Source organism: Nicotiana tomentosiformis, chromosome 9 (assembly GCF_000390325.3).
Source record: "Nicotiana tomentosiformis chromosome 9, ASM39032v3, whole genome shotgun sequence".
In the NCBI taxonomy this organism is placed as follows: Eukaryota; Viridiplantae; Streptophyta; class Magnoliopsida; order Solanales; family Solanaceae; genus Nicotiana; species Nicotiana tomentosiformis.
The window spans coordinates 99227305-99299393 of record NC_090820.1 but is presented as its reverse complement, the minus strand read 5'-3'; the positions used below and the strand labels follow the sequence as shown (position 1 = coordinate 99299393).

General features: G+C 37.0%; 4 protein-coding genes across 4 annotated transcripts; 1 reads left to right on the top strand and 3 right to left on the bottom strand.

Annotated features, from left to right (window-relative positions):
* Window positions 1-13497: 13497 nt before the first annotated feature.
* LOC138899262 (uncharacterized) lies at window positions 13498-14260 on the bottom strand. The gene is made up of 3 exons (XM_070185406.1): window positions 14138-14260; window positions 13706-14086; window positions 13498-13632 (listed from the first exon to the last, which is right to left on the bottom strand). The coding sequence occupies exons 1-3, from the start codon at window positions 14258-14260 to the stop codon at window positions 13498-13500; spliced, it is 639 nt and encodes a 212-aa protein (XP_070041507.1).
* Window positions 14261-35646: 21386 nt separating this feature from the next.
* Window positions 35647-42759, top strand: LOC104117769 (FRIGIDA-like protein 5). Its single transcript, XM_009628861.4, has 6 exons — window positions 35647-37492; window positions 38882-39057; window positions 39146-39905; window positions 40006-40506; window positions 41589-41764; window positions 41841-42759. The coding sequence occupies exons 1-6, from the start codon at window positions 35734-35736 to the stop codon at window positions 42546-42548; spliced, it is 4080 nt and encodes a 1359-aa protein (XP_009627156.2). The 5' UTR covers window positions 35647-35733; the 3' UTR covers window positions 42549-42759.
* Window positions 42760-45273: 2514 nt separating this feature from the next.
* On the bottom strand, window positions 45274-46880 carry LOC104117770 (uncharacterized). The gene is made up of 2 exons (XM_070185794.1): window positions 46612-46880; window positions 45274-45936 (listed from the first exon to the last, which is right to left on the bottom strand). The coding sequence occupies exons 1-2, from the start codon at window positions 46813-46815 to the stop codon at window positions 45280-45282; spliced, it is 861 nt and encodes a 286-aa protein (XP_070041895.1). The 5' UTR covers window positions 46816-46880; the 3' UTR covers window positions 45274-45279.
* A 4325-nt stretch (window positions 46881-51205) lies between these two features.
* Window positions 51206-60590, bottom strand: LOC104117771 (calcium-dependent protein kinase 21-like). Its single transcript, XM_009628863.4, has 8 exons — window positions 59418-60590; window positions 57848-57991; window positions 57604-57756; window positions 54206-54318; window positions 53196-53363; window positions 52967-53094; window positions 51809-51908; window positions 51206-51731 (listed from the first exon to the last, which is right to left on the bottom strand). Exons 1-8 carry the CDS (start codon window positions 60139-60141, stop codon window positions 51657-51659), a joined length of 1605 nt encoding a protein of 534 aa, XP_009627158.1. The 5' UTR covers window positions 60142-60590; the 3' UTR covers window positions 51206-51656.
* Window positions 60591-72089: the final 11499 nt, after the last annotated feature.

Sequence of the window (72089 nt, the reverse complement as noted above, 5' to 3'; positions counted from 1 at the left end):
CTTGTACGAGATCGCGTGAGAGGGTCTGCGATCGCGTAGGCCAATTGGGGCAGCTAGATAATTTGTTTTATGCGATCTCCAGTAGTGTCACACGATCGCAAAAGTTGGAGAGTCTGGCATCGCGAACGCGTGGTAAGGGCCGCGTTCGCACAGGAGAAGTGAAGCAGCAGTGGAGTTCACGCGTTGTTCTTTGCGGTCGCGTGATGAAGGACGCAATCGCGTAGGTTTGAGGAGGCAGTGGTCCGCGATCGCAGGTTTGGAGATGCGTTCGCGTAGGCTTGAATTTCTGGGGCAGATGAGTTATGCTTCGCGATCGCGAGGCAATTTTCGCTATCACGAAGAAGGGTCACCTGGGCAAACTTAAATATTTCCAAAGCGAGGGTTTGAGTTCATAACACAAATTTGATTTTGGGAGCTCGGTGGGAGGCGATTCTTGGAGAGATTTTCAAGTGGGTGATTGGGGTAAGTGATTCTTACTTAGTTTTGGTTAAATTCCATGTTTATATCTTTGATTTCATCATTTAATTAGTGATTTGGGGTGAAAATTGGGAGAAAATGGAGGAAAATTCTTAGGCTGAATTTTGAGGATTTGATCGAGATTTTGGTATCGGGTTTAAGAAAATTTGGTATGGGTGGACTCGTGGTTAAATAGGCTTCCGGATTTTGTAACTTTTGTTGGATTCCGAGACGTTGGCCCGGGGACCAACTTTTGAGATGACATTTTGACTTTTGATTAATAACTTAGTATTTTCTTATGGAATTGATATCTTTAGCTCGTGTTGATTGTGTCGAACTGTTTGTGGCTAGATTCGAGACATTTGGAGGCCGATTCGCGAGGCAAGGGCGTGTTGGAGTAGGGATTTGCACGGTTTGAGGTAAGTAACACTTCTAAGCTTGGTTCTGAGGGTATGAAACCCCGAATTTCGTGTTATGTGATTTATGTTGAGGTGACGCGCATGCTAGGTGACAAGCGTGTGGGTGCGCACCGTATAAATTGTGATTTAGTCGATTTCCTGGAACTGCGCACAGACATAAGTACTTTTACTTTAATATTTACTTGGATGCAAATATTGAATGTGAATACTCGTGCTATTTAATGTAAACATCTGTGGCTAAGTTTTTATGGTTATCTTCTTGGTTCACATAAATAAGGATATGTATTTATAAAAGAACAAATATCAAGTATGAATAAATTTTTACCGTTATCTCTATAAAAAAGTACTATTTAAAGGGTAATTATGTATTCTTTCTTTGTGTAACGATAGTTAAAACGTGGGTCTCGCACTTTACGTCTATAGTCTAATTTAAAATCATTTCATAGTTATTTCAGAAATTACTTTTCTTTTAGGACCTACTTCTCTGACTAAAATGTACTAGATATGCATACAATGTATTTCCAGCTTTAACCAATAATGTCAAAAGAAAAAGACAAGGTAGCTTTACATAGCATGAAATGAAATGGAGTACTGTCAAACAATTGATGTAAAAAGTGTACACCCACGATCCTATTTTATGTCCCATCACGATATTTGGTTAATTAGTATATTATGTAAATTGTAAATTGTAATGCAAGCAAACACTGTAAAATGGGTAGTTAAATAAAATTGAATTCTAAGAATTGTGAAAATCAAATAATACAATGTTATTATCAGATGCTGCTAAATATCTTTGGACGTCTTAAGATAAAAAAAAAATGTTATACCCACTAGGAAGAATGACGTATTCAAAGGCAAAAATAGATTTACAAATCAAATATTGGGGTTGGGGTGATACATTACCTTTTATTTTTAGCCAAAATTTTTGGGTTCAAGCCTTGAAAATAAAGTTACTTTTCGTAGGAAGACTTCAACCCCTAGACTTAATCTAAACTAATCAAACTCAAAGCGAGTGAAAAAACAAAAAACATAAAAATAAATTCAATGTGTTCTATTTTAAAAGTATATTATTCTGTAATGGCGAGGGCATGATTTACTCCAACTTTAAACGGAGGACAAATAAAAACTACAAAGGCATATACAAAGGCGATAAGGGTCAAAAACATCACTTCTCGATATTTTCTCGATAAATTTTCTCGAAGTTTAATCATCCTTTTTTTTCTTTTTCTTTTATATAGTGATGACATGAATGAACTTAAATGTTGAAGTGGAGATTTATATACAGTAACTTGTTTTGGTGTGGTGCAAAATAGTTGTTGTTATCCAATAGTTTATGACAACATTCAATAAGCCAATGAATGCGATACAATATGCTATCTTGGATGGAAAAAGCATCTCACATATATAGTTGAACTGATTGATTGAGGGAACGTGAGGCACAATATAAGAGATTTTCATCTTTATGTACTTTTCTTTAATCTTTTAGCCTTTTCAAGATAAGTAGGGACTTAAGCTGATGGCCATTGTCTTCATTGAAAATGTTCCCCAAATCTCACCAACTCGCACTCATCCACCACTCACACAACAATCTTTCTTTTCCCCTTTCATTATGTAAAGGTACATAGCTTATTTTTTAAATTAGGAAACCTTTCACAAGTGGCCGCTCAAGAACAGCCACAAATAGATGTAACCAAATAGATTTGGGAAAATAAAAAACTAGCTAAATTTACAACCGTGATTGAAAAATAGTCATAGTTTCAAAAGTAATTGAAATTTTAGCTATCTTTTTTTGTAAAAATAAAATTTGAACAAAACATCTTTAAAAATCCAAAACTTCCAGCATAATATGCTGGAGTTCGAATTTTTTACATATGAGATTCTAGCATAATATGCTGGCATATCATACTTTGTGCTAGAGTTCCAACATAATATGTTGAAAGTTTATATGCATGAGCTCCATAATCCAGCATATTATGCTGGAACTTTTCGTGTTTTAGCAAAAATAGTGGCTATTTTTCAATGACTTTGCAAACACTGGCTATTTTTCGATTACCAATCTGAAAATGGCTAGCCCATGCTATTTTCACCATAAATTTAGTGGTTATTATATCAAGATAGACTCAACTTTAAAATCCTTCATCTTTGTCCTAATTGGGAAGAGGAGTGTTACGACCCCTATTTTCCTCCGTTGGAGGTCGTGGTGATAAAGATTAGGTAAACCTAATACTTGCTGATTATTAATGGAATTTAACTAATTTAACTGCAATACCTTAAATAATATATGTAACAGCATAACTGAACCCACAACAGTTACATCCCAAAATCAGTAGTACAAGTCATAAGCCTTTCTAAAAGTAACTATATATATAATGAATACATCATTGTTCCGGAGTAATAGGAAACAATAAAAATAAATACAACAGAAGATGACTTCAGAGCATGCGAACGTCCAACAGGTGTACATTGAAGTTTCCAACGCACAAGCATAAGTCTCAAACCAACTCGATCCAAAGTACCTGGTTCTGCACAAAAATGTGCAGAAGCATAGCATGAGTACACCACAACGGCACCCAGTAAGTATCAAGCCTAACCTCGGTAGAGTAGTGACTAGGCCAGGTCAAGACACCTAGCGGACATGTAAACATGTGAAGGATATGACATAAAGCTAACAAGAAAATAATATAAATGTAAGGCCAATAGTAGACAGAATTCAAATTACAATCAACAGTGAAGATAAGGGGAACACGAATGGCAACAAGAAATAACCAAGTAACTAAGCAACAACATAGTCGGGGTACGGATGAAGTATGAATGTGTTCAAGTAGGGAAAATGATGACAATTCAACCATTCAAGACATTCCTCGTACATGAATTTCAACAATCCCACTTCTCTTAATCTCAGATCATAAATCACAATTTCCAAACATTACACACATGACACCTTGTGCTCACATTTTCCATATCACTTCGCACGGCAAAATTCACGTGCTATCAGGTATGTAGTATCCGTGTCAAATGCTAATAAATAATATTCGAGGGATCTATTCATATATAATAAAGTAACATTGCAGTTTCTAAACCAAACGGGAAATCAATGAGAAAATAAGTTTATTTTGGAAAATATTTGAGTGAAGAGAATAACATTTTCAATTGAAATAAGGCATCAGATAAGCTACTGATTTGAATATAGAATTTAATAAATTAAAACATAATAGCAACTCCCTTTTAAGTAAAGTAGAAACATCAGATAGGGTAAGGAGATTAAGTTGAGAAATCGATTAAAGTGAAATATGACGACTATTAAAAATAATAAGGTACCGAATGAAACGCCGGGTTTTAACTTAAGAGTCACATAAGGTAAGCATGTTATAAAATTATTTTATTTAAAACCGTTATGTTACTAACAACTCAACATGGTATGAGATAATGACTCAACATAGTAAATTCATCTTGAAAATTAATTCACCAAAATAATAGTAATAGGAAAGGAAAACAGGAAATGACGGCAAAGCAGGAAACTAATGAAAACACTCAATCCTCGAAAACCCGTAAAAAGCCGGAAATACCAACCCTCAAAGTCTCATACGAAAGAACCAAAGCCAACACAATACAACAAGGAATACAAAATACATAAAATATTGCGACGCGCAACCCGATCCCACCGTACAACACGATCCTCCCTTATTCAATAATAATAAGCATGTATATATGTTGCGGCACGCAACCCGATTTCACCATATAATCAGAGTCAATATCATAATTCTCCCTTATTTCACCATATCAATCCACCCTTATTTCACATGTTGCGGTGCGCTATCCGATCCTACCGTATCAATATAAATCCTCACTTATTCCACCCGTTGCGGCGTGCAACCCAATCCATAAATAAATCAATAACATCAACAATCCAATACTCAATTTATAATAATTTCTACAATCATAGGGTATGAGTACACGTCAATGAAGGAATCAAGCAAAAATTAAGGAACGCAACAAATATTATAAGAGCAACATGACAAGTGAAGTACGTGACAACTAGGTGTGCAATAACAATAATTAAGACAAGTAACAGATTAGCACGAAGTCATGGAAGGAACTCAACAATTAAGAGGGCACAAGACAATAAGGAAGGCAACAACTTCAACTAAAGCATATAAATGCAAAATAACAAGTAAGAGGAAGAACAAGTGTCAACAACGTCAAGTAGAGTATGTAGAGTAAATTAACAATGAAAGATATAACAGGTTATGACACTTCAATTAAGGGCATGGAAAGTGTTTAGATACTCGAAATCAGTCAAATACCACATATAGGTCGTGTACCCACTCGTCACCTTGCGTACACGGCTTTCACATAACACGAATAACACAACTACCTCAAATCCTAAAGTGTAGTTTCCCCCATACAAAGTTAGACAAGATGATTACCTCAATTCGGCCAAAATCATTACTCAAATTAGCTTTTCCTTTGCAAATTCACCTTTGTTCGGCTCAATCTTGCCAAAGACAACTTAAATACATCAAACAATGTAAGAGAAAATATTTTTAATTAACAAAGCTATGATCTTTATATAAGTTTGTCACGCCCCAAACCTGAAGGGACGTGGCCGGCACCCGGTACCATACTCGGCCCGAGCGTACCACTCTGTAACTGTGAACTCTAGAGGAATAACCCTCAACCTACGCCGATGAGACCATATTCTGAATCATCTAAAAATATCGTCTGTCTCATCTAAGGGGTAAACATACCCAAAAACTCATATATATATATATATATATATATATATAAATGTACAGACTGAGGAGGCCGCCGTGAACATCTACTGTTATACAAACTATACAGGACTTGTCTACAAGCCTCTAGAGATAGTTGAACTGTATCATGGTCGGGACAGGGCCTCGACCTACCCATCAAACCTGTATATATATAACAGACTCCAAGGTCTAGACCTGGTAACTCCGGGGAAGTGGAGCTTACCAACCAAGCTGATATTTGGCTCTCACCTACTGAGGAGGTCTACCCGTCTGTCTGTCTGAACCTGCACGCATGAAATGCAGCGCCCCCAAAAAAAGGGACGTCAGTACGAAATAATGTACCGAGTATGTAAGGCAATAAAATAACTGAAATCTGAAACTGAACTGATAATATGATAACTGAAATTAACTGGGAGTCAAAGATGATCTGGAGATATACTTACCTGCTGATACTGACTCAACTCCTTCAATATAGTAAGTAAAATAATTGTACGGCCTTATAAGGCTCGGTATATATAACTGCTCTGCCATAGTAGGCTCGCTTATAGGCGCTCGGCCATACTAGGCTATGTATCTCGACCATGCTGGGCTCGCTCATAGGCGCTCGGCCACAGTAGGCTCGGTATATAACTTTCCATCTGATCAGAGGTTGCCCAATAGGGGCCTGCCCATCGATTATAGCTCGATGGTAATGAAAATACTGTAATACTGTATATATAGGCTTGCTGCTCTCTTGAATGAAAGAAGACAATACTAAAATTGAATATAGAGTCTCGATAAGGAATAATATTGTAACTTATGAGACTAGAATAGTGTGAATAAATTCATGAATATGAACTTCTCTTTTTGTCTCATTACTAACACATGTAGCTACGAGATCATACCAAAATGAAGGAAGGCTTAGCCTTAACATACCTTATCACAATCTTTTCAATCACCAAGTTGAACTCACCTCTTCGCACATTAATCTACAAGAATGATAATAATACTATCGTTAAGTTACGAAAGGTACAACTATCGCACAACGAACGACAAACCTATTTTGTATTAAAACGGGCAGCATCTCCCCTATAATATGCCCTTCCTCCAACTTCAAGATAACACCAACAATACAAGAACAGAACAATAACAACATATATACATCATTTTCCAGCCCTATATACATCATCAAATACTACAAAACAGCCCAACACACCCCAATCTCTTCGTACACAAAACGACCACCGTAGTAGTGTCAAACGACCCGAAAATGTTATGACGAACGATCAGCCAACCACCCTACATTTATATGGTGTTTATAAACCCCCTTCCTCCTCCAAAACTCCACAAAATAGTAATAAAACACGCAGCCCAACAGCAACACAAAACAGTCCACAAAACAGTCCGCTACAAGTGAATAACTCGAACTCACGGCTTCCGATCACCATCCCGTGAGTTCTTACAAGTATAGAACGACTTACCATGAATTTACAGCAGAAAAAATGGATGAAAGAGAGCAGTAAACTCACCTTATTTGTTGGATAACTCAGCTCCTATCTTGGTTCTTCAAACTCTAAGTTTTACCTCCAATTGGAACTTGAAAGGGAGAGAAAATCAATTAGGGTTTGTGGGAAATTTTTGGGAGGATTCTTTGCAGAGCTTATATCTGGTTATTATGCTCTATTTTAAGTCTAATATATGAAGAAAATAGGCCCTTAAAAGGCCTCTTTGGACGACCCGAAATGGCCCATTTTTGGGCTTTCATTTAAGCAAGTAGGTGACACACCTACTTGTCACCTAGCAGCTTGCGCAGTATCGCAAAAATGCACATATCTCTCTACTCCAATGTCGTATTGACAAATGGTTTAATGCGTTGGAAAATAGACTCATAGATCTTTAATTTGATGGGTGGAACACACCATAACTCTAAGTATATTGGGAGAAAATTGCAGTTACATTTGACCCAAAGTTTCAGTAAAACTTATGAATGTAACTTGTGATGACTTTCATCGACTTTTGTTCCACAACTCGCTTGACTTAAAAACATAACACACGGATGTAATACGACTAATATAAATCATAACATAATCTCTTTATCATGTTAATCACCCTAGTCTCACCCCAAAGGTACATGTTATAACATTCCCAACTTGTCGACTTTCGATGAAACATTGTTTTATTTAATTGCTTTAGCTTCTGAACTGTCCAACCCTCTTTGTACTTGTTGTTCATGATCTTCAATATTTGTAACCTCAGAGGTAACATGATTAACTTACTTTATATACTTTTAAATATTATCTCATTTTTTTGTCCTACATTAGTTTGCTTACGACGCATTTTTACATACGAAAATATAGGGTGTAACATCACTCCCCCTTGGGAACATTCGTCCTCGAATGTTTACTCTTGGAGACTTTGGAAACTTTTTCCAGAGTATCCTTCGTACACTAGGTTAAAACCAACCTGCACGTAGCCAGAAACATACTATGCATGCCACACATGGCCAATCTTTATAAATAGCAGCAATTCGCCTCTGTCGCAAATTCAACTCTTTCTGCTTGAAAATATATTGTAGGCTTTTATGATCAGTAAATATATCAACATGAACACCATATAAATAATGCCGCCATATCTTAAGTGCATGGACAACCGCAGCTAACTCGAGGTCGTGGGTCGGATAATTCCTCTCGTGCTTCCTCAACTGCCTTGAAGCATATGCAATTACCTTCCCATGTTGCATCAGGACACATCCTAACCCGACACCTGATGCATCACAATACACGGCATAACCCTCTAGACCCTCTGGAAGTGTTAGAACTGGAGCTGAGGTCAACTTGTTCTTAAGCTCTTGGAAACTCCGCTCACAAGCCTCTGTCCATTGAAACTTAGTTTCTTTCTGTGTCAACTTCGTCAATGGTGCCGAAAGGGAAGAAAAACCCTCTACGAACCTCCGATAGTATCCTGCTAAGCCTAGAAAGCTACGAACCTCTGTCGGAGTGGTAGGTCTAGGCCAAGATTTCACGGCCTCAATCTTCTGAGTGTCCACCTTTATCCCTTCATCTGATACAATATGCCCCAAGAATGCTACAGACTTCAACCAGAACTCACATTTAGAAAACTTAGCATACAACTTACGATCACGGAGGGTTTGGAGTACCGCTCGCAGGTGGTCCGCATGCTCATCCTCTGAACGGGAATAAACCAGAATATCATCAATAAATACTATCACGAACAGATCTAAAAATGGCCGGAATAGGCTATTCATCAAGTCCATAAATACAGCGGGTGCATTAGTCAACCCGAAGGACATGACAAGGAACTCGAAGTGGCCATATCGGGTCCTGAAGGCTGTCTTCGGAATATCTTTTTCCCGAACTCGGGTCCGCGGGTAGGTCTTGACTACTCATATCCCACGAGTCTATATATGTGTTTTGTTTCCAAATTTGAGTCCAATTCGACTCTCAAATCAAAAAAAAATTATTTTTCAAAACTTTGACAAATCTCCAAATTTTTCCCTTATATTCTCATGAATTTGATATTAAATCTAATGTATAATCACGAAATATAATTGAAAGTTGATTAAAATTACTTACCCAATAGTTTGGTATGAAAATTCCTCCACAAAATCGCCTCCCATTGATGCTAGGGTTCGAAATATATCAAAATAAAGCTAAGTCCCGAAGTGCTCAGCTATACACAGGTTGCAGATTTCGCATTTGCGACATGGGGTTCATCAATGCGAACCCCGCAAAAGCGGATATTACTTTGCAAAAGCGAAGCTTGAACAGTTCTCCTTCTATCGCAAATGTGATAAATCAGGTCGCAAATGCAAAGATAGGTAGGGCATTCACAAAAGCGGCCCAAATGTTCGCAAAAGCGAACTACTACTGCCCAGTACACCATCGCATTTGCGAGGCTGGCTTCGCACCAGTTCCCAACCTCTTCGCAAAAGAGATCACAAGTCCGCAAAAGCGGTTGTCACAAATGTGACCCTCAACTCGCAAATGCGAGATCAGAACACCAGCAAATCTGGACCTTCTTCCAAACACTCCGAAACACGTACGAAACTCATCCGAGTCCTCGGGGCTCTAAACTAAATATCTACGCAATTGTAAAGACATTACACGAGCTCGCTCGCATGATCAAAACATCAAAATAACCTCTAGAATCATAAATCGGATGCCAAAACGCATGAAAATCTCCATGAGCTTTAAGAACTTCTAGAATCGCAACCACACGTCTGAACCCTATCAAATCAACTTCAAATGACACCAAAATTTGCAGGAAAATTCTATATGATGAAACGGAACTACTCCAAGTCCCGAAATTAAAATCCAAACCCGGTAGCCTTAAAGTCAAACCATGGCCAAACCTAGGAAAATTCTAAACCTTTAAATTGCTAACTTCTGCCAAATGATGCCGAAACCTTCTAGAAATATCCAAATGCAAATACGGGCATACGCCCAAGTCCAAAATCATCATCCGAACCTACCGGAACTATCAAATCTCTGATCCGAGATCAAATACCCAAAAAGTCAAACCTGGTCAATTCCTTCAACTTCGAGCTTCTCAAATGAGAGTCACCTCTTAAAATCATTTCTGAACCACTCAAAAATCTGAGGTACACGTAAGTCATAATAAACTAGGTGAATCTACTCATGATCTCAAATTGTCGAACCGGACGCAATTGCTCAAAATGACCAGTCAGATCGTTACAAGGAGTCAACTAATTCCTTCGTAAATAAGGGTGAGTTTAAAATTTATGTACTGAAAGAATATAAATAATTAAATTACTTGCTATCGTAAAAACAATTTATATTATTTGTATATATAACTTCAAATTTGTTTTCATATTTTCAAATGCCTATGTCAGCAGCAATGTGGAATACACTAATTTATTATGTAGTAGTAAGTAATCAGTATGATCATGAAATTCATTGCTTAGTTGGAGACCCCCAAAAATTCAACATATCAAATTAAAATAGGCAAGTGCATAAAAATATATGGTTTATGTGCTGAAGCTTCTGAAAAAACATAAACAAAAAGGCGCTAATAATCAGGGGCAGATCTAGAGCTTGTTTGGATGGGCTTAAAAGCTGGTCAAACCAGCTTTTAAGCAGTTTTTAACTTGTGGAAGTGTTTGGCAACCAAAAAATGAGCTTAAAAAGGTTAAAATCTGCTTTAAAAAAGCCAAAATCAATAAGTTGGAAAACCCAACTTTTTCTAAATTGGCTTAAAAGCCATATTGCTTTGACCAAGGATATTACATTCTTATCCCTTATTATTTTTCTTAATTCCGAAATTACCCCTAAGTAAAAACCCTACAACATACTATTTTTTTCTCCATTCTCCAATATTTGTCAATTTCTTGAAGTTCTTAACGTGAAGAAAATAATAGTTTTTTAAATAATGTTTGATTCATTCCAATATTTTGTAAATATTGTTCTTTTGGCTTCTTTTTTGGGTTCCATAACATTTAATATTTTTGGTCGTTGAATCCTTTCTTTTTTTTAATTGGTGTAACTATATTCTAAAATCAAATCATTCAATGAATTTACGTGTTACCCCTGAATTTGAAGCTATGAACGAAAAATATAATATTATAGTCATCATCTTCTTTATAATGTTAACAACTTTAAGGATATTTCAATCATTTTAACAAGAAAAAGAGCTTACCAGCACTTGTTTACCAAACACTTCATCACCTTATTTTGAGTTTCAGCACTTTTATCCAAACACGTAACTGCTTATTTATAAAACAAGTTCCAGCACTTATAAAGTGCTTTTAAGCACTTAACTTAAAAGTCACTTTTTTAAGCCAATCCAAACGGGCCCCTAAAGTGTCAACTATGGGTTAACAACAACAACAACAACCTAGTAAAATCCCACTAATGGGGTCTGGGGAGGGTGGTGTGTACGCACACCTTACCCCTACCCCGAAGGGTAGAGAGACTATTTGTAAAAGACTCTCGGCTCAAGAAAATAAAAAGACAAAAGGACAAAAGGAGACAATATTATTATCACCACAACAATCATAGAAAAAAAAAAGGAACACCATGAAATCCAGAAGAAAGATGCAAAGCAAAGCGATAGCTAGTAAATAGGTCATGCACTGAAAGCGAAATAGTAAGACACAACATTGCCACTAGCTATCTTAGACAAAAACCCTACCTAGCTAGTCCCATAATGGTACGAAGTAAGACAAGACTCAACTACCTCCTAACCTACAACCCTAATACTCGACCTCCACATCTTCCTATCAAGTGTCATGTCCTCGGAAATTTGGAGCCTTGCCATATCCTTCCTGATCACCTCTCCCCAATACTTCTTAGGCCGCCCTCTACCTCTTCTCGTGCCCTCCACAACCAGTCGTTCACACCTCCGTACCGGAGCATATGGTCTTCTCCTCTGAACATGTCTGAACCATATAAGCCTCGCTTCCCGTACCTTGTCACCAATGGGAGCCACATGCACCTTCTCCCGAACATCATCATTCATAATCTTATCTATCCTAGTGTGCCCGCACATCCACCTCAATATCCTTATCTCTCCTACTTTCATCTTCTAGATATGTGAGTTCTTAACGGGCTAACACTCAACCCCATATATCATGGCCGGTCTAACCATAACTTTATAGAACTTACCTTTGAGTATCGGTGACACTCTCTTGTCACACATGACTCCAGATGCTAACCTCTACTTCATCCATCCTACCCCAATACGGCGTGTGACATCCTCGTCGATCTCCCCTCCCCCCTGGATAACCGAACCAAGGTACTTGAAGCTGCCTCTAGTCGGAATGACCTGATATCTTAACCCGAGTCTTAGCCCCATCATACATGTCCTTAATTGACATAATGTAAGGAACTGACACACCTTTTGCCTCCAGGAATCTCTACAGAACTTCTCTATGAACCTTGTCATACGTTTTCTCTTAGTCAATAAACACCATGTGAAAATCCTTCTTCCTCTCTCTGTACAATTCCACCAACCTTCTAACAAGGTATATAGCTTTTGTAGTCTAACATCCCAGTATGAACCCGAACTGGTTGTCGGATACAGACATTGTCATCCTCACCCTCGCTTCAACCACCCTCTCCCATACTTTCATGGTATGACTCAGTAATTTGATACCCCTATAATTGTTACAACTCTAGATATCACCTTTGTTCTTATACAGTGGAACCACCGTACTCCACCTCCACTCATTTGGCATCCTCTTCGCCTTAAAAATAATATTAAACAACCTAGTCAAACACTCCAAACCTGCTCTCCCCACACACTTCTAAATTTCCACCAGAATCTTATTTAGCCCGGTCGATCTTCCCCTACTCATATTACGCACAGCTCCCACGACCCCCTCAACCTCGATACTCCTACAGTACCTAAAGTCACGGTGACTTTCGTAATGCTCCAATTCGCCTAGCACAATATCCTGATCCTCTTCTTCATTCAGAAGTTTATGAAAGTAAGTTTGCCATCTCCTCTTAATTTGGGCATCTTCCATCAATACTCTACCATCTTCATCCTTGATGCATCTCACTTGGTCCAAATCCCGAGCCTTCCTCTCTCTCAACTTGGCCAGCCGAAATAACTTCTTCTCCCCGTCTTTTTCCCCCAGTTCCTCATACATGACCATAAGCCATAGTCTTAGCCTCCTTGACTGCCAGCTTAGCCTCCTTCCTAGCTACCTTATACTTGTCCATGCACACTCGCCTCTCCTCTTCACCTATGCTCCCCACTAACTTCAGGTATGCCGCCTTCTTCGCGTCCACTTTACCTTGGACCACTTCATTCCACCACCAGTCTCCTTTGTGCCCACCAGACATGCCTGTCGAGACCCCTAACACCTCTCTCATAGACTCCCTAATACAGTCTGTTGTCGCTGACTACATAGTGCTCGCCTCACCACTGCTCCTCCACGCTTCCATAGCCGATAACTGCCCCTCCAACTCTTGGGCTTTATCCTTAGTTAAGGCTCCCCACCTGATTCTCGGTCTTCCTCGAGCAGACCTTTTCCTCCTCTTAAACATAATACTAACGTCCATCACCAAGAGTCTATGCTGAGTCGCGAGTATCTATCTCACCCGAAATCACCTTACAATCCTTGCACAACCCTCTGTCACACCTCCTGAGGAGGAGATAGTCAATCTGAGTCTTCGCCACCGCATTTTGAAAAGTAACCAAATGCCCCTCCCTCTTCGAAAAGCTAGAGTTCGTAATCACCAACCCAAAAGCCTTAGCGAAGTCTAACATCGATGTACCTCCTCCGTTCCTCTCCCCAAAACTGAAGCCTCCATGCACCTCGCCATAACCACCTGTGGTCGACCCAATATGCCAATTGAAATCCCCTCTTATGAATAGCTTCTCAGCAGGCGGAACCTGATGCACAATCTTATCTAACTTCTCCCAGAAGCATCGTTTAACATCCTCATCTAGGCCTGCATGTGGCGCATAGGCGCTAACATTTAGGGTGCACTATCCAACCACCAACTTAATAATCATCAACCTATCATTCACTCGTCTAACCTCAACCACATACTCTCTAAGTTCCCTATCCACCAAGATGCCCACTCCATTCTTACCTTTCTGGACTCCTGAGTACCAAAGTTTATACCCTTCTGCGTCCTTTGCCCTCGACCCTACCCACATTGTATCCTGGACACACTATATTGACCCTTATCTTATGGAGGATATTCTCCAACTCTATAGACTTACCCATCAATGTACCTACGTTCCATGACCCAATTCTCAACCTACAGATACCCTTATTCCCTTTACCTCCCGCCCCACCCCCTAACCCTTGCCCTACCTCCCGCACCACCCATGTTCCCCCCGAGGACATGACCTCACTCAACCATCCCAGACCACAGCCACTATACCTACGACAGAGTAAGGAAATCACTATCACACACAAGGCAATAGACCAAACCAGAAGAAGACAAGTTACAACTACAGGCACACTAATACGGTGAATCAACTAATACGAACTAAGATTGCAGTAATTTAACTAACACAACAAAGGAAAACTGAAAACGGGAGGTACCAACTCCCGCTAGTAGAACCTTGGAATTGTCTTGGTATATACGACGATGTTGCGACAACCTAGCACGTTCATGTCCAACTCCCGCCGCCCCTTGCTGACACTTGCCCGGGTTGTTCTTCAATGTTTGCACACGTACGTCCCTTTCGCCTCTAATAGCCACATACCCTGACCTGAAATACACGCAAAATACTACGAAGCCGAAGAAAAGGGGAGGGGTTGTCACCGCTACCACTGGTGAGACCCCACCCGTAGCAAATGAGCGCAAAAAAGGATGAAATAAAACCTTAAGTTGATTTAAAAAAAATAGTTAATTCAAAATAATCACAAGAAAAATGACTAACCCGAAAGCTAAACAGAAAAAACCATTAGAAAACAGTTCATAGACTTTCAGTTGTTAAGAAAATACAAAACTAATAAGCCCAAAAGATGTACAATAAATGAACCCTGATATTCTAATTTGTATTAAATTTATCCTAAGCCCTAAGCTAGATCTATATTTACTCTATGTATGTTAAGAAGATATTTGGTCAGTACTATCAAGTACGTAAATCAGGTAAATCTACATGTAAGTAAATCACAGATCTTCTAAAACAAATTATTTCAAAATCTAACAAACTATTCAGCTCAGTAAATCAATAACAATAAATTTCCAAACTATATTGCACAAAACGGAGAAAATAAGATAAAACTTTCACAAGGAAATGCACCAAAAAGATGATTTTTCCCTGTAAGTTTTGGTAGAAAAATCAAAACTTGATGAATTTAAAACACTATAGGCAGCAACACGCAATTCAACAACCTCGAATAAAAGGCCAAATTGATTCAAGCAAAGGGACTGAAATTGAAACCCTGAGATTGCAAAGAGCAGCGAGCAGCAGTCGCTCTGGAGCTTAAAAAGACGATTAAATAAAGATAGGAGAGAAAGGAGATTAGGTTCTTACCTAGGCTCGCCCGCAGTTGGGTGCGGCGGTGAAGAGGTGATGACAAAGAAGATAAGGTGAGTTACCGTTAATTTGGAGAGAGAGAGAGAAAATAAACTCTTTATCCCATGAGCCAAACTATGGGTTAAGTGAGTAAAAATTACACTGGCGTCCTATTTGGTCGCCCCATTTAACCTGTACTCACTTTTCTTCTTCTTCTTCTTCTTCTTCTTCTTCTTCTTCTTCTTCTTATTATTATTATTATTATTATTATTATTATTATTATTATTATTATTATTATTATTATTATTACGGTGACAATAATTTTATATGGTGTTTGTGAATATATTATAAGGTATTTTATGATACTTTATAGTGGTGAGCTATTGTGGCGCTTTATCTTTTACTATTGCTTAGGGTTTCTTCTTCTTCTTCTTCTTCTTCTTCTTCTTCTTCTTCTTCTTCTTCTTCTTCTTCTTAATTACAATATGGGTTCGTCATATTTATTGTTGTTTTGACAAATTTGATGATTGAGGTTTGTTCCTGATGATATTTGGAGGTTATGTTTCAAATTTGAGCTCATTTGGAGTAGATTTAAGTATTAAATCTTATATTGGATTGTTAAAATTCGAACAACAAATTTCTGTTTCTGGGCAACTTTCACTTCATACCTATTTGGCCTTAAGTAGATGAAAACATTGGTTGCACTTCAGACCTTTTGGCCTTAAGTACATCTGAAGTGCAATTTTTCACTTCAGACTTATTGGCCTTAAGTGTAGGAAAACGTTTGTTGCACTTCACACCTTTTGGCCTTAAGTGCATTTGAAGTGCAATGTTTCACTTCAAACTTATTGGCCTTAAGTGCATGAAACCATTGGTTACACTTCAGACCTATTTGGCCTTAAATGCATCTGAAGTGTAATTTTTTACTTCAAACTTATTTGCCTTAAGTGCATGAAACCATTGGTTGCACTTCATACCTAGTTGGCCTTAAGTGCATCTAAAGTGTAAATTTTTTACTTCAGACTAATTTTTTTTTAATTTCAGACCCGATAAGTCTGAAATTGATCATAAAGTGAGTAGACTTGCAATTTTGTTATACAAAGTGGGTATAAGTTCAATTGTGACCCAAAATTCGGGTATAGATACAAAAGCCCCAAGAAAAATTGAACTACAAAGTTGAGTTTGGTCCAGCCTTACGTTGCAAAATACAGGAAAAAAATTAGAAATAGTCAGATTTATAATTGTTAATTGAAAAATAGTCATAATTTCAAAAGTAATCGAATTTTAGCCCTTTTTTCATGTAAAGATAAAATCTGAACAAAAACACCTTAAAAATCCGAAAAAATTCCAGCATAATATGTTGGAGTTTGAATTTTTTACATATGAGATTCCAGCATAATGTACTGGAATTTCATATTGTGCTGAAGTTCCAACTATGGGTGTTTAACAGGTGGGCTGGACACAAACAAAAAATAGCCCGTCCATTTAACGTTGCGGGCTGAGTTAGCGGGCTGTACTTTTTCGAATTTTTTTTGTCCGTCCGGGTTCGGACTTAGCGGGTTATTAGTGGGCTGTTAGCGGGCCGTGGATTTTTTTTTAAAAAGTAAATTTTATTTATCTTATTCAATGTTATTGATACTTAAGTGTTTGCAAACTTTTAAGGCTTAGAATTAACCTTTAAAGTTTTAAATTTGAAATTTGAAATTTATAATTTTAAAATTGAAATTTGAAAGTAAGTGTCTACAAAAAATTATTTAATAAGACCAATAGGCAATATATAAGGATCAAGCTCCGAAGACTTTCATTTGATATTTTTATTGAATAATATATAATACTTCAAATTAAGTTGCAAGTTCTTTTTTGATTTTTTATTTTTAAACTTGCAAATTAAAAGTTTACAACAATTATAAAAAACAGAAATAGTACATCACATGCTTTGCATCATTTTTGTAAGTTCATCCATGTCAACATGAGGTTCTTGATTTCCGGCATTGGTTGAATCAGCACTATAAACCATTATATCTTCAATTTCTTGGTCCTCCGCTTTATCTACCTCGTCACGCCCTTGATTTCGTCGTTATGATCTTATCCAATCTCTGAAGCACACTAGAATTTTCAAAGCGTTGCTACCCAATGAATGACAGGTATCTCCTAGTTGCTGCCTTGCTTGGCTAAATGCGCTCTCTGATGCGACTGTTGAAATCGGCACATTTAGCACGTCACGAGCCATGGCCGAAAGAACAGGAAATTTATTTGAGTTGCTCCTCCACTAACCCAGTGGTAGAAATTCTTTTGTGCGGGGCTCTGCTGACTTTTGCAAGTAGAATTGAAGTTCATCAATATTCTTGCTACTGATTTGTTGATGCTTCCCTAGTGTAGACCAAATCAAATAATTTTCAACACTATCATTATCATCCAAAGCACTGGTCCCAGATGTTGAAACTGAACTTGAAGGAGTATTTACATCTACAGCAAAAGAAGCATCAACAATATTAGCATAATAATTATATAATATTTCTAAATGTTTGTGTAGATCAGAAATACAAGTGTCAATATCAGGAGTTTCAGTTGGTCCATTAAAAAAAATTAAAAAAAAGGTTAAAAAACGGGCTGAATCAGACTGTAGCCCGTTAACAACCCGTTAACGGGTTAACGGGCTTAGCGAGTTCCGGTGCACCGGTATCAAAAAATTATTCGTTTGAAACCCGCTCCCCGCCCAACCTGTCCCAGCCCGCCCCCACGCTACAGTACCGGATTGAACCGGGCTGTAAACGGGTTAGCCTGGCCCGATTAACAGGTCTAGTTCCAATATAATATGCTGTAAGTTTACCGCAGGAGCTCCATAATCCAGCATATTATACTGAAACTTTTCATGTGTTGGAGTTCCAACATAATATGCTGGAAGTTTATATGGAGAAGCTCCATAATTCAACATATTATATTGGAACTTTCTGTGTTTCAGTAAAATAATGACTATTTTTCAACAATTTTACAAACGCAAGTTATTTTTCAATTATCAATTCAAAAACTGGCTAATCCATGCTATTTATATGTCGTTCTCATCTTGTGCACAAAGTTCAGTTCAAAAGAAAATTTGTCTGCAGTTGATTACTGTCATTAAAGAAACATTAACTACATTAATGAAGCTCGAGTCATTCACAAAATTACCTAGAGAAGCGCAATTATGGGGGGAACAAGAAGTAGACACAGAAACATATCAACATGGTAGAATTACACCTCAAAAGAGTTGTGCCAGACTCTATAAATACACTAAGTGTATGTTGGAAAAGCGACTGGCTAATTGAAATTGGTGTAATTAATAGAGTAATAATTATACAATCTAATAATTATACGGTTATGTAATTATGACGATCTATTTATTTGTTATAGTGTAATTACATTGTAATTACAAGTTTATTGTTTGGTTGCACAAGTATAATTACATAATTAGATTAAATTTTAAATAAAGTATTTATCAAAACTTAAAAGTTAATATGATAAATATATGCCTATAAACTTTTATAAGTACAAATGATATTATATTTGGTATTTAAGATGTATATTTTTTTCGTGAATATACATTAATTAGTAATCATATATTTATAACTAATGCAAGGTAATTCTGCGTACAATAAACCATTGTGGTTCGGTCATTCCCCGAATCCCGCGCATAGCGGGAGCTTAGTGCACCGGGCTACCCTTTTATTATAAAAATAAATTAATATTTATAAATATAATGTCATAACATTATTCAAATATTTGACAAGTAAATTCTATGCAATGTGAACAACATGCAATGTGAGCCAATACTACTAAAACTAGTAAATTGGAACCATAAATATAATACAGTTTCAAAATTCATAAAAAAAAATAGTCTAACATATGTCAAATTCCAACATAATAATAGTAAGTTCCACTACAACTAAACATTAAGAAACATAATAAGTTTATAACCACATTCAACAACGAAATTTCTCTTTAATTGCATGACTCATTATTTTTAATATTAGGAGGTGTGATTTCAAAAAATAGAATAATAAAATAAATAAAAAATAAAATATAAGTAATTACATGGAATCACAAGAAGTAAAGGTAGAGAAATAAAAGATAAATATTATACAAAAAAAATATTTTAAAATTTCAAAAGAAATTAAAAAGTATAAATAAATTTAAAAAATTAAAATAATAGAATTAAAAAGTTATAAAGAAAATAAATTAAAATAAAAACAAAAAGGAAAGAAACTAAAAAACAACCTTGTAATTACACAATGTAATTACCACCAATTCTCACCTCCCCCTTGAGAATTGGAGAGTGTAATTACACCCCTCCAATTACACCCAATTCCATGCTGATCAAGTAATTATTTGACTAAACAAACATGTCAAACTGTGTAATTACACCCAAATCCATCTCCAAGGCGGCTTTCCAAACATGCTCTAAATAGCAAAAACTACAAAATATTGTACCTCTAAATGTGAGTTCCTGCTAATTTCATTTTTTTTTTACAGTTTTCGTCAAATTAAAATATACCAAAAATAGCAGAATCTACAAAAAGAATTATACATCTAAATGTGAATTTCCGCTAAATCTACCTTTTATAAAGTTTCCGTCAAATGTAACAAAGTTCGTTTAACTTTTCACGAAGACCAGAAGTGTTAAATATTGGCAAACTTAAAGGACAAAAAGTTACTTAGATCATACTTAAGGGACTACTTTGAATCTATCCTTAAATAAGATACCACTTTTGTCATTTTCCCCCATTTAAAAAGTAGGAAAGTGAAGAGTTATTTTAACCTCCAGAATTTTGAAGAAAACTGGAAAAACTCTGCAATTGAACTACCAGTGTTTCTTAACCTCAAAATAGATAGCAACCCTTCAGTCAAATTCGGTTATTTAGAGTATACTAGTATTAGCACCCGCGCGGATGCGCAGACACTAATCATGTCAAATATTTAAATTATTTGGATTATATATACATAATCTTAAAATTTAAGCTTTCTCAGTAAATATAGATAATCATCGGATATTAATAATAAACACTACATGAAACAATTAACCATTTCTTCTATTTTTCTTTTTTGATACCATTCTCGCCGGTGTCATTGGATCGTAAAAATAGTCAGGAAGCAAAATAATAACTCATATTTATGGCAAAACAATCAAATATTGAGACTATGAATGACTCTTTTACTACTACTTAAACTCTTATTTTGTGTGTTGATATCTCTTAAAAAATATATTTTTTAAAAATTTCAGTTTCTAAAACTTTATTTTTCAATAATAATTATTTTATAATAATATAAGTGAAAATATTATCCTTAATTCAAAACTCATTTTAGTTGGCTATCTACAAATTAAAAAAATTCTTTAGCCAGTGAATTGTTTTTCCAGTATGACTCGTTTAAATATCCGAGTTATTTAAATTATATGTAAATAACCTTAAAATTTAAGCCTTCTAAATAATTATAGATAATCGTTAGATATTAATTAAGAAACACTACATGAACAAAAAACTAACATTTTCTTAAATCTCGTAGTGATAATTTTATTTTTGCACTATTCTCATTGGTGTCATTGGAACCTAAAAATAGCCACAAAGCGAAATAATACCTCATATTTATGGCAAAGTACAAAGGTTGACACAATATAAACGATTCTTTGGTTACAACATGACTCTTTTACTACGACTTGAACTCTTATGTGGTATGATATTATCTTTTAAAAAATATTTCTATTTTGAAATTTTAATTTCTAAAACTTTATATATATTTCAAAAATGATTATCTTTATAATGATGCAAGTGAAGATATTATCTGTGATGACCCAAAATATTATCTTTAAATTTAATAATTAATTATGTATTCTAAGATCTCGAAAAGTACTATTTATCATTCCTCGACTTGCGTGCGCAATCCGTAAAAATATTATGGAAAGTTTTTATGTGAAAAATAGATTTAAAATGTGGATTAGAGCTTTAAAACTCAATTGAGTTGACTTTGGTCAACATTTTGAGCAAACGGACTCGGATCAGTATTTTGACAGTTTTAGTAGGTCTGTATCGTGATTTGTGACTTGGGCGTATGCCCGAAATCAAATTCCGAGCTCCCTAGCCCGAGATATGGAATTTTGAAGAAAAAATAAAATGTTTAAGTTCAAATAGTGACCGGATATCTAATTATATGAAAATGACCCCAGAATAGAATTTTGATGATTCCAACAGCTCTGTATGGTGATTCTGGACTTAGAAGCGTGTTCAGAATTTTATTTGGAAGTCCGTAGTTAAATTAGGCTTGAAATGGCTAAAAATAAGAATTTAAGTTTCGAAGTTTGACCGATGAGTTGACTTTTGATACCGGAGTCGGAATCCAGTTCCGAAAATTTTTATAGCTCCGTTATATCATTTATGACTTGTGTGTAAAATTTGAGGTCAATCGGAGTTGATATGATAGGTTCCGACATCGAATGTAGAAGTTGAAAACTCTTAGTTTCATTAAGCTTGAATTGGGGTATGATTCATGGTTTTAGCATTTTTTGATGTGATTTAGAGGTTCAACTAAGTTCGTATGATGTTTTAGGACTTGTTGGTATATTTGGTTGAGGTCCTGAGGGCCTCGGGTGAATTTCGGATGGTTAACGGATCAAAAAATTGGACTTAAAAGTTGTTGCAGTGTTTCATCTTCTGTTGGATATTCTGTGTTGATATCGAGCCCAGGTATCGAGCCCAGGGTTGACGAGGCTCAAGCTCGAGCTTGAGATCGAAGCCACGATCGAAGGTCCAGCTCAAGGACATGATTGAAGGTAAGGCTCGAGGGCTAGGATCGAGACCCATGCTCGATGCCCTGATCGAAGGCCCATGCTCGATGCCCTGATCGAAGGCACATGCTCGATGCCCTGATCGAAGGCCCAACCTCGATGTCCTGATCGAAGGCCCAACCTCGATGCTCTAATCGAGGCCATGATCGAGGTCCAGGCTCGAGCCTGTGATCGAAGCCGCGATCGAGGACCAGTTCCGAAGGCTGCTGGGCAGTTTTATAAAAAGAGGGCATTCGTCCCATTCACCATTTTTGACGTACTTGAGCTTGAGCAGAGGCGACTTTTGGCAGATTTTTAAGGAAAAAATATTGGGGTAAGCGATTCTAACTCGGATTTTGGTCTACATATACAAGTATATCATTGTTTTCACCATAAATTAGTGTTTTGAGATTTAAATTTGGGAATTTTTCAGAAATCTCATAGAAACGAATTTTTGAGGTTTCGGTATCGATTCGGAGTCGGATTTGAGTAAAACTGGTATGGTTGGACTCGTAATTGAATGGGTTGTCGGATTTCATAACTTTCGCCGGATTTTGAGATGTGGGCTCCGCGGGCGAATTTTTAATTAATTTCGGGATCTTTTCTTAAAAATATAGTATTTTCTTATAGAATTGATTCCTATAATATTTAATGATTGTATCGAATTATTTTGGCTAGATTCGAGCCAGACGGAGTTGGATAATCATGAAAAAAGCCTTATAGTGAATTAAATTGGAGCAAGACGAGGTAAGTCTCTTGTCTAATCTTATGAGGAGAAAATTACCTCATAGGTAATTAAAATTAAATAATTATTGCTAATTGTGGGAGGCTACGTACGCACGAGGTGATGAGAGTCCGTGCGTAGCTACTATTAATGCTAAAGTCCGGGTAGTTTAAGACTCAAAGCATGAATTACTTGTGTGAATTGTATTCTTTATTAATTAAAATAATTGATGTATATATTGTGAATTGTCATGAAAAGTAGAAAAATATGAAATTTTCATATGCTTAATTTTTTTGTTTAAATCAATTAATTGTTAAAGAAAATTGTTCTCCTCCCAAATTTTATCTTATAATAAATATACTCTCCTTCCGGAGGCACATAAGAAAATGTCCTCCTTTCTTGTGGAGCGGGCCAAACGCCTCGACAGGATAGATGCATCTATGGATCGCGCTGCACGTCCTTCGGCAGTGTACACGACACTCTGGATCGGGTCGTACGTCCTCGGCAGAAATCGTGCTTAATAATAATAATTACACGATACTTTCATAATTTATTTCAGCTTGTGAAGCTAATTAATAAATTGAAAAATCCTTGGAATTTAATGAATTATTATTCTTGCTTGTTTAGGAATTAATTGTTACTCCTGTAAATGAGATTTAATTGATAAATTAGAATTTATTTGAATTGAAGGAATTTAATTAATATATTGAGAATTGTTACATTTGAAGGAATTTGATTATTTCTGCTGATTAAATAAATTATTGTAAATTCTGTAAATCATGCTGATTTAAATATCCTAGTTTTATTTCAGTTATTATTATTGACCCATAGTGAGTGTCAAAGTCGGTCATCTCGTCTCTACCACTTCGAGATTAGGCTTGATACTTACTGGGTACATGTTGTTTACGTACTCATACTACACTTGCTGCACTTTTTATGCAGGATTTGAGACAGGTACTAGTGGAGGACCTATCATCACATACCCACGTTATCCCGAGGCATAGTGGTGAGCTGTCTTTCTGAGCCGCTCTGCAGCTACCAGTGTCTCTTCTTATATTTATATTCTATCTATTTCATTTCAGTTAGTATTTGAAATTTTGTATAATCTACTAGATGCTCATGCACTTGTAACACCGGGTCTTGGCATACACATTGGTAGAAGTTGGTATTTTATTATTTTTTTGGAATAAAAGTTTAACCAATGTACGATTGACTTATTAGTTGGCTTGCCTAGCTGTAGTGTTGAGCGCCATCACGACCTATAGGTGAAATTGGGTCGTGACAACATGGTATCAGAGCACTAGGTTCACATAGGTCTCACAAGTTATGAGCAGACCTAATAGAGTCTTGCAGATCGGTACAGAGACGTCTGTACTTATCTTCGAGAGGCTATATGATGTTAGGAAATTACCGTTCTTCACATTCCATCGTGCAATTTATGTAGCACTAAATATCCTTCTCTTATTCTCTCACAGATGGTGAGAACACGCTCTAATGAGATTCCAGACCAGGCAAGAGCTACTCCCCCAGTTGCTAGAGGCCGAGGGAGGGCTCCAGCCCGTGGTAGAGGGCGAGGACGTCCCAGGACTATTCCGGTTATGCCGCCAGTGGATCCAGCAGAGAATCCCATTATTAAGGAGCAGGGTGAGGTGCCTGTGGCAGAGCCAGCTCCGATGGACTTCACATCTGCACCGGGATTTCAGGATGTCATGGGTCGTATGCTTCGATTCATGGACAATATGACTCAGGCCAGTTTATTTCCGGCAGACCCAGCCATATCTCAGGCGGGCGGGGGAGCACAGACCCCTACCGCGCAGGCTCATGGACAGGCAGCTGCTGTATATCAGACCCAGGGTGCACTACCCGTGGGTGGAGTCCAGCCAGTGACAGCAGCTACACCTGAGCCCAGGCCAGCTGTAGCCGCCGATCCTCAGAAACTATTGGACAGATGGACTAGACTATATCCTCCTGTCTTCGGGGGTGAGCGACATGAGGATCCACAGGATTTCATTGATCGTTGCAAGGATAGACTGTACAACATGAGGATATTGGAATCTCATGGGGTTGACTTCGCTACTTTTTAGCTAGAGGGTAGAGCCCGTAGATGGTGGCAGTCTTATGCTCTCTTGGCAGACCAGCAGATTCTCCTCCCATGACTTGGGACAGGTTCACCCGTATCTTCTTGGACAGGTATATTCCACCCTCCCAGAGGGAAGAGTTGCGGTTTTAGTTTGAGCAGCTCCAGCAGGGTCAGATGTCAGTGACTGATTATGAGGCGAGGTTTTCTGAATTATCTCGCCATGCACTAATGATACTCCCTACTGAGGCGGAGAGAGTGCGAAGGTTTGTTGCCGGTTTACATACTGGTATTCAGGCCACTATGGCTCGAGAGGTTGAGATGGGTACTTCTTATGAGCGAGTTATGGAGATAGCCCGGAGGATTGAGGGTGTACGTCAGCGGAGCCGAGAGCAGATTATGAGAGATAAGCGGTTCAGGTACTCTGGAGAGTTCAGAGGTGCTCCGTCCGGGGGCAGAGGTCAGTTCGTGAGGGGACAGTCCAGCAGACCCCATATCCGGCACCACCGCCTCCTCGGGGTGCTCCAGTACGACCTTATTTCAGTGCTATACCAGAGAGTTCTTATCGCCCACCAGCTATTCAGGGTTCTTTCCGTGGGTATTCAGGTCCCCAGGGCCAGACACTTAGTCAGCAGCCCATCGCACCGAAGAGTTGTTACGAGTGCGGGGATCTCAGTCACATGCGGAGGTTTTGCCCCAGGATTCGGGGTAGACTAGTACAGTAGGGTCAGCAGCCTATGCTTACCAGACCAGTTGCTCCACCAGTAGTCTGACCACCCAGAGGTAGAGGACAGGTGGGTAGGGGTCGTCCTAGAGGTGGAGGTCAGGCAGGCAGAGGCCAGACAGTTGGCGCTCCAGCTCGGTTCTATGCTTTTCCGGCTAGACCAAATGCAAAGGCCTCAGATGCCGTGATTACAGGTATTATTTTTGTTTGTGGTAAAGATGCCTCAGTATTATTTGATCCAGGATCTACGTATTCATATGTTTCGTCTCTATTTGCTCCATTCCTGGGTGTTTCTCGTGAGTCATTGAGTACTCATGTTTATGTGTCCACTCCTGTGGGCGATTCTGTTATTGTGAATCGGATCTACCGGTCCTGTATTATTACATTCTGTAGTTACGAAACTAGAGCAGATCTCCTCTTGCTTGAGATGACCGATTTTGAAATTATTCTGGGCATGGACTGGTTGTCTCCATATCATGCTACCTAGATTGTCATGCCAAGATTGTTACCTTGGCTATTCCAGCATTGCCTAAGCTGGAGTGGAAGGGTTCGCCTGTTAGTTCATTTAATCGAGTTATTTCTTTTATAAAGGCTTAACACATGGTTGAGAAGGGCTGTTTGGCTTATTTAGCCTATGTTCGGGATACTACTGCAGAGACTCCGGCTATTGATTCAGTGCCTGTAGTTCGGGAGTTCCCCGATGTATTTCCGTCAGAACTTCCAGGTATGCCACATGATCGTGATATTGATTTCTGTATTGACTTGGCTTCAGATACCCAGCCTATATCTATCTCACCGTATCGCATGGCTCCGAAAGAATTGAAAGAATTGAAAGAATAGCTTGAAGAGTTACTAGCCAAAGGGTTCGTCAGACCGAGTGTATCGCCTTGGGGTGCACCAGTATTATTTGTGAAAAAGAAGGATGGAACAATGCGGATGTGTATTGATTATCGCCAATTGAACAAAGTCACTATTAAGAACAAGTACCCGTTACCGCGTATTGATGATCTATTTGACCAGTTGCAGGGTGCTAGGGTATTCTCTAAGATCGACTTGAGGTCGGGGTACCATCAGTTGAAGATTCGAGATTCGGATGTTCCAAAGACTGCTTTCCGTACTAGATATGGTCATTATGAGTTTTTGGTAATGTCTTTCGGTTTAACTAATGCCCCGGCAGCATTTATGGATCTGATGAACAGGGTATTCAGGCCATATATTGATTCATTTTTCATAGTCTTCATTGATGACATTTTGATCTACTCGCGTAGTAAGGAGGAGCATGAGCAACATATGAGAGTAGTGCTTCAGACGTTGCGAGAATAAAAGTTATATGCTAAGTTCTCTAAATGTGAGTTCTGGCTTGAGTCTGTAGCATTTTTGGGACATATTGTATCGGGCGAAGGTATTAAAGTTGATCCCAAAAAGATTGAGGCAGTTCAGAATTGGCATCATCCCACATCGGCGACGGAGATCAGGAGTTTTCTGGGTTTGGCAGGTTATTATCGTCGGTTCGTGGAAGGGTTTTCATCTATTGCAGCACCTTTGACCAAATTAACCCAGAAGGGTGCTCCATTCCGATGGTCCGATGATTGTGAGGTGAGCTTTCAGAAGCTCAAGACATCATTGACTATAGCACCAGTGTTAGTGTTGCCTTCCGGTTCGGGGATGTATACAGTGTATTATGACGCTTCGTGCGTTGGCTTGGGTTGTGTATTGATGCAGGAAAGGCAAGTTATTGCATATGCTTCACGTCAGCTGAAGCACCACGAAAAGAATTATCCGGTACATGATTTGGAGTTAGCTGCGATTGTTCACGCTCTTAAGATTTGGAGGCATTATCTTTATGGGGTGTCTTGTGAAGTCTACACTAATCATTGCAGTTTGCAGCATTTGTTCAAGTAGAGGGACCTAAATTTGAGACAGCGCATATGGCTGGAGTTACTAAAAGATTATAATATTACTATCCTATATCATCCGGGCAAAGCAAATGTGGTTACAGATGCCTTGAGCAGAAAGGCGGAGAGTATGGGTAGTTTGGATTTCATTTCAGTAGAGGAAAGGCCATTAGCCTCAGATATTTAGTCCTTGGCTAACAGACTTGTGAGGCTGGATATTTCAGAGCCCAGCCGAGTTCTTGCATGTGTTGTGGCCCAATCTTCACTATTTGAGCAAATCAAGGCTCGCCAGTATGATGACCCACACCTGGTGGTTCTTCATGAAACGGTACTACGAGGTGGTGCCAAGGAAGTCACTATTGGTGCAGATGGTGTTCTACGACTCCAGGATCGTCTGTGTGTTCCTGATGTGGATGAACTGAGGAAAGAGATCCTGGAGGAGGCACACAGTTCTCGATATTCTATTCATCCAGGTGCTACGAAGATGTATCGTGACTTGAGGCAGTATTATTGGTGGCGACGAATGAAAAAGGACATAGTTGAGTATGTAGCTCGGTGTCTAAATTGCCAGCAAGTTAAATATGAGCACCAGAGGCCAGGTGGCCTACTTCAGCCGATGACCATACCAGAGTGGAAATGGGAACGAATTACTATGGACTTTATAGTTGGGTAGCCGCGGACCTTGAGGAAGTTTGATGCAGTTTGGGTGATTGTTGACAGGTTGACTAAGTCGGCACATTTTATTCCTGTTGTGACTACGTATACTTCAGAGAGGTTGGCCCAGATTTATATTCAGGAGATAGTTCGGTTGCACGGTGTGCCAATTTCCATCATATCAGATAGAGGCCCTCAGTTTACTTCACATTTCTGGAGAGCAGTACAGAGTGAGTTGGGGACCCGTGTAGAGCTCAGCACAGCCTTTCATCCACAGACTGATGGGCAGTCAGAGCGGATAATTCATATTTTGGAGGATATGCTCAGGGCATGTGTGATTGACTTTGGAGGTCAGTGGGATCGTTTCTTGCCTTTGGCCGAGTTTGCTTATAATAACAGTTACCAATCCAGCATCGAGATGGCTCCAGTTGAGGCTTTATATGGTCGGCGATGTCGTTCACCTATCGGATGGTTTGAGCCAGGTGAGGCTAAGTTATATGGTACTGATTTGGTAAGGGATGCCTTGGAAAAGGTAAAGTTGATTCAGGAGTGACTTCGTACAGCACAGTCCAGACAAAAGAGTTACGCGGATCAAAAAGTGCGTGATATATCATTTATGGTAGGTGAAAAAGTTCTCTTGAAGGTTTCGCCGATGAAGGGAATTATGAGATTCGGGAAGAAGGGCAAGTTGAGCCCAAGGTTTATAGGCCCATTTGAGGTGTTGAAACGAGTTGGGGAGGTTGCTTATGAGCTTGCATTGCCTCCCAGCCTATCGGGAGTTCATCCGATTTTTCACGTATCTATGCTCCGGAAGTATCATGCCGACCTATCACATGTGTTAGACTTCAGCACAGTTCAGATAGATAATAGCTTGGGTTATGAAGAGGAGCCAATTGCCATTGTTGATAAACAAGTTCGCCAGATGAGGTCCAAGAGGGTTTCTGCAGTAAAAGTCCAGTGGAGGGGCCAACCAGTCGAGGAAGTGACTTGGGAGGCCGAGGAAAACATGCGGAGCAGATATCCAGACTTATTCAGCACTTCAGGTATAATTCTAAACCCGTTCGAGGACGAACGTTTGTTTAAGAGGTGGAGAATGTGATGACCCAAAATGCCATCTTTAAATTTAATAATTAATTATGTGTTCTAAGACCTCGAAAAGTACTATTTATCATTCCTCGACTTACGTGCGTAATCCGTAAAAAAATTTATGGAAAGTTTTTATGTGAAAAATGGATTTAAAATGTGGATTAGAGCTTTAAAACTCACCTGAGTTGACTTTGGTCAATATTTTCAGCAAACGGACTCGGATAAGTATTTTGATAGTTTCAATAGGTCCGTATCGTGATTTGGGACTTGGGCGTATGCCCGGAATCAAATTCCGAGGTCCCTAGCCCGAGATATGGAATTTTGAAGAAAAATTAAAATGTTTAAGTTCAAATAGTGACCGGATGTCTAATTATGTGAAAACGACCTCGAAATAGAATTTTGATGATTCCAACAGCTCTGTATGGTGATTTTGGACTTAGGAGCGTGTTCGAAATTTTATTTGGAAGTCCGTAGTTAAATTAGGCTTGAAATGGCTAAAAACAAGAATTTAAGTTTCGAAGTTTGACCGATGAGTTGACTTTTGATACCGGAGTCAGAATCCAGTTCCGAAAATTTTCATAGCTCCGTTATATCATTTATGACTTGTGTGTAAAATTTGAGGTCAATCGGAGTTTATTTGATAGGTTCTGACATCGAATGTAGAAGTTGAAAACTCTTAGTTTCATTAAGCTTGAATTGGGGTATGATTCATGGTTTAAGCATTTTTTGATGTGATTTAGAGGTTTGACTAAGTTCGTATGATGTTTTAGGACTTGTTGGTATATTTGATTGAGGTCCTGAGGGCCTTGGGTGAGTTTCGGATGGTTAACGGATCAAAAAATTGGACTTAAAAGTTGCTACAATGTTTCCTATTCTGTTGGATATTCTGTGTTGATATCGAGCCCAGGTATCGAGCCCAGGGTTGAGGAGGCTCAGGCTCGAGCTTGAGATCGAAGCCACGATCGAAGGTCGAGCTCGAGGACATGATCGAAGGTAAGGCTCAAGGGCTAGGATCGAGACCCATGCTCGATGCCCTGATCGAAGGCCCATGCTCGATGCCCTGATCGAAGGCACATGCTCGATGCCCTGATCGAAGGCCCAACCTCGATGTCCTGATCGAAGGCCCAACCTCGATGCCCTGATCGAGGCCATGACCGAGGTCCAAGCTCGAGCCTGTGATCGAAGCCGTGATCGAGGCCCAGTTCGAGGACCAGTTCCGAAGGCTGCTAGGCTGTTTTATAAAAAGAGGGCATTCGTCCTATTTGCCATTTTTGACGTACTTGAGCTTGAGCAAATGCGACTTTTGGCAGATTTTCAAGGAAAAAACATTGGGGTAAGCAATTCTAACTCGTATTTGATCTACATATACAAGTATATCATTGTTTTTACCATAAATTAGTGTTTTGAGATTTAAATTTGGGAAATTTTTAGAAATCTCATAGAAACGAATTTTTGAGATTTCGGTATCGATTCGGAGTTGGATTAGAGTGAAACTGGTATGGTTGGACTCGTAATTGAATGGGTTGTCGGATTTCATAACTTTCGCCGGATTTTGAGATGTGAGCCCCGCGGGCGAATTTTTAATTAATTTCGGGATCTTTTCTTAAAAATATAGTATTTTCTTATAGAATTGATTCCTATAATATTTAGTGATTGTATCGAATTATTTTGGCTAGATTCGAGCCAGACGGAGTTGGATTATCGTGGAAAAGGCCTTATAGTGGATTAAATTGGAGCAAGACGAGGTAAGTCTCTTGTCTAATCTTGTGAGGAGAAAATTACCTCATAGCTGATTAAAATTAAATAATTGTTGCTAATTGTGGGGGGCTACGTACGCACGAGGTGACGAGAGTCCGTGCGTAGCTACTATTAACGCTAAAGTCCGGGTAGTTTAAGACTCAAAGCATGAATTACTTGTGTGAATTGTATTCTTTATTAATTAAAATAATTGATATATATATATATATATATATATATATTGTGAATTTAATTGATGTATATATTGTGAATTGTCATGAAAAGTAGAAAAATATGAAATTTTCATATGCTTAATTTTTTTGTTTAAATTAATTAATTGTTAAAAGAAATTGTTCTCCTCCCAAATTTTATCTTATAATAAATATATTCTCCTTCCGGAGGCACATAAGAAAATGTCCTCCTTCCTTGTGGAGGGGGCCGAACGCCTCGGCAAGATAGATGCATCTATGGATCGCGCCGCACGTCCCTCGGCAGTGTACACGGCATTCTGGATCGGGCCGTACGTCCTTGGCAGAAATCGTACTTAATAATAATAATTACACGATACTTTAATAATTTCTTTCAGCTTATGAAGCTAATTAATAAATTGAAAAATCCTTGAAATTTAATGAATTATTCTTCTTGCTTGTTTAGGAATTAATTGTTACTCCTGTAAATGAGATTTAATTGATAAATTGGAATTTATTTGAATTGAAGGAATTTTATTAATATATTGAGAATTGTTACATTTGAAGGAATCTGATTATTTCTGCTGATTAAATAAATTATTGTAAATTCTGTAAATCATGCTGATTTAAATATCCTAGTTTTATTTCAGTTATTATTATTGATCCATAGTGAGTGTCAAAGTCGGCCATCTCGTCTCTACCACTTCGAGATTAGGCTTGATACTTACTGGGTATACGTTGTTTACGTACTCATACTACACTTGCTGCACTTTTTATGCAGGATCTGAGACAGGTACTAGTGGAGGGCCTATCATCACATACCCACATCATCCCGAGGCATAGTGGTGAGCTGCCTTTCTGAGCCGCTCTGCAGCTACCAGTGTCTCTTCTTATATTTATATTCTGTCTATTTCATTTCAGACAATATTTGGAGTTTTGTATAATCTACTAGATGCTCATGCACTTGTGACATCGGGTCTTGGCATACACATTGGTAGAAGTTGGTATTTTATTATTTTCTTGGAATAAAAGTTTAACCAATGTACGATTGACTTATTAGTTGGCTTGCCTAGCTGTAGTGTTGGGCGCCATCAGTATGACTCCATTTTAAGTTTATCTATATCTCTAGCCACAGATTTTGAATTTTTAATACCCTATATATACAAAAAAAAATTGTTCTTTGAATCATTAAATGTTAAATTAGTTGATTGTTATTATATAACATTGCATATATTGTCTTAAAATTGCCAAGTAGTCTATTTTGCAACACCATATTTGACTTAACCTCAATGCAAACTACTCAAATTGCATTTAAATTCAAATTCGAATATCATATCAGTTTGTTAGTAATAATAATTTTTTAAAAATGACACACAATGTAAATACAAATATATATTCTAACATATCCTTATCTTATAATCTATGTATTTGAGTTGAAACAATATTTGAAATCGTTGAGATTAACTTCCAAAATTTTAAATTCAACAAAGATGAAATATAAGAAGAAATTCGTTGTCATCTCTTATTTCTGGTTTTTGGACCTTTCATACATTTTTTTTCAATATTTATTTTCTTTTATCTTATTTTTTATGTCATTCTTTCTTTTATTACAAAAAATTAATTTATTTCACTATAAAATGATGATTTTTAATAGAAATTGTCTACGTAAGAACTTTATTTATATTTTTAATCTTTGGTTGAAATTCTTTTATATTATTTTTTGGCTTTATCTAATCAGCCTAAATAGGTGCTCATCCGACCACTTAAATTAAAAAATTTAAGGATGTGTAATTTATATATAACCCATATATAATATATGTATAATCGTGTGTTGTCGGTATATTATCTATTTATATTATCTATAAAAAGTAAACAATAAATCTGGCCAGATATTTATGTAAATATTCCATAAGATTTTATTTTTTTGAGTTTATCCTTGATATGACTTCTATTATAATAATTTTAAAAACTCTCTACTAATGTTCAAAAATATCTTATATTTTTATTATCTTTGAAGTAGAAAAAAGTAAAGAGTTCTTTCGAAATAATTTGTTTACATTTTAAAAAACAATTCACGTCATACCATTTTTTTTTAAATATACTCTTTGTTACACTTGAAAATCGCTATAGAAACTATCAATTAGAAACCAATATATCTCTTGTTGAGTTCGAGAAAAAAAAACTTTTCACATAATCTAATGATTCAAAACTAATATTCTTAAACGAAAAAAAATTATACCCTTTCAGTATTGGCTCGAGTACAGCTAAATGAAGGGGTTTCAACTTATACCCTTCAATTTCTAGAATGTGCTAAATTAAAATTAATGATAGCAATTGTATAGCCAAAGTTTTGTTATTTGTTTGATGCCCATTAATACAAATTGACTATTCAAACAAATATTCTTCAAAAAGAAAAGAAAAAAACAATTTTTTTTTTAAATATTGACTGATTTTTGTGATGTTTCTTTCTCTAGCATGTATGCTTACTTCATTATTATTTATGTAAGTAAACTTTTATTCGATTTTTAAACTCTTTTTTGTTATTTGGATAAACATAGACGTGTACCCTATATATAATATTTATTTTAAAAGAAATTCGCTTTATTCAACTATAGCTACATTGTTTTAAAGAACTATAATTATAGGGTTTTAAATGTGAAAGAGTTTTATAGTTATAAGGAGTAGTTTTTTTTCAGGGGCGAAGTAGTATTTAAATAATTAGAAAAGATAACAAAAATTCCTATCATGATTTCATATGATCATTAACTGGATTAAGTATGATAACATGATTAAAAAAGGACAAAATTTTATTTTTAATTTAAATTCGAATTTTAAAACTTAATCTATAAATTCAAAATTACTATCTTTTAATTCAAATTAAGCTTATATATATATATATATATTTGACTAACATAATCTAATAGAATAAAGTTATCATATACTATTGACATTTATTAGTTTAACACTTAGTTTAACCATAATGCCAATTATATATGGTAACTTTATTCCTTTAGTATATATAAAAATTAGGGTTCTCTCAATCGAGATTGAGGATGCTTCTCAGGAATGTGTTTTTTCTGGAGACGTGGTATTCACTCTTGACTTTTTCTTATATTGTATTTCCCTTTTTAATTTCATGTGCTAAATATTTTTGACACGTAATATAAATTTGTACTAAATTGCGACATGCGTGAAACCATAACTTTATAAATAGGGAAAATGCCCAAAAATAACCTTGTGGTATTCGAAATGGATCAATTATAACCCCCGTTTAAATTTGAATCCAAAAATGACCCTGCCGTTATAAAATAGGTCTAATAATGCCCTTGTGTTATTCAAAATAGATCAATAATGCCCTGAAATTTTTTATTTAAAAAAATATTTTTAAAAACTGAAAAATATATATTCCGTAAAAACTAAAAAAAGAAAGAAATTTGCAAAATATATATTTTTAAATCTTTTCATTTTTTTTAAAGTATTTGTTTTGTAAAAACTGGAAATTTTTTTTTAAAAAAGCTGGAAATTTATTGAAAAAAAAAAAATTTTAAAACTGGAAATTTATTTAAAAAACCCGACATATAACTATAAATGAATATTTAAAAACCGACTAAACCGACATAATTGTACCGTGCCGAACCGATTTTTAGGTTTTTTTTAATAAAACCGTATGTTTTTATATAAATCTATAACTGTACCGATAATTATAGTAGATTTTTTATTTTATAAAAATAAACCGAAAAAATATTGAACCGTCAAATTGAAAAAAAAAAGATTTTGCAATTTTTTTTATTTTTTTAAAACTAATGCATATGTAGTCTACTGCTTTAGGAGAGTTTTTTTTTTTTTTTTCAGTTTTTTAATTTTTTTTTTCCAGTTTTTACAAAACAAATACTTTAAAAAAATTGAAAAGACTTAAAAATATATATTTTGCAAATTCCTTTCTTTTTTTAGTTTTTACAGAATATATATTTTTCAGTTTTTAAAAGTATTTTTTTATTAAAAAAAATTCAGGGCATTATTGATCCATTTTGAATAACACAAGGGCATTATTAGACTCATTTTATAACGGCAGGGTCATTTTTGAATTCAAATTTAAACGGAGTTATAATTGATCCATTTCGAATAAAAGAATGTCATTTTTGGGCCTTTTCCCTTATAAATATAATAACTTAAATATTAAGAACCGTTATATTCGCCATTTAAGAAAAAACTGATGGGTTTAATGTAGCCTCGTTTGTCTCATTTTCCCTGCTCTTAGCTTATGAAGATTGTGTGATTATGGAGAAGATATCTCAAGTTATGCAACAGAATGAGGTAATGAAGAAGGGTTTAAGGAAATTAATGTTGATGTTTATGCTGGAATGGAAGACTTTTGAGGAGGAGTCTGATATGACCAGCAAGTGTTTGCAAGAATGCTTCAATGAACTTGAGGTCAGGGAGAAGTACTTGACCTCAGTACAAGAATCGGTGGCTGAGGGCTCTAAGGAACTTGACTTGATCAGGGAATCTTTAGAGCAGAGACGGAAAGAAGTTGAAACAAAAGAAGAGGAGTTTTGTGCATTCCAAGAAAGAGAAATCTGGGATTTGGAATGCAAGTGGCAAGACTTCATTTTTGCCAAAAAGGGATTCGATGAAGCTGTGAAATTGAGAGAGGAGAAGCTGATCGAGCAAGAAAAGATTGGGGAACGCCTTTTGGAGGAAATAGGATTTGAGCATAAGCAGTTGGAGAATTTTTGCAAGTCTAGTTTTACGGAGATTTGTATGAAGGCCAAGGAGTTTGAGGAGCTCTTGGAGAAGTTGAATAAGATTCAGAGTTTGATTCGCAAAGAATCAGATGTCCTTCAGTTGAAAGAGAGAAAATTCGCTGAACGAATGGAAGAATTTCAAGTTAAGGAAAATAATTTACAGTCGACGGAGAAGGAACTTGAAATAAAAGTAAGGAGCTTGGACACCGTGAAGAAGGAACTTAGAGAAAAGGAACATTACCTAGATTCCATTCAGAAGGAACTAAGAGAGAAGGAAACTACTTTGGATTCTGTAAAGACAAAACTTACTATCAAGGAAGACCACCTGACCTCAGTGAAGAAGGAACTGGAGGACAAGGACAAGGGTCTGGATACAATTAAGAAGAAACTTGAACTCCGCGAGCAGGACTTGAATTTTTTCGAGGAAATACTCCAACTAAGGGAGGGAGGGCTCAATTCTATTCAAAAGGCATATAGGCAGCGATCAGAAGATCTTGATTCTAGGGAGAAGAAACTGGATTTGGTTCATGGTGAGTTTCAATTAGAAAAGGAAAAATTCCAAACAGAACAAGGATTCTTCAAGAAAAAACTGAAAGATGTAGCACTTAAAGAGAAACAGGTTGAGGTGAAATTTAGAGAGCTTGAACAAAGAGAAAAGCACATGGAAGATCGGTTTAAAGTGCTTGAGGATAAAATGAAGCAACTGAAAACTATTGGTAATGTCCCTAAGAAGACTGAGTCTATTTATTTATACAATGTAGAAGTGGAAAGAGTTGGTGCTATCTCTAGTAGTTCTGCTGATATAAAACTTGTTGTGACAATGGACGGGAGGACTTTACAGATATTCTTAAATGAGCACGCAAACAAGCTAGATTCGTTGTCTGATGATGTTTTCAGGTCCCTTCAATTGTCTCGCAACCCTGCACAGTTGGTGCTTGATGCAATGGAAGGGTTCTATCCTCCCCACTTGATGAACGGAGATACAGAGTTTGAGGGCAGTGTTGTCAAGCAGACCTGCATTCTTCTATTAGAGCAGTTAATTAGAGTATCACCGAAGATTCAACCTATTGTGCGCAGAAGAGCAAGGAAACTTGCGAGAGAGTGGAAGGCTAAAATGAGGGCAATGACTGGGGATCAACTAGAGATCTTGGGCTTCTTGTATCTGTTGGCTTCTTATGGTCTGGTCTCTTCCTTTGATGCGGATGGGCTTATGAGCCTGCTGACTGTTGTTGCTGAGCATAACAAGTCAATGGAGTTGTGTCATCTTCTTGGTTTCACAGAGAAGATTTCTTGTAAGTATCGATATTGCCTTTGTCTTGTTATTCTTTTTCTAGCATTCATTCTACATCTTCTCTTGCTCGAATCTAGTCTACCACTATTTGGTAAGATAATTTCTGTACTATCGCTTGCTTCTTATTTCTCATCCAAATGGATATTGATGATCAATTTGATTTTGATGTAGATAAGTGGTATGCCCAGAAACTTGAGGGTGTTTTGGAACAACGCCATGTAATTACTTAGCTGTGTAATTGCTAGGATATTAATTATACAGTCTTTTAATTACATCGTATAGTAAATTAAAAGACCTTTTTGTTTTCCATAATGTAATTGCTCTGTAATTTTTAGCCTTGTGGCAAGACTTCTATTACCTGATCCAACATTGCCCTGTGGCAAATCTTTTGTTAGAACTGTTTTTATGTTAATTTTACGTCAAATGGGTGATTCCAAAGAGTATAAAGTGATGCTAGAATGGTCGCGGTATCAGGAAAGATCTGAGGAAAATTTGGAGAATATACCAGCTTGTATATGCTAGATTGTATAAAGAGTGAGGAACTAGAGTTGCTTTGAGGGAAGGAACACATCTATCCATATGTAGAAGTTTAAATGTCTTACTTTATTAGCTCTTCGATGTAATGTATGGGATGTATATGATGAACAAAATATGAAAGATTTTTTAGCTCATTACAGAACTGATTGTGATTGTAAGCGGATGATTTTGCATTATCCTGCGCCGACTTAGTGCTTAGCCTTTGATTAATGAAAATACTTTTGGTTTCTAGTCTGAAGAAAAGATGGCTGACCTTAATTTTCAGTTTAATTAAACAATCCCTTGGTAGGTATCTGATTATGAGATCATGGGGTAACCAAGGAATGCGTTGTGTTCATTTGTGGTTGTGTACTATTTTGGTACAGCTTGCATTGCTCTCCCCTCATCTTTATAAGGTAGGGGTAAGGTCTGCGTACACACTACCCTCCGGGTTTGTTGTTGTTGTTTGCATTGCTCTGAAACACGAAAAGGGAGGGAAATTTGGTGTGTGTACTACCATGGTGGGAGTGTGGCTAGGTTCCTTTTACTATTATCATTGATCTGGGGCCACTAAAGCTTGATCCAAAATGACGAGGAACTAGTAGATTGTGTTGCAACTGCGAAAGAGAAATGGCTTTGACTTTAAGTGGCCAATTCCTCTGGAAGTGTTGAGTTTTCTTAACATTGCGTTTTTTTTCCATCTTCAAACAGTTGAGATGCCTTGGTAGAATTGTTGATTATTGTATGGCTGCATTGTGGATATTCGTAGAATGGCATGTTATCGGGTGATGGATTAAATGTGAGCAGATTATTGTCATTCCATTTATTCAAAGGTAATTAGGGAACTTTGACAACTAAATCATATTCATGATAGGTTTCATCCAGAACCTCATAGCCAAGCAAAAGCATCTTGAAGCTGTTGAATATGCTTATGCTTTTGAGCTCACAGGCCATTTCCAACCAATACCTATTCTCAAAGACTACTTGAAACAAGTTATGCAGATTTCTGAGTGCGTTTGTATTGGAGAAACGTGCTCAGTCAAAGAAAAGGTCTTTTACCACATTTGTCACTGCTATTATAATATCTTGCTGGATAGATCTTTTCTTTGAAATGCTTGATCTTATCTTTTGCATACAGAATGAAGCCATTGAACAGAGTGTAGCTTCCATTAGAGCTGTTATCAGATGCATTATGGATCACAAGCTTCAATCTCAATACCCGTCTTCACAGCTTGAAGAGTGTATAGAATCTCTCACAAGGCAGAAGGCAGATGTAACCGCATCATCTGTCATTTCTGAGGCTCAGCTGAAACAGGTGGTATCAATTAGTCCATCTGTCCCCACTGATACCAAGGCCCTCAGCTCTACCTCATTCTCTGGAACGGCCTCCACTTGCATGTTAGGTCATTCCGATGCTATGGCTGCCATCCTTGTGAGCATGGGCGGAAAGAATTTGCAGAATTTTTTATACAATCATTGGAATGAGCAGGAGTTGTTGCGCATTGAAATATCTAGAGCTCTCAAAATGTCATGTGACTCAGGATTGCTTGTATTGGAAGCACTTGAAGGATTTTATCCTCCAGAACCTCATAATGAAGAAATTTTATTTGATCGTAGTGTTATCAGGAAAAGTTGCATTCTTCTACTGGAACAGTTGATGAGGCTCTCACCAGAGATTAAACCAAAAGCCAAACTGGAAGCACGCAAGCTTGCATTTGACTGGAAAGCAAAGATGATAGCTGAAACAGAAAACTATCTGGCAATATTGGGTTTTCTGCTTCTAGTAGGTGCCTATGGCTTGGCATCTTCCTTCGATAAATATGAGCTTGAGAGTTTGTGCCACACTGTAGCACAGGATGAGAATGCATATCAGAATTTTCATGTACTGGGTATTGCAGGTAATACTTCTCATAAGAATTCATATGTGGCCAGTCTTGTGTGGCACATTTATTATTGTGGAATATTAGTGACATCATGTGTTCTATTCTACCTTCTCAGGAGAAAATCCCCAGATTGAGAAATCTATGGATCCCTCTAAAACTGAACCTCTTTGCGACAATGTGGAATTGAAAAGCAAGGCACGCGATTTAACCTCTGCTTGTTCCTTAAGTTTTATTCATTGTGCATCAGATCCTGCAAAGGTTGTCTTAGATGCATTGCGGAAATGTCGTTCTGCCAACTTGGGGAAGTGTAAATATGGCCCATCATCACTTATGAAGAGGTTCTCTGATTTGTTGGAACATCTGAGAGAAGTTTCTCCAGAAATAACAACTCAGGTTAAAATAGAGGCAATTGTGCTTGCTGTTGAGTGGCGAGAAACATTGACCGGATCGCAGCTGAATCATTCAGAGGTCATTGGCTTTTTGCAACTTTTAGCTACTTTTGAATTGTCATCCTCTTATGATTCAGATGAGCTTCTAGGTCTATTGGAGATTGTTTACCAGTCTAGAAGGGCAATTAATTTGTTCAAAATCCTAGGATTAGCAGATAAGATCCCAGGCATGCTCTCTCTCTCTCTCTCTCTCTCTCTCTCTCTCTCTCTCTCTCTCTCTCTCTCTCTCTCTCTCTCTCTCATGCATATGCACATACAGACCAAGTATGATAACAGCTACTGGTTATATGTTGGTTTTCATTTCAACTTTATTCAGCTCTCTCACGCATTACTATTATATTTTGATCAACCAGTTCATATTCTTGTGGCCTTTTGGATATGTTCTCTATGGTAAATAGTTTGATCATATTGTGTTCGTTTTCGAAGAGTCTTAATTTGAAGGAGAGCCTTGGCGTAACCGGTAAAGTTGCTGCCATGTGACCAGGAGGTCACGGGTTCGAGCCGTGGAAATAGCCTCTTGCAGAAATACATGGTAAGGCTGCGTACGATAGACCCTTGTGGTCCGGCCCTTCCCCGGACCCTGCGCATAGGCTTAGTGCACCGGGCTGCCCTTTTTTTTCTTTTTTTCAAAGAGTCTTAATTAGTTGGAAGTCTTTCAATATTTTATAGGATGTAATTTATTACCATTTCGCCCCAGTTAGGACTCTGAGTAGGTGTGAGATATGTTGACCTTGGTGGATATGAAGAGAGGTAGAGGTAGGCCAAAGAAGCATTGGGGAGAGGTGATTATGCATGGTATGACGTTGCTTCAGCTTACCGAATGATAGGAAGGTGTGGAGGTCGAGAATTAAGATAGAAGGCTGGTAGGTAGTCGAGAGTGTTGCTTTCCCATACCAGTAGTATTAGTGCTAGTCTTGTATTCTTTTATTGTTAGATTTTTGTTACATGTTCTTTTCGCTACGTTTTCATATTATTTTGTTGTTGTTATTGCTTGTTGCTATTGCTTTCTTTTCATCTTTCCTTGAGCCGGATGTCTATCGGAAACAACCTCTCTACCTTTAGGTCTGGAAACACTCTACCCTCCCCATACCCCACTTGTGGGATTATACTGAGTTTTTTTTTTTTTTTGTAATTTATTTCCATTTAATTCTACCCGACACTTAAATTATGTGGGGAGATTATCTTATATGTGATATCATAAACCATTTTGTACAACTGAGTTCTCATGTATATAAATATACTTTTATAGGCTTTATCGAAAATCTGATAAGGAGAAAACAATGGCTGCTGGCTATTAGATACATCTATGTATATGAACTTGTTGACTTGTTTCCACCTGTGCCCCTTCTTAAAGACTTCGTGCTATACTCAGAAGAGCTAGCCAAGAAAATACATGATAATGGACTCGGTTCTCGTGAAGCCCAAGTAAGTACTCATCTCTTTTATCTCTTGAACTATAAAATTTAGTTCTGTGCTCATGATGTACCAAATTTGCTCACAGGAAAAAGCTATAAATTGTGAAATATCTGCATTGATAGCTGCAGTAAAACGCATATTGTGGCACAACCTTCAATCAGAATACTCACCTGACCACCTTAGAGCTCGTATTGCAAAGCTTCGAAGGCAGATGGCAGACCTAAGGATCCCAAACCAACACTCCGGCTTCACTACTAAGTCTCAAGTTGACGACAGAGATGAAGGAACTCTATGTGCTCCGATTTCTCAAGTGCAAAAAGCTGTCATGAAAAAACGTCTTGCCTCAGCTACAGAGGGTGTTATTGTACATGAGTCCCAACAACAGCGAAAACTTAAGCGTGTTTGCCAGTTACCCGAGCGGACAGAAGTTGGTCCAGATGCCATCATTTGCAATGCTTCTCTATCATCTTCTGTGCAATCATCTTCTCAACCCACATCGGCAGATGGTCAAATTAGTACTGCGACACCAAACTACTCGGAAAAAGTGTTTTCTCAGCGCTTAGAGGGCTGCCCTGAAGATGACCAGATTTGTGATTCTGGACAAGCATCTTCCCAACTATTTGGTGATTCACATGCTTATGATGATACTGAGGTTGAAACTGAAGTACCGGTTCAGATAAACCCAGTTTATCATTCTGGGCAAAATTTGGTGCCAAAACTTCAGGAGCTACTGAGTAAGCTCAAGAATTCTTTGTCCAGCTCAGGGAAGACTGAAGATCATGAGAGGACGTAGCGGGAAGTGAAAAGGGACAAGAAGAGTTAGCTAGCAAATTATTTGATTCTTCTCTGTAAATGGTAGGTAAATACATGTACTATACAAAAAGATCAGTAACTAATCTTAACCAGGGGACTAGCTAAGCTATCTAACTATTGGATCTACTAAACTGTTTCTTCAGTTAAAATTGATGCTAACTAAAATGTTAGCCGGCGGATATTTTTTTTTTTTTTTTGTGTGTGTGTGTTCCAAAATCGTTTTTTTCCCTGATGCAAGTGGGTTTAGCCAAATTATCCTATCTTCCATCTTGTTACAGTAAGTCCCTACTTTAATACAAACCAAAGTGGAAAAATGATTATCCGGTAGGACATTTTCTGATGAAAATATATTCTATGGAGAACTTCCACATTGGTTGAAAAATGGGTCGTCTTGTTATATGGTCTTAGACAGTCCTCGTCTCATGAGTTAGCTTATGAGGTTGAGTTAGGCCCAAGGATCATTCCTTAACCGTCAGTAAATGCACACAGTAGCATCAGAAAACTGTGAAGCTTTTATGATCATTATGCACATTGTTTCACCCCCAAAGGCTAAAGCTCTGATTCAAAACTTGAAAATAAGCTACTCACTGAGTTTTGGCTACAAATTCCTGCTACCAAACATCATTATACCAAGGAGAAAATGTGATGCCCCTGATGGAGGGCTGGCCGATGAGGGTGAGTCATTGACAAGACTTCTAGGCTGGCAAGCTTCTGAAGAAGGGGCTTGGGTCGTGACAAAAATAGGACCTTGGACACTAAAAGTTTGTTTACTTCTCTCTGGAATCTGTGCTGCTTGTACTACTATTGGACTCCCTTTCAGCATCATCTGATCTTCCATTTTGCTTCTCTGTCCTTAAAGTTTCTGGATTCAAAGGGTTACTATACAAATGACCATAGTACGAATATGGATTGACCGAAATGCAGCTTCCAGGTGCAATATATCTATAAGAAGAGGGGTAAGGGCAGGGAGGGAATGCATTAAGTTGAGGCCAATATACAAAAGGCAGAACAGAATTTGGTGGATACGTCGGGAAAACAGGATATGCACATTGGTTATGGTAGGGAATATTGGACGCGGTATTAGCCATTACAGGCTTTGGCATATCTACTGGTGCTCGAGATGATGGAACTGATATATTCATCTGACTTGAAGTTGACGCGTAATTCATTAATCCAAATGGCGCAGGAGATGCAGAACACGAAGGTTCAGAATGTATAGTTGTTGCTTTCTCTGAAGTTTTGCTCTTAGAGATTGCTTTCCTCTTGCTTCTCGATTTCGTTGAAACTTTCTTCCCCTGTTGAGAATTGGGACTAATATTCTGGAATAACATGAATAATTCCATCAGAAGAAACCTCTTTAACAGAATTAGAAGGTATTTAGTCTAAAATGTGAAAGTTAAGCTCAAAACTAAAGGAAGTTGACTGGTGAGGACTAACTTAAAGTCACAAACAATACATATCTTGCCTAGCAATATCTTGTCACAGTAACATGACTTAAGATACTACTCCCTCTGTTCCAGTTTATGTGAACCTTTTTGCTTTTCGAGATTCAAACTTTGTAAACTTTGGCCAACATTTCGAAATGCATGTTTTCATCAGAAGAATTGTAACTTATAGTACTTTTCATATAGTTTTTGAATATCCAAACTTTAACTTTAAAATATCGAGTTAATCTAATGCAATTTAGTTTCAAAAATTAGTCAAATTGACTTCAAAAAGCGAAAAGGTTCACATAAACTGGAATGAGAGTAGTAATTTGATGTATTGAGTTTTGCTTTGCAGCAGAGTTACCACATATATTGAAGAAATGACAATGAGTTGCAGATCTTACAATAGTATCAGTTTGAGTATGTGATAGAAATAACTCCTCTCTTTCTGCATCCTCATCTGTCCTGCAAATGTGGAGATGATTTAAAACTCTTTTTACATAAACGCGTTATAGGCTACTTGAAAATATACAAAAAAAACATGCAATGCAGAATACCTGTAATACTTTTGTAGGAGGTCCAAGTTCTTATATTTGGTTTCCCTTTGAACCAGGTCATTAGGAAAGCCAGCCATGAAAAGAAGTGTAATTCCCAAGGCCTTAAAGAAGAAGCTTCCGCTGCGAATATGGACTAGCATTGCCATCCCACATATGACCGGCCCAAAAGATTTTAGCTTGTTTCTTCCCATTCGCTGCCTGACGTATCTGGAATTACAATGCATCAATTGTAAGTTAGCTATAACCAATTTTCTGCTCACTTTGTAGTTTAACTATTATATACGTTGACAGTGTAAAGAATTTTTATACTATCAGTGCAATTTAACTGGTTACTATATCAATGCCTGATATGAAGAGTTACCTGATGTCGTAGATCAACTAAACCTAATAGTGTACAAGTTCTTTACCGCGTTAGTACACAAAACATAAACTCTATGTACTATTTCAACAAAGCATACGAGATCAAGTAACTAAGCAGTGCTTACTCATTTTGAGGAAGATTTCTTGTCTTTCCTCCATATTTGATGCATAGGAATAAGCACGACGGGCAGCTAGGATCAGAGGGGCGCATGACCTTCTCCTCTTCAAGTATTCTAACAGGACACAAGTTTGAGTTCTGTTTGTTGGCATAGAATATCTTCCTCCGAACTCCAGGTTTATCGTATAACACATGCTCCTGACACAGATCATATTAGTTCAGTTGAACTTAAAACCAAAACAGAACCATTTAGTCATAGGTACAAGAAATTAGGTAGCATACCCCCGGATTTTTTGAATCTGTATAGTGTTCTCCCTTGTGTAAAATGCTAAAATGATTGAAGTCTAATTCATACATGTCCTCACATCCATGCCTTATACCAAGAGGTGAAAAAACTAAGATTTTTCTTATAGTATGTGATTGAGCATTTTTCAGTGAAAGCTCTTTTGATTCAAGTATTTTCTTTACTTCCTTTGGACAAAAAGCCACCTTTACAGATTTTTTATGTGAAAATGAACTTCCCTGTCTTCTGAATGGCAGATCACTTGCTTCACCAAGATCCTCTTTCAGTACTTGTTCTTTGATTTCCTTTTTGATATGCAAGTTCTTGACATTTTCTCTACTATCTGTACAGTCATTACAAGTGCCACTATCATCGGATTCTTCATCGTCTTTGTCTTTGTCTTCACTATCATCGGTGTCATTATCTGCAGCTGTATCGCCATCTTTGGATCTCTCAATATTTAGAAACTGACTATCATGTATGCTCATCCAATTGACTAGGCATTCTTGATCTGTATTAACATCTTTGTTTAGAAAGATTTCAGTATGATCCCTCACTTCTGAGTCCATTTTTTGTCTTTTGAGCTTTCTGAAATGCCTTTCCCCCATACTTTGACAACTGGCCTGTGGTTAAGAGAAAGGTAACATAAGCATGGAGTGTATTTGGAATGAAAACTTACTCTTCCAATTATTAGATGATTCGAACAGATGATGTATTTTGTTTTCTTTGAGCACACTGCATACTTTTACATGTATTAAAAAGTTCACAAGAACAGTTCTGTAGTATGAATAAATCTCTCAAGTTGCACATATACATAGATTATAAAATTCTACTTATCAACTTCGCGTAACAATGTTGAAATTCTGTTGAACATGCTCAGAGGGAAACTCAAGGTTGAACTTTTATTTTATTTACACTTGAAATCAGCTCATTCAAGATTAAGTCTTCAAAGAATAACGACAACATACACGGTATAATCCCACAAGTAGGGTGTGGGGAGGGTAGTGTACACAGCCTTACCTCTACCTTGTGCAGACAGAGAGGCTGTTTTCGATAGACCTTCGACTCAAAGGCAAGCATGCATAATCAATCACAACAGAACAGAGACACTACAATCTAAGGTAAATGAGGCAAGAGTCCAAAATAAATGAATAGGAACCAAGACTAAAAGCCACCAATCGAAGCCAAATATATTCCAGGCAAAACAGATGATTAGAAGGCAAGTAAAAACCATTAGCAGTTATTATTTTGGGAATCACATAACATTCATATAGCTAATTAATTATGAGCAATCATACTTCTCCATTTGAGAGCTCCAAGTCCTTATGTTTTTCTTGTATCTGCGATTCAAGAACTGATATTCTGTCCATTAGCTCTTTATTTTTCTGCCTCTCCTTTTGCAATTCAGCAGAAATCTCAGCAATGCCATTTAGACTCTCTTCTTTCACCTCTTCATTGTAACACACAGAAGCACTGACCAAACTATGGCTATTTTTTAACATTCCTCAATCACAGAAAAGACAGCAGTATGCTCTGAGTTAAGCAAAAGGAAATAGCCAAGAGCTTGAGCTGCATCAAGTTTGGTGGTAATATCTGAGAAAATGAGCGTAACACTGTATACTAAGCTCCTGCCATGGGCGGGTCGAAAAAAATAGTTGAACCACACTGAATCTATTGTGCGTAGTCTTATCTTATATTTCTGTAAGAGGTTGGTTTTACGGCTTGAACTTATTAGCGACGGTGACACTCTTATTAGTTAGTGGTATCATCCGACCGTTTCACAATTTATTTTACCACGTATTTATTATTGCTATTATATGATTATGTTTCAAGTTAAAGTATTGTCCTTAAAATATTTGTCATTGTTCAAATTTCAACAAATAGGTAAAAGCGATTATGATTACAACTTTTTTTTTCACACTCAAATATTTTTCATTACTCAAAGTTTATTTTATACCAAATCTGTACGCCGACAGAAACTTTTTGGTTACAAGTAATTAAGTGAACATAAAAGGTGCCGCTTAGTGATCAAGATGTTACGAGTTCAAGAAATGCAAGACAAGACTGCATACATCAAATTCAATATATGGTCTGGTCTTTCCCTAGGCTCCATATATAGCGGGAGCTTAGTGTATTGGACTGTGCTTTTTATAAGTGAAATAAAATTTCTATCACAAATGATGGAAATAATTAAGACATGGAGAAACTAAAAATCTTAAGAACATAAGCATGCAAGATTTCTGAATATCTTAAGGAGTATGATTTCCTTCCGTCATACAATTCTTGGGTTGTTTTATTTTTATTTTGTTTTTGTTTTGCCTTCTCGTTCTTTAATCTTGATTTTATCTTACCGTACAAGACGATACAAAGTATATTAAAGAAAAATGATATTGTATAGCCGTTCTCAAAATAATAGCAAAAAAAAAATATTTTTTTATATATATACATTCTGCATGTTATATGCAATGATTGTACAAATTTTATAATTTTTTCGGCTATTGAACGTAAATAATTTCTTGATGCCAGTTAGAATTGATAATTAGTCAGTTGCACACAAATTCTTATGGTACAAAAATTAAAATAATAGTACTACTTAAAAAATTAAAGAAAAAGATTTGCTTAGCTGTTAAGAGAAAGTGAGGGTGGTTTCTCAATAATCGAAACATTAGGAGCATCCTAGGCTACTTATGCTGTTATTATACGTTTTGCCTTGTTAACGCAAATGCTAGCAGAGTTCTTTAATCCTATACCTTTTGTCTTAGCTAATATTTGGTTAAAATTTTAAAAAATAAATTTTGAAGTTATGTTGAAAAATAATTTTTGAAAGTTAAAATTGTGTTTGGACATGCATTTTATTTGAAAAAAATTGACGTTTTGTGAGTAGAAAAATAATTTCACCCAAAAACTGGAAATTTGAAAAAAAAAATCAATTTTTTTTAAAGAATTAATCATAGTTCATGAACAAACAATGTTTTAAAAAAAATTTGAAAACAAGTTGCCAAAATTTATGGCCAGATTTATAATTTACCACGTCTTTTGGTGATTTACTCTATCCTTATTCATTCTCTATAGACTATAGCAATTCTTTTTTTGTTACTCATTTGGCATTCAAAATCGTATATAGTGATATTGACTATCTAGATTCACGTTAATTCAGTAAAAGAATAAAACAAACCCTAGCGAAAGATTTTCTATTTCCATAATTCGAACTCAAGACACTTTATTATTCCCTCTGCATATTAAACTCCAAGAAACAACATTATTAAAGGTTAAAATTGTTCCGAAGGGACGACCCAGTTGGGTTTGGCGGGCGACGTCCACACGGGCGACGCGGGATCAATCCACCGCAATGTCCCTCTGAGTCTGTCGTACGGGGCTTGTCTAGTGCAGTTTACATACCCTATGTGGTTTGCAGGCTATTACACAGTGAAGGTTTACCCAGTGCGCACAGAGTGCTCACTCAAATGGCGGCCGCGGGTTTTTTGGGATTAAAAAAAAAAAAAGGGTTAAAATTTAATGCAGCAATGGCGTCTATTTACGATGCAAAAAGGAGAAGGTGTGTACACGTGCACATGAATATAATATGCTTATTGAAAGTACAACATTAGAATATTATATTAACCTCACGTGCAATGGCAATTTAGAGTTGTCTTCATTCTTCTATTGCAATTTGTACTTAACCTTGGATTCCATCTTCTTATAAATTCTTTAAAAATAAAGACAGCTATGTGTACCTTTCCTTTTTCAGAGAAGAAAAAAAAGGTTTTGCTCTGAACCATGTAAGCTGAAGGAAAGAGATAAAGTACATTATAAGCAATGCAGTTCTTCGATAACGGGTTCATTCAATTGGACTATTTTCGATACAACAAAAATAATAAACCAGTATAATCCCTATACGAAGATCTTACCTCTACTTTATGAAAGTAGAAAAGTTATTTCTGATAGATTGTCAGCTTAAGGAAAGATGGAAAAGAAAGCAGTGACAACAACAAGATATGATAAAAAAACCAAAGAAAAAAAAACAAATATTAATAAAGATCTAAGTATAAGATTACCGAACCGAAAGAAAGAACAAATAGTAATAAAGATCTAAGATAAGACTACTGAAGCGAAAGAAAGAACAAATATTAATAAAGATCCAAGTATAAAACCGGACTATTATCGATCGGGCTTTCGTCATCCATATCCATCACTGTCAGGGGTAAGCGCATCCGTACAGACTAGACTCTTTTAAATGAAAAAAAGGCTTCTTGTCGGCAAATACCCCCTTCTCATCAACGTAGTTTTAGCATTAATGAAGGGTGGAAGATACCACGCTGTGGATCCAAGCACAGGAAGTTTAGGAGGTGTCACCGTCAATCACGTAAGATAAGAAGTGACCTCAGTCTTCAGATCCTATGTGTGGCAATTGAAAGAAGAAGTTGAATGAAAAGTTTTTGATCCCCTCTGCTGAGCCTTTTCTTATCTCCTCTGCAGCAAGCTCTGCTGGCCTCGCGCTCCAAACTGATGGCGTCTCGACGTTCTCCTGGCGCTCTCCCCCTTTAAGAAGTATGTAAAAAGGCTCACGTTTTTTGGCTTCCTATAAACCCCTCCTAGGTTTAGGTACCAGAGGAGATCGCTATGATCGTTACTGTATTCGTATCGAAGAGATGCGACAAAGTGTTCGGATCATTGTGCAATGTCTTAATCAAATGCCTAGTGGCATGATCAAAGCCGATGATCGTAAGCTATGTCCTCCATCACGATCTCGAATGAAACTATCCAGAGTATAAATAAATGTGTGTTTGTAAAAATCTAATACAATTTCAACAGATTTTAAATCTGTATTTATAATTCTTAAAGTACAAAGAATTTAATATAAAAAATTATTAAGGTCAAATTCATCAAGTTTAAACTTAGAATCGAAGTAGAAACACTCAACTCTATGGTTTGTCAAGGGGAATGCCCCATTTATGGAAAAGAAAGGAATCTTTATAGCATGTTTGGCCTATTTTATTTTATTTTTTGGCCAAAAGTGCTTTTGGCAAAAAATTGAGGTGTTTGGCCAAACTTTTAGAAGGAAAAAAAAGTGTTTTTGAGGAACAGAAGCAGATTTTGAGAAGCAAAAAAAATATAGCTTCTCTCCAAAAACACTTTTCTGAGAAACACTTTTAAAAAAAATACACTTAGAAGCAGTTTTCAAAAGCTTGGCCAATCACTAATTACTGTTCAAAAGTGCTTTTTAAATTAATTAGCCAAACAAAAATCGATTCTCACCGAAAGTACTTTTTTGAAAAACAATTCTAAAAATAAATAGATTTTAGAAGCTTGACCTTTAGATTCCCTAATGGTTCAGTAATTAAAGGTGCTTAAAGAGTACATGCACAGATTTAGATCAATTGGCCAGAATTGTTAAGAAGAACCAAGGGACCCTTTACTAGCACTCTTATTTTAGTAGTTATGGTGCATATGTTAATAGTCTTTTTGTTTCAATTCATATTTAAGGATTAAAAATAAACTGTTTCTTCTCCTGCTTGATTGTACAATTTTTCTTAGGATTTTATTCATTCCACAAGTTTAAATAAGAACTCTAATAAAGCATTTTAAGATATAAAAAGATAAAGTTGTTCACGACCATCAAAGATTGTGGCACATTTTCATTCTTAACAAGACGTCTAGGATTCGAGCAGTGGAAGTGAAGTCAGTCTTTGGTAGGAAACATTTTACACCCCAAAACGAAAAAATCCTCATATTGATTTGATTGTGCTAATGGAAATGAGCTTGTCTTGTTTGTACATTGTGTTTAGTAAGTCAGTCTTAATTAGCTTGACTTAGTGAATTGTTTGCTCTTGGTTGATTTTTCAGGACTTAAAGATAAGGTTCATTATCAAAATATCCAAATAAATACACAAATTTCAAATTATAACTTGATAATTAGCATAGTTAAATATGGAAAACATCCAATGTCCATAAACACTAACATCTTAAAGACATCAGTAACATCAAGTCAACAGTCCTTTCTTTTTTCAAGCACAATGCTAATTCCAGGTTGTCTTGTTGTAATCTGTTAACAAGGTAAAAATGACAATGTGATCCACACAAAATTACAAAGGGGATAAGATACATTACAGGGAAAGTGAAAATATAACATTAACTTGCTATTCACACACACTGCATTCAAACTCAACCTACAACCAAAATGCCTCCTTGTACTCCATGCTTTCTGAAGATAGTTGAAGGATTGAAGAAATACCAACTACATCACCTATACTTCTTCACCTCTCTTGTGATCTTCTCAGTGTCGACGCCTTCCCATCTTGTATGGCTGAAAATCTCTGTTAGCAAGGGTATTTTCGTCAATGCACTAGAAAAGCTTCGGCTGTGGTTGTGTTCCACTTCTCATCATAGCACAGAACTCCTCATAATTGATCCTACCATCCTGTTTAATTCGAAGAGTCAGTATGAAATTACCATACTAGAGTTTCAACGTCAAGCGTCTCGTACAACACCACTTACATTGTCAGTGTCCACCTCTGCAATTATTTCCTTTATGGTCGCCTCATCACCCATACCATACTCCTTCATGGCGCTTTCCAATTCATCTCTCGTGATGAAGCTGGATAACATTAACAACAATAAAAAAGTGGATATGTGAGAAGAATGTGAAATCTTGAGACTTGAACAGACCACATTTTAACTTATATACTGTAGCCTCCAAGTACATGCTTCTAAAAGGTTCAGAAAGTATAGAAAGCTTCCAAAATAGCCAAGTGTAGAAACAGCCAGAGAGAGATCAATATGTTATATATTCCATTATGAAGGTTCACTTTTAAGTCAGGAGGATGTCTCAAAATCGACTATAGTTCTTGATCCTATAGATCATAATACTCCTGATTTTAAAAATGATTCACCTTAGTTTTTCAGGCTCATGAAGGTTTCTTGATGCAACTACCATATGTTAAACACTACGAGGGTCTATCTGATTCTGGAGTAAGGAGTAATCATGGCCGTATTAACCCGCAAGGGTGTAGCCTAGTGGTCAATGAAGTGGGTTGAGAACCATGAGGTCTCAGGTTCAAATCCCAACGGAGGCAAAAACACGTGATTTCTTCCCATCTGTCCAAGCCATAATAGATAGAGTTGTCTAGTACATGTTGCTGGTGGGAGGTAGCAGATATTCCATAGAATTAATTAGTCGAGGTGCGCGCAAGCTGGCCCGAACACCACAGTTATCAAAAAAAAAAAATGCACAACAGAAAGCGACCGCCCTTTAAGTAAATGAAACCTACTAACCACCTCTGGCTGATCCCACCCATAACTTGAGGAAGTTAAGCAATTAGATGGCTTAGGAGGTTTTCCTCTCAATATCCCAATGGCTAGTGACAAAAGGAATCACTTGGAAAACTCCAGACCCTATCATTTATAATTTACCCTGTTGATGCCACGAATCTATCCATAATCCACATAAGGGATATGTCACTATGTCATAATATAAGATATGAACAGCAACAAGGACAAAATTAGGTTTTTTCTTTTGCATCTGAAAATAATTTTCCTTATTTATCCAGATTTGCATGTGGTATGCATGTTATACTCACCAAGTTTTATTAATCAACAGTTCATTTAGATGGAAATCAGAAAAAACAGAAGTCTTATTCAACTTTATGGACTTACCCACTATGGTCCTTGTCAAAATACTGAAAAGCTTTAAAGAGATGCTCATCCCTTTCAAGCCGATGTCTATGCATTGTTGCAGTAATAAACTCGATGTAATCGATTGTTCCATTTCCATCCACATCAGCCTGAACGTCAAATCATTTACATGAAAAACAAGTACTTATTCAGTCAGCAGCTAAGATAAAAAAAAAAAAAAATTAAATCCTGTCAAAGGCATCATACTTACAGCTTCCATGAGTTGCTTGACTTCGGTCTCCGTTAGCTTTGATCCAAGCCGAGCCAATCCTGACTTCAATTCTTCATAAGTGATTGTGCCACTATTGTCTGTATCAATGTTTGCAAACATAGCTTTCAAACCCTTGATTTCTTCTTCAGATAAATTTTCCGCAATGACCTGGGAAAATTACAAATGTAACAGAATATCAAGAGGTTGTAATTAAAATATAAATGCTGATATCAACATCTTGCTTTGACTTGTTAGAAATCCAGGTACACGTTAGCCGAACGAAGCAACTGTAATGCGTACACCTTTGCTAAATGAAAGTCAATCAACTGATATGAAGACATCTTGTGAATGGAAATGAATGTCAATTAAGACCTTATTCAACCACATGAAACACCTTGTGAAGGGAAAAACAAGGTGATATTAGAAGAATTTCTCATTTTTCCGTTTTCATAGTGCCGTGCCATTGTTATTGGTTATCATTATTGCATTTCCATCTATTTTCTACTTCTTACGATTCTGGTATTATCTTTCTGGCTCATGTTGTTGTTACTGATCTATTGTCTCTTTTCGTCTTCTTGAGCCGAGGGTCTATCGGAAACAGCCTCTACTCCTTCGGGATAGGGGTAAGGTCTAAGTACACACTACCCTCCCCAAACCCCACTTGTGGGATTTTACTAGGTGGTTGTTGTTATTGTTGTATTAGAAGAATTTCTCATATAGTTTTTTTCTTTTAGAATTAAAAAGAAAATTTCTCATGTAGTTGAGCAAACATATACCCATTGTGTAATACCTTACTAGAGAAGATGAAGTATTAGCTTGATTATAGTTCTACTTCCAACATCAAGTGCGTAGAAAATGCTACATCTTCTAGATAATTTGAGTACGTACAGCATATCCCACATCAATTTTGCTACTGAAGAACCAGTAATGATAATCAAAGATTCACAACAGCCTCGAAAATACATAAATCACCTGCTGTGTCAAAATAAGAAGGCAATATTAGATTGTACCTTCAATGCAAGTTTCTTGAGCTTGTTCATTGCCCTAAACTGCTTCATTCTGGACAGCACTGCACTGTCTATTGGCTTGTCTGATGCTTCTCCCATTCGAAGCCATGGATGTTCTGTAGAAACAAGCACGAAGAGTGCTAAGTATTACACAAGCAAGCAGAACTTAAATGCAACATATAAAAAAAAAATATTAAAAAAAAAGAAAAAAGAAAAGCTGCAAGCAAGCAATGCCTCTTGCTTTCAGTCAAAGACTTAAGAACCTGGGGAAGCAAAATGGAGAGAGAGAATGGGGCTCCCAAAGGTATGGTTATTAGCAGTTGATGAAGGCGGAACAAAGACCATGTGAGACCAGGGTCAAATTCCAATAGAGGCAAAAAAAGAAAAGTTAAGTGATTTCTTCCACTGTCTAAACCATAGAGGATAGTGTTATCCGGTATTTGTAGTGATGGGAGGATGCAGGTACTTACCCACATCCAGTGCAAGGACCAAAGCAATAAGTGCATGATATGTGTCTTTTACACATGATTATCACTTAATTGTGCTTTTTAATATGTATTCTTAACTCAATTTATCGTTTAACTACGGTAAATAAACATGGTTTGGTGCATGCACCGAGTATGGGTTAGTCCCATGCTAGTATCGAATGGAAAAATCGTGGTGCATGCAAGTTGGTCTAAACACCATCAACATCAAAGAGAGATAGAAGGGGAAAGGAGGAGAGGAGAGGATTAATTCGACTTCCACAAAACCAAGAAAGGCACATCGTGCATAGGGAACTCAATGTAATGTTTTGACACCTCTCATTATACCAAAAAGGGGGAAGAGAAACGAGAAATTGGGCTGCTAGTGATGCAACAGAAGAACGAAATCTTGAAAAGAAATGAAAACTCAGTATTGAAATCCAACAAATGCCCATTCTATGATACAAGCTGCCAACAAAGAACCAAAACAGAATGGTTTACTACGAAGTATACTTGATAAATTGTAAGTATTGTATTGGCTCAAGTTTCAGTTTCTTCCACTTTAATAATGCCCACAGCTGTCATAAGTCAAAGTTGAAACAACAAAGCTATTCATCTTCTAGTGGTACCAAAATACCCCTTACCTCTTCTCCCCTCCCCTTTTGATTTCTGCAACCTTGAATAATAGGTAGATGTTTTGCTACCCCTCCCCTCCCCTCCCCAACACCATATGAGGAGACCGCAACTCCAAGGGATGAGGAGATAGAGCATATGTAAGCCACCAAGAGGATAAAGGTAAAAACACCCAACTTCTTATCTCTCTTCACCTTCCCACTTCTAAACCCCACCCCCCTTGCACATCTCATTATTTTTTTAGTTTTGAATTGACATGTCATTTTTGTAAAAAAATTGTTTCTTCTTTATCAATTGATTGTTAACCTATAAGTTGGAAGAAATCAATTATTGTCTCACAAAGACCAAAGATGCAATATCAAATTAATTTAAGTCTCAGTTGAAACAAAATTGAGGTCCACTATATGAATCATCGATGAGCATTCCCCTATACTCGGTCTAAGACTAGTACTTTGCTTAAAGATAATTTGTTTTTAAAAACAAACTTGAAACTCTTTAACTAGAGGTTCTCTAAATCTCAATTTTTGTCTACAAATCTCTAACCAAACTTAAAAGGCTACTAAAAAACACAAAACCTAATGGATTGTAACAACCAATTAAACCTTAGTTGAAACCGATAGGTATATGCATATAGCCTATATAAAAGTTATACTTTTATTGTATTCTGTTGATAGCTAAATTCACATTGATTATGGGAGACTGTAGATTTTTTGAGATAGCCTCCATCCATGTGATTTTTAGTTTACCTTGTCTTGTTTTAGACCTCAAGTGCTTTATGAGTCTTAAGTCTGCTATCACAAAAAAGAATTCAAGAACTTATCGGTTGATCAGGTGGCTTGCTCTCTGTTTTTACATTGATCTTTCCTACCCCTCACTAAGAGGAATGTGTGCTTATACAGAAAGTTTATGTGGAAAAAAAAAAGAAGCAAAACTGAAAGAGAGAACCCGCTTTATTATGATGCTCTAGTTACCAAGATAAAAAACAAGGGAAGAGCGAGGTATGACTCCTAGTTCGTAATCAATAGAAGATACCAAAAGAAGAGCTTTACCCAATTTAACGAATGTATCAAGATGTGAAAATTGTGTAGTAATACTTTATGTAAAGGGTTGAGCTTCAGGATGGGCTCCAAATTTTCTTCCAATATGTACAATATTATTGGGATTCTTTTCTACTGAACCATCCTTACAGAGGACATGACCATGGATAAGAAGGTGTGGAGGTTGAGAATAAAGGTAAAGGGTTAGGTAGCCGAGCATTGTCCGTGTTTGTAGCAGTAGCTTTGATACATCACTTATTGTCTTTTGTGTATTTTCGTATCCTCAGACTTCTGTTATTACTTGTAGTGCCTTTGTTTCGATTTTCTATTTGCATTCCTTAGTGTTAGTTTTGTATTTTCGCTTCGGTTGTCAGATTTGGTTTGCTTGTTATTGCCCCTTCCATTTATCTTTCCTAGGCCGAGGGTCTAATGGAAACAACTTATTTGCCGTCTTAAAGGTAGGGGTAAGGTCTGCGTACACTCTACCCTCACAGACCCACTTGTGGGACTACACTGGGTATGTTGTTGTTGCTTTCTACTAAACCATATAAAAAAGCTACTCCTTTTCATCTTTTCAGCATTATCGTGTTGAATATAGCATGTGGAGGTCAATGTATCACTTGGCCAAATCATCTAAGGCGACTTTCTCTCATCTTATCCTCTATGTTTCTACTTGCACCCTCGGCATAATGTGATCATTTTAATCTTGTCTAGAATTGTATGACCGTACATCTATTATAACATCCACATTTCTTTGAACTCATGTTGTGGATAAGTTACGGTCCCATATAACATGGCTAGTCACACCATTGTTCTGTAAAAATTGTCTTTTATGTTGTTGTAAATCTTCCAAGCCCAAAGAACTCCATTTCAGTCATCTTATCAATTCTATTTGTGACGTATTCATATATCAAACCACTCTCTTGGACAAATGCCTTCACCAGATCACTGCATTTATAAGTGAAGCAGATCCAAAATATATCCAAAGTTAACACCACGAGACAAGCCATATTATACGAAGAATGATAATGTATTTAGCTCTGCTATAGTCAAGACAGTGATTTCATCAATGTCTGTTCTGGTCAAAGTCAACTGGAAGAGCACTGCAACTTATACTCATAAGATAAACTACTAAATGCCTAAGAAACCTAAACACGAGTTAACCCTATTACATTGAAAGAAGTATGCATGTAAAGTACAACGGCAGAACGAAGAGATATCACACGCAGTAACTTCTGATTACACAAAGGGAAAAGGAGAAAAATACCAAGAACTTGTGCTGAAGTAATTCTCTTCTTTGGCTCCTGCGTCAGCATTTTTCTTATAAGGTCCTTGGCACTATTTGATATGGATGGCCATGGATCACTTTCAAAGTCAATTTCTCCTTTTAGTATGGCATTAAATATTCCCTTTTCAGTTTCTGCAAAGGATTTGGCAAGAAACATTAATAGAGAAGTAGAGCAAATAACAAGAAGTACACCATTTTGTTAAACTTTTATCGCTGTCCTTACCAGCCCAAAATGGAGGCACACCACTGAGTAGAATATACAAAATAACACCTGCACTCCATACATCTGCTTCCTTCCCATAACTACGCCGCAATACTTCAGGGGCAACATAATATGCACTACCAACTATATCACGGTACACCTTCCCTGAAATTTATAAATGAAACGTAAGTTCGTCTAATGTAGATCCTTAAAAGAACGGTGGAGGAAACAAAAGCAATTGAAGTCAACTATGGAAATGATCTATGCGGAAATACTCAAATAGTGGCACAAGTGACAAGACTGCACATGAAATAAAAGCGTTAAGAACAAATGTGCTATATTGAATGGGGATGCATGTTAGTAGTTTGTAAAAATCAGCAATACTACAGAGCACCTAGAGAAACTTAGATCACAAGAGAAGAGGATGTGCTGTAAAGTATACCTATCAGACAAAAGTTAAAAAAAACGTGAAACAAAAACGAAGGTACTCTGTTTCATTTTTGTTTGACACATAGTGGATCCATCCTGACAACTATAACACTTAATCGACGAGTAGTATTTTTGTTCGACTGTCCTGTTCCTCGGAGATACTTAAACCCTTCAAAGGTTATCCTGACCGGAAGTAGAGTATGTCTTGAAATATTTCACTAATCAAGTGCCTTCGGTACACATCAACAAACTTATCTCTCCAGTAAATGAATCATTTGAACAAATGCACTACGCAGACCCTTTGGCAATCTTGTAACTAACGCATTGCTTCACCTGGAAACAGGATTGATCAGTGATGAGAGATGCTCTAACAGTAACTCGCACTCTCGGTCAAAAAGTTTCACTTGCTCACTTTCACTACCCACAGATGACAGAAAGATAAAAGTTCGGGTTTAGGACACTAGATTGAGTCATGAATACAGCATAAAAGCCATCTTAGGTTATTGGAACTAAGATAGCAACTGCAGCACTGGATATGGAAATTACAGCTCGCCTAACCCTTTTGATAGTCTATAGGCAATACTTCTTGCTTTGATGGTAATCATTGAGAGCTTGCTTGATTGGAAGGACTGATGTAATTCTTGTTTAGCTAACAATTGAGAATAGATCTTCAACAAAAAAAAAAAAATTATAACCGTGGTGTCCGGGTCAGCTTGTGAGCACCTCGACTACTTCCACGGAATATGTGCTACTTCCCACTGACAACAGGTATCAGGTATCAGGTAACTCTGTCCACCAAGACTTAGACATATGGGAAGAAATCACCTAGTGTTTTTGCATCCGCTGGGATTTGAATCTGAGACCTCATGGTTCACAACCCACTTCATTGACCACTAGGCCACATCCATGGGTGCATCTTCAACAAAGATTTGCTTAACCAACGAGTGCATCTTTATACTCTACCCCAATCATATCTTTACTTTTTGAAGATAGATACTACTGTTAGTGTCACAGTAAAAACGTTCTTGTCATCATTCAGAGGCACGCTCAAGTAATAAAAGTCATGAAAATATAAAAAGATAACATAATATTAACAGACACAAAAGCTTATTCTAAAAAGCTCAGCTATAATGTAATTAATCTCGAGGGGCAAGAAACTGACCTTCTTCAATGAAGACAGAAAGTCCAAAATCGGTTGCCTTGAGCATTGCATTTTCATCCTTACTAGTCAGTAAGAAATTCTCTGGCTTAAGATCCCTATGCATAACACCCATGAAATGGCAAATGTTAACAACATTTACAATCTGTCTAATAATCTCAGCAGCATCCTTCTCCGAATAATATCCCCGAGCAATAATCCTATCAAACAACTCTCCTCCAGCACAAAGTTCCATCACGAGGTGCACCGAATGCCTATCCTCATATGCGCCTTTAAATTCCACGATGTTCGGCTGGCCACTTAAATGCTGCATAATTTGAATTTCCCTCTTCATATCCTCCCTATCATTCTTACTCACAAGCTTCCTTTTCAATATAGACTTACAAGCATAAGGGTTCCCCGTCGAATTCTCAGTACAATGATATGTCACTCCAAACTGACCCCTACCCAATTCTTTACCAAGTGTATAGTGCTTCCGAATATCTTCAAAAGGCTTTCCTAATATGTTATTCAAATGGGGTCCTTGCATTTGGTCTTGGGTTTGTGCCGGCTGCGCGGTAACAGTGTGTGCTTGTGGCTGAGGCTGAGGTTGTGGCTGTGGCTGATATGGCCTTTCTGGTTGAGGTTGTGGTGTTTTTTTATATTCTTGATTAACATTTCTTCTTGTTGCTCTATAACCCCCCTTAGCACCTTCTCGTGTATACTTCTTGCTAAAACAACCACCCATTTCTACAGTTTATGTGAGCAAGATTGAATTTTTGGACTTTAATTCCTCAAGAAATCAAGAAATTGGGGTTTTACAGAGTAAAAGATTGTAATTTTGTGAGTCACATAAATCAAGATTCAAGATTCTTGGGTATACTTCTTGCTAAAACAACCTCCCATATTTTCAAGATTGAATTTTTGAGTATAATTCTTCAAGATTTTACAAGAAAATAAAGAATTTGGGGTTTTATAGAGTAAAAGATTGCAACTTTGTAAATATCATAAATCAAGATTCAAGATTTGAGGGTAGTACCTAAAGATATTGCACAGATCAGAAAAGGCCAAAGACTTAAACAATATACATTGACTTGATTAAGCTCGATGAGAGAACTCCATATAAATGCTAGAAGTACTTTAGTTTGACTTGTCAAAACTTTGTTTGCCAGCTTTTCGACTTTTCTATTTTTGTCTACTACTCTTTATTTCCTGGGTTTTTCCCCACTAGTGAAAAGAAATGCAGATTTCTTGTGAAAAAGTAGGTAGGCCAAGTGGTAATTTAGGGTCTTTTTAGCAATTTAAAAGTCAAACTTAAGGATGTGTTTAAGGAAAATGTTTCGAAAATAAGTAATTTTCGTATTTATTTTCCGATCGTTTGGTAAACAAACGGAAAATATTACTCCAAAAATATTCATATATAATCTAAAGCAAACACTAAAGAAAATAAGGTGTAGGCTGGGTAAGGGGTTGGTAATGAGGGGTCGGATGACGTGAGGGAGTGTGCATGGGAGGAGGGGATGGGGGATCTAGGGTGGCAGAGCCACAATTTGAAGTTTAGTTACTAAATTTATAATTAAATATTTATATATATTTAATAAATTTTCTAACATAAATATAATAATATTTAAGTAAAAGTCACTAGGTTCGGCTGAACCCGCATAGAATATTTAAGTAAAAGCGACACTAGCTCCACGCCTCTGAAGACTTTCGGATCCAACTCCCCTCTATTTCCTAATCTCTCTATTTCTCCAAGTTCCTATTTGGATGGGAGACATTTGTCCTGGTTAAAATCAAAGGATAATATTTAATTGAATAAAATAAAGTCCTAACCATAATTAAAATATTTAATTCTTTGTTTGATTCATTCTCAAATAATATCTTTTGCAATATTCCCACAATTATAGTTGCACATTCTCTCTTACATTATCTAAGATTCCTTCTCTTTTACCAATTTTAGCTGCAATTGTAACATCTCGGAAAATTTTGAAATACTTAAGCGCTATTAAGAAAGTTGATGTGCGCTAATTATATTATTTTGTGTGCAGACGAGGACTATTAATATGATAGATATTAATTAAATATGATAATAAGTGTACGAGACATATTATAAGTGGTGTGGGGTCTAAGGTGAGCCCTAAGTCTAAGTCAAGTTGGAAATTTCATGATAGACTAAAGTTTCAAATGGGTACGCATAAGACCAAACTTTGGACGAGCATATATATATATGGAGTTATATGATGGATGACCTATCAAATTAAAGATCTTCGAGTCTAGTTTCTAACGCTTCAAACCGTTCGTCATTTGGACACTCCTACAAGAAGTTATAACCAAATTACTACAGGTTGGCAGAATGCAATTCTGCGGCCAATTCTGCGACAATAGAATCATTCTGCGGGCCGCATAACTGGTTATGCGACCGCAAAATGGTCGCAGACCTGTCCAGTGAAGCCCATTTCTGGGCATCAGTTTTGCGGTGCATTGTGCGACACGCATACCAATGTGTGGTCTATTATGCGACCGTAGACTTGAGTTCCGAGGGTTAATTTTCCTATTTTCATAACCCGACCCCATTTTGATAAAAATAGCCTTTGGGGCTTATTTTGGGATATTTTTCTGAGGGTTTTAGAGAGAGGCAAGAGCATTTTAGAGAGAGAAGGAGGGAACCTAACATTCTAATCATCCAATCTTGCACCAATCTTCAAGAATCAAGGAAGTCAATCGCAAGATCTTCATCTAAGAGGTAAGATTCAAATTTGTGGTCGAAAGTTAAAGCTCAGGTTGTGGAGTGTAGAAAATCTTGTAGAAGAACCTTGTAACCAAATTTGCACACCAAGTGTTTGATAAAATGCTCAAATGAGCTGAAACCATAAATATCTTCCTAATTATGGTTCACTTTTGTTATGTTTGTAAATAGATTGAAGTTGCTATGATTTTCGGAACCTCGTAGTAATGTAAGGAAGGCTCAAGAAAGATTGGAGCCGTCCGAAGGTCAATTCACGTGAGAAAGCTATTTTGGAATATCGGCCTAACTTCAAAAAAGTAAGTACCTTGCCTAACCTTGAGTGGGGGAATTACCCATTGGGCATTGAGTCTTATGTGGAAATTGTATAATTGAAAACCATGTACGCGAGGTGACGAGTACGTACTTGGTTTAGATGTGCAAATTATATTGGTTGAAATTCGTAGACGCCCTTATGTATTAAATTAGAAAATTGTTGGAACTTAGTAAATCTTTGATTTGTCATGCCCCATTCCTTGTTTGTCGAGTTTGTATTTTATATGATAATTTGGTGTGATTGTCACTTGGACTTTTATGTGAATTTCGTGTGTTTGTTGATTTGATATTTCTTGGAAATAATCACATTATGGATTTTTCATCTGCAAATAATTAATTAAATAAGTTTAAATTGAGGCGTTTATATATTTATCTAAAATTTGGATTAAAGAAGGCGTTGTCCTATGATGAGTTATTTTCCCATCCTTGTGGTTGTTTTTGAGATTTTATATACATTGTGTTGAGCTGTGGACTATCTGTTGTGAAATTAATTGACTTTATTGTACCTTTGGAATGGCTGTGGCCTACGAAAAATTTGTAAATACGAGTTAATGTTAAGCGGCGTATAAGGGTGGCATTCCATTGTTTACATTATGTGGGCATAAGGGTGGCATTCACTGTTGTTATGTGTGTTGGGATATTGTCTGGGCGTAGAGATAAGAGAGACTATTATAGGAGCGATAAGGGTGGCTATAAGAGCGATAAGGGTGGCTATTAATATTGTCAGGGCAGAGAGATAAGTGAGGCTATTATAGGAGTGATAAGGTTGGCTATTGTTAGGGATGATATGTGATGATGTGGGGTTATTATGTTGATGATTTTTATAGGATGGTGTGGGATTATTGTGTTGATGATTTTTGTGTAATGTTGCGATTCTCCTTGTGTTTATTTTTATATCTTGTGTAACTTGTCTTGTTGTTTCGGTAAACTTGATAATAGTCTTATCCATGTTGAAATTGTGAGCCTGTGGCTATTGCCAGGCGGATTATGTTATTGGCACGTGATTTGTCCGTGCATATGTGATATGACATGTGGGTACGAGGTGCAGCGAAAATATGATGATTATGATATTGGCATGTGAACTATCCGTACAGTTGTGATATGAGATGTGGGAACGATGTGCGTGAGTAAATAATAATTGTATTATTGGCACATGAGTTGTCCGTGCAGTTATGATAGAAATATGTGCATGAGGTGCCGCAAAAATATGAAAGTGGGCTAAAACCCGTGTTACGAAAATATGAAAGTGGGCTGAGACCCGTATTTTATGATTATGAAATGAGGTGTTACAGAGTGATATTTATTTGAAATAAGTATATTCGAAAGATATTTATTTGAAAAAAATATATTCGGAAGGTATTTATTCGAAAGAATTATATGTGAAAGATTTATATTTGAAGGACATATTTAATTGGTTGTACTTGTGTTCCTTATTCGTTTGAGTAATAATTATGATGTTCTTGTTGCCTTGCTGTTTATATCCCTGGTTGATTTTGTTGCTATTATTGCTAGTTGTTTTCCAGTACCATTGTATACTGCTATATTGCACAAGTTATTTGACTAGTGAGTGTCTTGACTGTACCTCGTCACTACTCCACCGAGGTTAGTCTTGATACTTACTGGGTACCGACCGTGGTGTACTCATACTATACTTCTGCACATTTTTGTGCAGATCCAAATATTAGAGATATCAGACTCGGGCAGAGTTAGTGGGTTGATCGGAAGGATTCAAGGTAGAGTTGCTTGGTCATTGCAGTCCCTTGGAGTCTTTCCATTTTGTTATAGTGTTAATTATTATTCGAACATTATTGTATATTCGATCCTTAAGATCATTTCATATATCCAGTTAGAGTTCGTGACTCAGTATTACCAGTCTTGGGAGTTTGTTTGAATATTTTCGCTGTTGGTTTTGACACTTGTAATAAATTATATGTTTAAAAAAATGGCTTGAATTGTTGCTATAGTCGGCTTACCTAGTCTTAGAGACTAAGTGTCATCACGACGCCTGTGGTGGGATTTTAGGTCATGACAAGTTGGTATTAGAGCTCTAGGTTCATAGGTTCTACGAGTCACGAACGAGTTTAGTAGAGTCTTGTGGATCAGTACGGAGACGTCTGTACTTATCTTCGAGAGGCTACAGAACTATTAGGAAATTTTTACTTCTTTCATTCTTGTCATGTGGAATTTGTTGAATTTATAATTTGAGCTTTTGCATCTCTATTCTCTCACAAATGGTGAGGACACGTGCTACCGGGTCAGCTAAGTAGACACCCGCGCATACTGCTAGGGCCGCAAGAGGCTGGGGTTGAGGTAGAGGTTGAGGAAGGGCACGTGTCGCGACTAGAGCACCTTTCAGAGCAGCATTTGAGGAGCCGCCAGTAGCTCCAGTTGAGGGACATGTACCAGAAGCACCTGTTGTTACCCCCGGACTTCAGGAGACTTTTGCACAGTTCTTGAATATGTTTGGTACATTAACTCAGGCGGGATTGATCTCTGTTGCACCAAATATTGCATAGATTGGGGAGTAACTCAAAATCCTACTCTCGTGCTTCAGAACAACAGGTTCGCATTGGTCAGGTTCCGGGTATAGTACCTGTATGCCATATTATTACGGTTCAGCCTGATGTCAAGCCATAGGCATCAGAATAAGAACAAAAAAGACTTGAGAGATTTAAGAGGTATAATCCACCTACCTTCAGTAGCACGACTACTGAGGATTCCCGGGGATTTCTAGAAAAATGTCATTGTATTCTCTGTACCATAGGTATTGTGAAGGTGAGCAGAGTTGCTTTACTACATTTCAATTGTCAGGAGCAGCGTATCGATGCTGGCAAGCTTATGAAGAGGGCAGACCAGCCGATGCAACACCACCAACTTGGGCTCAATTTTCGGAAATATTTTTGAAAGAGTTTGTTCCCAAGACTCTATGGGATGCATGGCGCACAAAGTTTGAACGGTTGTGTCAGGGCACCATGACGGTGTCAGAATATGCTATCAGGTTCAGTGAGTTAGCCTGACACGCACCTATCTTAGTTCCTACAGTCAGAGAGCGAGTCCGCAGATTCATTGAAGGGCTCGATTATGATTTTAAAATAAGCATGGCTCGAGAATTGTAAACTGACATTCCATTTCAGCAAGTAGTAGAGATTGCCAGGATGTTAGAACGTGTTCGTGTCACACCTCCTTTTTCCCGAGGGATAGGGGATAAGGGAGGTTTTCTAATTTAAGTGACATTATTTGAAATGAGATTATTTATTTAATCAGAGTCGCCACTTGGGATAATTATTATGGTATCCCTAGTCACCGGTTTATTTAAAAATCCCAAATCGAGGAGATTGACTCTATTTATGGTCCGCGAACACAGAAGACCGAGTAAGAAATTTTGTTAACCCGGGAAAAGGTGTGAGGCACTCCCGAGTTCCATGGTTTTAGCATGGTCGCTTAACAATTACTCCCTCCGTTCCAATTTATGTGAACCTGTTTGACTAGGCACGAAGTTTAAGAAAAAATAAAGACTTTTGGAATTTGTGGTCCTAAACAAGTCAAAAAGGGGCTCAGAGTATTTGTGTGGTTATAAAAGCTTCTCATTAAGGGTAGAGTTGTAAGTTTAAGCAAAATTATTTCCAAATTTAGAAAGGGGTCATTCTTTTTGGAACAGACCAAAAAGAAAATAGGTTCACATAAACTGGAACAAAGGAAGTAATACTTGGCCTAATTATCTGACTTATTACATGTTTTAAACCTATTGTGCATTTTTATTTTTGACCACTTTTAATTATTGGCTTAACCGCTTTTAGTATTTATGGAATTTATTTGAACAAGCTACGATGTCGTATACTTGTCGTTTTGGTACACACTGCAAACCACGCCACGTGAAACGCACCCGCGATTTACTACATGTTTATTTTTATTATTATTTGAAGTTATGGTCAAATCGCGTGAAACGCGCACTTGAATTGGGGTTTACGTATCATGACTATGCCACGAGAACCGTACCCATAGTCACGATGGTTTATTATTAATCGCGCCTAAAGCAAGTTACGATGTTCGAATATTATTCAATTACTAATTTTGAGATTATTGTAAAGTCATGAGGTATGGATATTGTTGTGGAGGAAATTAAGTAAATTAATTATGAAAAAGTTGGCTCGCTTGTGAATGTTTATTTGTTTTTGGTCCTGGGCAACAATTAGCCCATAAATACGTCGGGGAAGTCCAATTAAAGTCTTATACGAATCATGGCCCAACCTAATCTCTTAAAATTTTACTGCTAACCAATATTTGCATATATAGACTAAATTTATGGTAGGAATAGATAGATACGGACATAACCAATTTAGTCACTAAGATAGGAGATCAAAATGAAACTAAAACATGCTAAAATGGAAAGCCATTACTTCATTGAATAAACAAGAAAAGTAACAAATTAATACATATTCATCAATAAGATTAACCATATGAACTACCAAAAAGGAAAATAAATTAATCTTAACAAATACTCAACATGAGAACAAATTAATCTTAGCACACTCAGATGCAAACTCGACCATATCATACTCAAAGTTAAATTAAAACAGAGTGACCCAAAACATTAATGAGAAAACAAAATAGAAAGAGAAGTGAACCTTTGTATTGATGATTGTGGATTTAAATTACAACCACTCAATGATCGGATATATCTCAACTGGACCCTTCGGACCGCGGAAAACTCGAGCGGAAAATCTCAACTTGCAACCTCAATCGACATTGCAAAACCGACGATTTAGTGGCTAGTTTTGGATTTTTTTGTTTGGGGGAGGGGGGGGGGGGGAGGGGGTTAATGATGGCTCAAAAGTGGTCAAGGGATGGTGGCTTTGGGGTGGTGAAGCTGCTGATTTTTTCGAAAGAAAGGCGAAGAAAGAATGATACGAATAGAATTTTCCTTAGCGTAGAAGAAGCAAAAACATTTCTCTCCAAATCCCTCCCCTATGTTTTTTCCTTTCTCTCCCCTTTGTTATTTTTCTCCTCACATTTCTCTTCTATTTATATAAAAAAGTTCGGAAATTTTTAGATTTTTATTTATTTAATTATTTAATTATTTTTTAAATTAAAAAACAATTCCACTTCCCATTTTTCTTTAAAAAAAAAAAATTCCCCACTTTCCTTTACTTTTATTTTTAAATTTCTCACTTTTTTACTTTTATTATATTTAAATTCCCACTTTTTTTACCTTTTTTTCTTTTTCCATTTATTTTACTTTTTTTTTTTATTTCCACTTCCTTTTACTTTTTTATTAAAAATTTCAGCTACCTTTACTTTTATTTTTTAATTCCAACTTTCTGTTACTTTTCATTTTTTTAAATTTTCACATTCTTTTACTTTTATTTTTTTTTAATTTTCCACTTTCTTTTACTTTTTTTTTATTAAACAATTTTCACCTAATTTTACTTTTACTTTTTAATTCTATATTTCTACTTTTCCTATTTTTTAAATTCGCATCCGAAATTGTAAAAAAATTAATTAATTTTTTTTCGGTTTTTAATTCATTTTATTTTAAAATAAAGATAAAAATAATACTAATAATAATAATTGACCTGTTAAATTATTATTAATTTTTACCCTATATAAAAATGTGTAACAAAGCTAAAACATATATATTAAATTTCTGAAAATATTTATATAGTAGAAGGCGATAAAAATTCAAATATAGTCAAATATTAGGTGCTCACAACTGCCCCTCTTTGCTTGGATACCTGAAGAGTTTTCAGGCAAAGATTAGGTGAGCCATGTGACTAATTTTTTACCAAGGAGAATGGTGGAATGATCAGTTGAGGAGTCGGGTGAGGTTCCGCCGAGGCTTCGGTCCGATGCCCTGCTGTTATAACAAAATAAAATGAAACTAAACAAGCCTATCATTTATGAGTTACAAAATTCCCATATATGAGTCTTCTGAAATTTGATCTTGAGTCTTGACTGGTTCTTCATGCAGACTCTGATCTAAACTTTGATGCTCTCTAGCTGTAGGTTCTAGTTCTTTATTCTATAGCTTCTTCTAATCAAAACGGGACTCCAATACTCGTGGCTTCAGTCATGTCTTGAGCATTCCACATCTTTTCAATTGCTTTTACATTTTAGATTGACTTATTTTTTCTTTTTTTTTCTTCTGAATTGATACTTCTTCTTTTGGTCATCTCGAATCCTATGCCTCGAGGTAAAACCTACTCAGACACCAAAACAAACAAACAAACGAATTTTTTCTGCCCCAGTTTACACTTGGGAAATTTCGTGAGTTATTGTAATAAAATTATAAACTACTTCTTTATTGAAAGCAATAAACGGTCGGGAGTGGTGTACCCCGAAAACGTCATGCTGTTTTTTTTGAATAGTGTTCCTTGATTGTCAAAAGGATATCTCAACTAAGGATTGGTGTACCTTATGTCGGGAAAATGTAGCCAGGGAATGGGATACCCTATATTGGCAAAGATATCAGGGAGTGGTGTACCCTGAATTTAAGATCAAATCAACTAGGGAGGGGATACCCTATGTTGAAAAGGAGACTAGGGAGTGGATACCCTATGTCTAAAATAAAATCAACTAGGGAGTGGAGACCCTATGTTGGAAAAGAAGATTAGGGAGTGGAGACGCTATATCTAAAATAAAACTAACTAGAGAGTGAAGACCTTATGTTGGAAAAGAAGACTAGGGAGTGTAGACGTTATGTCTAAAATAAAATAAACTAGGGAGTGTAGACACTATGTTGGAAAAAATGACTACGGAGTGGAGACCCTATGTCTAAAATAAAATCAACTAGGGAGTGGAGATCCTATATTAAAAAAGAGACTAGGGAATGGAGACCATATGTCTAAAATAAACATCAACTAGGGAGTGGAGACCCTATATCTAAAATAAATATCAATTAGGGAGTGGAGACCCTATGGTGGAAAAGAGACTAGGAGTGGAAACCCTATGTCTAAAATAACATCAATTAGGGAGTGGAGACCATATGCTGGAAACGAGACTAGGGAGTGGAGACCCTATATCTAAAATAACATCAACTAGGGAGTGGAGACCCTATGTTGGAAACAAGACTAGGGAGTTGAGACCCTGTGTCTAAAATAACATCAACTAGGGAGTAGAGACCCTTTGTTGGAAAAAAGACTAGGGAATGGAGACCCTATGTCTTATAAAATAACATCAACTAGCGAGTGGAGACCTTATGTTGGAAAACAGACTAGGGAGTGAAGACCCTATGTAGGAAAAGAGACTAGGGACTGGAGACCCTATGTCTAAAATAAGCTCAACTAGGGAGTGGAGACCCTATGTCCAAAATAACTTCAACTAGGGAGTGGAGACCCTATGTTGTAAAATAGACTAGGGAGTGGAGACCCTATGTCTAAAATAAACTCAACTAGGGAGTGGAGACGCTATATTGGAAAAGAAGACTAGGGAGTGAAGACCCTATGTCTAAAATAACTTCAACTAGGGAGTGGAGACCCTATGTTGGAAAAGCAGACTAGGGAGTGAAGACTCTATGTCTAAAATAAAATCAACTAGGGAGTGGAGACCTTATGTTGGAAAAGAGACTAGGGAGTGGAAATTTTATGTCTAAAAATAAAAATTAACTAGAGAGTGAAGAGTGGGTTGCTCTAATGGTGAGCACCCTCCACTTCCAGCCAAGAGGCTGTGAGTTCGAGTCACCCTAAGAGCAAGGTGGGGAGTTTTTGGAGAGAGAGAGTCGAGGGTCTATCGAAATTAGGGATTGGAGATCTTATTTTGGAAAAGCGATTAGGGAGTAGAGACACTATGTATAAATTAAAATCAACTAGGGAGTGGAGACCATATGTCTAAAGTAAAATCAACTAGGGAGTGGAAACCCTATGTTGGAAAAGCGACTAGGGAGTAGAGATCCTATGTCTAAAATAAAATTAACTAGGCAGTTGAGACTCTATGTTGGAAAAGTGACTAGGGGGTGGAGACCCTATTCCTAAAAATAAAATCAACTAGGGAGAAGAGACCCTATGTTAGGAAAGCGACTAGGGAGTAGAGACCCTATGTTGGAAAACAGACTAGGGAGTGGAGACCCTATGTCTAAAATATTATCAACTAGGAAGTGGAGACCCTATGTTGGAAAGGAGATTAGGGAGTGGAGACCCTATGTCTAAAAATAAAATCAACTAGGGAGTGAAGACCCTATGTTGGAAAAGCGACTAGGGTGTGGAGACCCTATGTCTAAAATAAAATAAACTAGGAAGTGTAGACCCTATGTTGGAAAAGAGACTAGGGAGTGGATGCTCTATATCTAAAATATCATCAACTAGGGAGTGGAGACCCTATGTTGTAAAAATAACTAGGGATTGGAAACTCTATGTCTAATATAGAATCAACTAGGGAGTGGAGACCCTATGTTGAAAAAACGACTAGGGGGTGGAGACCCGATGTCTAAAAATAAAATCAACTAGGGAGTGGAGATTCTATGCTGGAAAAACGACTAGGGAGTGGAGATCCTATGACTAGAATATCTTCAGCAAGGGAGTGGAGACCCTATGACTAGAATATCTTCAGCAAGGGAGTGGAGACCCTATGTTGGAAAATAGACTAGGGAGTGGAGACCCTATATCAAAAATATCATGAACTAGGGAGTGGAGACCCTATGTTGGAAAATCGATTTGGGAGTGGAGACCCAATGTCTAAAATAAAATCAATTAGGGAGTGGAGCCCCTATGTCTAAAATATCATCAATTAGGGAGTGGAAACCCTATGTTATAAAAGAGACTAGGGAGTGGAGATCCTATGTTTCAAAAGAGACTAGGGAGTGGAGATCCTATGTTTCAAAAGAGACTAGGGAGTGAAGACCCTATGTTTGAAAATAAGACTAGGGAGTGGAGACGCTATGTGTAAAACAAAATCAACTAAGGATTGGAGATACTATGTTGGAAAATGTGACTAGGGAGTGGAGACCCTATGTATAAAATAAAATCAACTAGGGAGTAAAAAACCTATGTCTAAAATAAACATCAACTAAGAAGTGGAAACCCTATGTTGGAAAAGAGATTAGGGAGTGGAGACTCTATATCTAAAATAAACATTAACTAGGGAGTGGAGACCCTATGTTGTAAAAAAGACTAGGGAGTGGAGACCCTATGTCTAAAATAACATCAATTAGGGAGTGTAGGCCCTATGTTAGAAAATAGACTAGGGAGTGGAGACCCTATGTCTAAAATAATATCAACTAGGGAGTGAAGACCCTATGTTGGAAAAGAGACTGGGGAGTGGAGACCATATATCCAAAATAACTTAAACTAGGGAGTGGCGACCCTATGTTGGAAAAGAGACTAGAGAGTGGAGACCCTATGTCCAAAATAACATCAACTAGTGAGTGGAGACCATATGTTGGAAAAAGGACTAGGGAATGGAGACCCTATGACTTATAAAATAACATCAACTAGGGAGTGGAGACCCTATGTTGGAAAAGAGACTAGGAAGTGAAGACCCTATGTCTAAAATAAAATATACTAGGAAGTTGAGATGTTATGTTAGATAAGCGACTACGGAGTGAACACCCTAGATCTAAAATAAAATCAACTAGGGAATGGAGAACCTATGTTGGAAAAGCGAGTAAGGGGTGGAGACCCTATGTCTAAAAATAAAATCAACTAGGG

Bases quoted from the DNA above. Each gene is read 5' to 3' on its own strand.
- LOC104117769 (XM_009628861.4), top strand. From the start codon at position 35,734: ATGGAGAAGATATCTCAAGTTATGCAACAGAATGAGGTAATGAAGAAG. The intron at 37,493-38,881 runs GTAAGTATCGAT...TATTCATGATAG, and splicing joins TTTCACAGAGAAGATTTCTT to GTTTCATCCAGAACCTCATA. The intron at 39,058-39,145 runs GTCTTTTACCAC...TTTTGCATACAG, and splicing joins CGTGCTCAGTCAAAGAAAAG to AATGAAGCCATTGAACAGAG.
- LOC104117771 (XM_009628863.4), bottom strand. From the start codon at position 60,141: ATGGGTGGTTGTTTTAGCAAGAAGTATACACGAGAAGGTGCTAAGGGG. The intron at 57,757-57,847 runs GTAAGGACAGCG...AATCCTTTGCAG, and splicing joins TGTGCCTCCATTTTGGGCTG to AAACTGAAAAGGGAATATTT. The intron at 54,319-57,603 runs GTATTTTTCTCC...TTGTTTCTACAG, and splicing joins TACTTCAGCACAAGTTCTTG to AACATCCATGGCTTCGAATG.
- LOC104117770 (XM_070185794.1), bottom strand. From the start codon at position 46,815: ATGTTAAAAAATAGCCATAGTTTGGTCAGTGCTTCTGTGTGTTACAAT. The intron at 45,937-46,611 runs GTATGATTGCTC...TCTTAACCACAG, and splicing joins TGGAGCTCTCAAATGGAGAA to GCCAGTTGTCAAAGTATGGG.
- LOC138899262 (XM_070185406.1), bottom strand. From the start codon at position 14,260: ATGTGGGTAGGGTCGAGGGCAAAGGACGCAGAAGGGTATAAACTTTGG. The intron at 14,087-14,137 runs GTTAGACGAGTG...GTGGTTGGATAG, and splicing joins TTAGAGAGTATGTGGTTGAG to TGCACCCTAAATGTTAGCGC. The intron at 13,633-13,705 runs GTGATTTCGGGT...ATTATGTTTAAG, and splicing joins GGTTGTGCAAGGATTGTAAG to AGGAGGAAAAGGTCTGCTCG.